The sequence below is a fragment of the Nicotiana sylvestris genome, chromosome 7, assembly GCF_000393655.2.
Source record: "Nicotiana sylvestris chromosome 7, ASM39365v2, whole genome shotgun sequence".
In the NCBI taxonomy this organism is placed as follows: domain Eukaryota; kingdom Viridiplantae; phylum Streptophyta; class Magnoliopsida; order Solanales; family Solanaceae; genus Nicotiana; species Nicotiana sylvestris.
In genome coordinates, this window is record NC_091063.1 from 14,402,167 (window position 1) to 14,474,255 (window position 72,089).

A 72,089-nucleotide genomic window follows, 5' to 3' on the forward strand; every position below is an offset into this window, starting at 1 on the left:
TGTTAGGAAACACGAAGAGTTTTCGTACAAAAGATAAAGTGAGCGGATACGAGCGATTTTTGCCCGTTTGAATACTCCGTGGAAAGCATTTTTTGAAAGATTTGACCGCACCCTGCTTCCGAGGTTTCCTACATATCCTTAAGAATCAGGTCAGTGTAGTTCGGAAAGTTTTGGTAGCTGGGACTATCATGAAGCTATGATTTCACTGTTGTTGTTGCTGCTACTGCTTACTAAACACCTTATTACGCCATGAAAAAAAAAGAAGCTAGACTAAACTACGATCTATTTATTACAAGAATCCTATCTATATCTTCAAACTTGATCTTGTTGTTCCTGTTGCCTTGTTGACTTGTTTTCTCCAGGCGAAGTTCCTTTGTTGCCGACTTGAATTGTAATCTGAGATGCTATCCCTTTTATTTAGGTGGGCGCCTGATTGCTGAACTTGAACTGTCTTCCTTCAAACATTGCTGCTTTCCCTTCGTTCTTCAGGTGGGCTCCTGATTACCAACACTTGAATTGCTTTGTTCTCCAGGTGGGCTCCTGATTACTGCCACTTGAATTGCTTTGTTCTCCAGGTAGGCTCCTGATTACCGACACTTGAATTGCTTTGTTCTTCAAGCGGGCTCCTGATTACCGACACTTGACTTGCTTTGTGCTTTGGGTGGGCTCCTAATTACCGACACTTGAATTGCTTTGTTCTCCAGGTGGGCTCCTGATTACCAACACTTGAGTTGCTTTGTTCTTCAGGTGGGCTCCTAATTACCGACGCTTGAACTGTTGCTTTGTTCTTCAGGTGGGCTCCTGATTACCGACACTTGAATTGCTTTGTTCTTCAGGTGGACTCCTGATTACTGACAAAATAGACAAAACAAAGAAAATTTTCTGCCCCAGTTTGGTAGCTGGGCACATCTGTGAGTTTTAACTGAATCATGTTACCAAATATCACTAAGAATTTTGAAAGCTAGATCCCATTATCCAGGAAGGCCTTGAAAACTCCTAGTTAAATGAAAATTTTAAAGCTGAATTATGTTTTCTAAAGGTATGACTTTCGCTAAATCTCATTATCCAAGAAGGTCTTAAAACTACATCCTATTATCCAGGAGGGTCCTAAAAATCAAAATCAAGTCTTATCTTAAGAGTGACAACTTTAAGGTTAAATTATATTTAACTATGGCAGAACTTACACTAAATCCTGTTATCTAATGGAGGTCTTAAATCTAAGTCCCATTATTCAGGGGGGTCCTGAAAATTTCGAATTGAATCCTATCCTAAGCATGAAAACTTCAAAGCCAACTTATATTTCTTTGGGGTAAGACATATGCTAGATCTTGTTACTCATGAATGTTCTGAATTTCAAACTAGGTCCCATTATCCAGGAGGGTCCTGAGAATTTACGGTCAAACCTGTTTGGTACTTGTTTTTCCTTACGGAGGGTTTCTCCGGAACAAACGAAATTTCCTGCCCCTGTTTCAAATCAAAGAAAAATCTTGTCAGTTTAAAATGTGGTGGTTAGTTTGTGGCATTCTTGCTGAAGGTGGCCTCTCCGATGTTGTGCTTTGCTTTGACTGGTTGCCCCGAACTGGCCAAGAATCGCTTGACTTTCTGACTGACCCTCACCCACAGGACCTTGGATGACCCGATTGTTCTACACCCAAACCGTTTTGTTACATCTCTGACCCATCTATCTGAACCTCTGTATCTCCCATGAAATTACTAAACAATTTCACAGATGGAACTTTCGCTGACCCTTTGTATCCCATTTTACATCATACTATCTCTGGCAATGCTTTGGCCGGACTGTGCTTGGTGAAATTTTGGAAGTTGGTAGTGAGCTTTGAAACCCTTTATTATTTGCTTAAACAAAATTGACATTGGAAACATCTTAGAGAAATAAACCCAAAAGAAATAAAATTCAATGACTTTGAGAGTTAGGGAAGGAAAAATCCAAAACTGGAAGACTGTATGAAGGGAAAAAAAAGAAAGAGACTTATATGAGTGGAGCAGCTGGTACCAATGATCATAACATGCATTTCGGATCAATCAGTCCAGTTTATCCAACCAATTAACTTTCAATTGTCGTACTTTACGCCCTGAGATCTTCAAAACCCAGTTTCTTCAACAAATCACTGACCATGTTCGGCCTGTGGTTCCCTGAAGGGTTTTTACCAACAAGCCTCTCTCATTTGTTCATCTCTCAACTCAATGTCACCTTACGGTGCCCGCAAGGGGTTTCACCAATAAGACTCTCTCATTTTTCATTTTTCCTGATTAGACCGGTGTGTTGCCCTTGATATGAATCACTTCTATTTGATTGACTTGGCATCTCTCGAAGATTGATCAGAAGGTCTTTCTTTGGACAGTAATGTGGGCTTTTGGATGGGGTCAGAAGGAAAGGATATCAAAAGGCTCAAAATAATTTGAATAGGTCCAAAATTATAACTTTTGGAATCAGATTTCTTACTTCAACCACAACTTTCTGCCCCAGTTTCTTTGCCTGGGGACTTTTGAATTTTTATTTGATGGGACCGAACCGTGAGGCTGCCTACGTATCCTTAAAAGGAATCAGGTCGAACATAGTTCATGACATAAAAATTGCTTTGTTGTTGTGATTTTCTCTTTTATCTTTCTTTCTCTCTCTTGTTTTCTTCTTCCTTTTTCTCTTTTTGTTTTTTTTTTGTTTTTCTCTCTTTCTTTTTTTTTTTCTTTTTTTCTTTTCTTCTTGTTCTCTTTTTTTCTTTTTCCTTTACTTATCTTTCGTGCTTCCGTTTTTGAACTTTGCTACTGATTCCAAAAGAGGGATACGAAAGGAAATAAATGAGTCTCAAAAAGGTAACAAAGGATAAAGTGTTTAGATAGCAGAACAAAATGCCTTCGTCATTCCAATCTTCAAAACATACCAAGTACAAACAAATACAATTTAACCAAATAAATCATACATAATATCTTTTGACTGTGTCAGAATTGATAGCCATATCTACACATTTGCCTTCTATATCTGTTAAATACAAATCACCATTGGAAAACACTCTCGTTACGATGAACGACCCCTACCAATTTGGGGCGAACTTGCCTTTTGCTTCAACCTGATGTGGAAGGATACATTTCAATATTTTCTGACTTACTTCAAATTTCCGGGGGCGCACCTTCTTGTTGTATGCTCTTGACATTCTCTTTTGATACAACTGACCATGACACACTGCTGCCAATCTCTTCTCATCAATCAAACTTAGTTGCTCTAAAAGGTCCTTGACCCACTCATCATCATCAATCTCGGCTTCTGCGACAATCCGGAGGGATGGGATTTCAACTTCCGCGGGTATCACTGCTTCAGTGCCATATACCAATAAATAAGGAGTTGCCCCTACTGAAGTGCGAACAGTAGTGCGATAACTTAACAATGCAAAGGGCAGCTTTTCATGCCATTGCCTGGACCCTTCCACCATTTTCTGAAGTATCTTCTTTATGTTCTTGTTGGCCGCCTCGACTGCTCCGTTCGCCTTGGGGCGGTATGGGTTGGAATTGCGATGCATAATCTTAAAATGTTGACATACCTCTTTCATTAAATGACTATTGAGATTAGCACCATTATCTGTGATGATTACCTTTGGGATCCCGAACCGATAAATGATATTTGAATGCACAAAACCGACCACTGCTTTCTTGGTCACAGACTTGAAAGTTTTAGCTTCAACCCACTTGGTGAAATAATCAATGGCCACCAGAATGAACATGTGCCCATTGGATGTTGCTGGCTCAATCGGTCCAATAACATCCATGCCCCAAGCAACAAAAGGCGATGGTGCAGACATTTTGTGCAATTCAGATGGCGGAGAATGAATCAAATCTCCGTGTACTTGGCATTGATGACATTTGTGCACAAAACTGATATAATCTCGCTCCATGGTGAGCCAATAATAACCTGCTCGGAGGATTTTCTTTGCCAGAACGTACCACTCATATGCGGTCCACAGACTCCAGAATGTACTTCGGTCATGATAGCTGTGGCCTGTCTAGCATCTATGCATCTTAATAATCTAAGATCTGGAGTTCTTCTGTAAAAAACTCCTCCACTGAAGAAAAATTCACTTGTCAACCATCGAATTGTTCTCTTTTGATCACCTGTGGCTTGTACTGGATACACCCCCATCCTGATATACTCCTTGATTTCGTGGAACCACGACTCACCATAAAGTTCTTCTTCCACCATGTTACAGTAAGCATGTTGTTCGCGGACTTGAATATGCGAAGGGTCAACATAAGCCTTATTTGGATGATGTAACATTGACGCTAGAGTAGCCAAAGCATCGGCAACCTCATTATGGATCCTTAGGATATGCCTAAACTCTACTGATCGAAACCATTGACAAAGATCATGCAAACACTATCGGTACGGTATGAGTTTTAAATACCGTGTTTCCTATTCTCCTTGAATATGGTGCACCAGAAGGTCCGAGTCTCCCAAACCAAGACTTCCTGGACGCCCATGTCTACATCTAACCTCAAACCCAAAATGCATGCCTCGTACTTAGCCATGTTGTTGGTACAATAGAAACAAAGCTGAGCCGTAACAGGGTAATGGTGCCCTATTTCAAAAATAAGCACGACCCTTATTCCGACTCCTTTCATGTTTGCAGCCCCATTAAAGAAAAGTTTCCAACCTGGTTTTTCAATCTGCTCCAGCTCGTCAATATACATCACATCTTCATCAGGAAAATAAGTTCTCAATGGTTTATATTCTTCATCAACCGGGTTCTCGGCCAAATGATCGGCAAATGCTTGGGCTTTCATTGCGGTCCGAGTCACATAGATAATGTCAAACTCCGTGAGCAAAATCTGCTACTTCACAAGTCTCCCTGTGGGCATAGGCTTCTGAAAGATATACTTTAACGGATCCAAGCGAGAAATGAGGTAAGTAGTGTAAGATGACAAATAATGTTTCAACTTCTGTGCTACCCAAGTTAGGGCACAACATGTCCTTTCAAGGTGAATGTACTTAACCTCAGAAGATGTGAACTTCTTACTGAGATAATAGATGGCTTGCTCCTTCCTGCCGGTGATGTCATGCTGACCCAATACACAACCAAATGAATTGTCCAAGACCGTCAAATACAGAATCAAAGGTCTTTCCGGTTTTGGTGGGACCAACATAGGTGGGTTTGACAAGTACCCTTTTATCTTATCAGTCCACCTGACCGCTGCATCCTTCTTCAGCAACTTGAAAATAGGTTCACAAGTTGTCATGAGCTGAGCAATAAAACTGCTGATGTAGTTTAGCCTCCCTAACAGACTCATCACCTCAGTTTTGTTCCTTGGAGGTGGAAATTCTTGGATAGCTTTGATCTTTGACGAGTCCAATTCAATACCTTGACGGCTGACTATGAATCCTAACAGTTTTCCAGATGGCACACCGAATGCGCACTTTGCAGGATTGAGCTTAAAATTGTACCTGCATAGCCTTTGGAAGAACTTTCTCAAATCTTTGACGTGGTCAGACTATTTTCTGGACTTTACGATCACGTCATCCACATAAACCTCGATCTCATTATGTATCATGTTGTGGAATATGGTCGTCATTGCCCTCATGTAAGTTGCCCCAGCATTTTTCAAATCGAAAGGTATGACCCGGTAACAATATGTTCCCCATGGCGTGATGAATGCCGTCTTTTCTGCATCTTCCTCATCCATTAAGATCTGATGATAGCCTGTATAGCAATCCACAAAAGAACCAATCTCATGCTTGACACAATTATCAATCAAAATATGGATATTTAGTAGTGGGAAGTTATCTTTTGGACTAGCCTTGTTGAGATCGCGGTAATCAACACACACTCTAGACTTGACATCCTTCTTTGGCACATGCACAACATTGGCTAACCAAGTGGGATACTGCGTGACTCGAATGACCTTTGCGTCAAACTGCTTTGTGACCTCTTCTTTAATCTTCACACTCATGTCGGTTTTGAACTTTCTCAACTTCTGCTTGACAGGAGGAAATGCCGGGTCAGTGGCAATTTGTGAACCACCAAGTTAGTGCTTAGACCTGGCATGTCGTCATATGACCATGCGAAAAAATCTTTGTATTCAAACAATGCTTTAATTATCTCTTCCTTGATTTGAAGTTCAAGATGAACACTTATCTTAATTTCTCTGACATTATCGGGGCCCCCTAAATTGATTGCTTCTGTATCACTCAGGTTAGGCTTGGGTTTTTCTTTAAAATGGCTTAATTCTTTACTAATCTCTTCAAAGGCCTCATCCTCATCATATTCTGATTCATCATTACACTCTATTTCTTGAATTATTATTTCAGAATTAGATTGACTTTTAAGACTGTGCCGAAGATTCCTCATGCATGTCATGTCATTGAAACTAGCATAAAAAGAACTGTACAAGGAAGAAAGGAAAAAAATAAAATAAAACTATCAGGAATGATGAAAAAGGGAAATTACATTTTACTGAAATTAAAAGATAACAAGGTATATACATCCAAATGGACGGAACATAGAATCTGAATTACAACCCTGGAATAATCCAGATAAACTGAAAGAAAATCAAAGCAAACTATGAAAACTCTTTCCAGGTAGGGAGATGAGTAGCCTTCCAATTGTTAAGCTTTGTACTCGGCCCAACAAACTGCACATCTTCTTTGCTAGAACCTTCTCCAACTTCCACCATGTTTACATCGTCGAACAACCTCTCGAACCTTTCAATTAACTCTTCATCAATGCCAACAACAGATCTGGGAATTGTTGTCACTGGGCGTTTCCTGGCACCAAGCTTGAAAAATGACCTGGAGAGACGTGGGATAGGCTTCGAAAGTGCTCGCGCCCTATGTTTCAACTTTCTAGCTCTTTTTACATCTGCGACTGTGGGTTGGAATCCCAGACCAAATGTACCCAAGTTTTTAGGGAACGACACCGGCTGTATGATACCCTGCAGGGACGCACCTAAACCCTTACTTGACACAAAGCCATTTTTCATCATTTTGAAGGCCACCATGACTGATGCGGCGATTACCTTTGGATTTGGAACGCATTTCCCTTCTGGAATTTTCTCGACCGACGCTGTTTCAAAAACCTGATAGACCCAGGGCCCTTTGTCATCTTCAACCTCAATTAACAGGACAACGACATCACTGTGAGCACACAAATTATCCTTGCCATGCACAATGATTTCCTGTCTATCCTATTCGAACTTGACCATCTGGTGTAGAGTGGACGGGACTACTTTGGCGGCATATATCCAAGGTCGACCTAACAACAGATTGTAAGAAATGGCTACATCCAGCACCTGGAACTCCATGGTGAATTCACCGGTCCTATTGTCAACTCAAGCACTATATCACCAACTGAATCTTTCCTTCCACCGTCAAATCCCCGAACGCAGATACTGTTCTTGTGAATCCTCTTATCATCCACTTTCAACTTGTTCAGAGTAGAGAGAGGGCAAATGTTTGCACTGGAACCATTGTCAACCAATACCCTGGTAACCACGGAATCTTCATATTTCACCGTAAGATAGAGGGCTCTGTTGTGCTCAGTACCTTCCACATGCAACTCATCATCAGAGAAAGTGACTCTATTCACCTCAAATATTTTGTTGGCGATCTTTTCCAGATGGTTCACTGAGATTTTGTCGGGAACGTGAGCCTCATTCAGGATTTTCATCAAGGCCCGGCGATGCTCGTCTGAGTGGATTAATAATGACAACAGTGAAATATGAGCAGGCATCTTTCTCAATTGCTCCATGATGGAATAGTCTTGTACCTTCATTTTTCTCAAAAACTCCTCCGCCTCTTCTTCAGTTACTGCTTTCTTCACTAGAACTAGGTTATCTCTAGAGGTTTTAGCTTTTCTTAACTCTTCCAGGGCAAAGTATCTACTCGAGCGGGTTAATCCATGGGCCTCATTGACTTATTCTTTCACTTCTTTTCCTTTGTAGGCCACCGTCACCCATTCATAGTTCCACAGGATAGCCTTGCTGTCGACCATTGGCAAATGGGTTATAGGCTTGATGATGACAAGATCCGTACGTGCACCCTCTACAATTACAATAGGCCTGTTTGCCACTCCTGGCATGACCACTTTTGACTTTTCTTGCTTTGCTACAACATCACTTGGGGACCCTTTCTTGACTACCACAGATGGTTCACTGTTCGTACCGCTCAACTTGTTCACTGATCTTTCAACTGTTGGTTTTTTATCTAGCTTGACCTCACTAGACCGAATCATCATGACGGTCTATGAAGGTTTCTTGGGCTCCCCTCCCTTATGCACTATCTCGATCATGTTTGTCTCCTGATGGGTTGACAACGGGTTTTGGTTGATGTTGGGTGCCTCTGGAGTTTGGACTTCAATCCGGTTGGTATCAATGAGCTCCTGGATGGCATTTTTCAAGTGCCAGCACTTCTCCGTATCATGCTCCGGAGCATCAGAACAATATTCACAGCTTATAGAGTAATCAAGATTTTTTGGAGGAGAGTTTGGTAATTTCGACTCAATTGACCTCAGCATATCCAACTGCCTCAGTCTGTGGAACAGACTAGCATAGTAATCTCCCAATGGAGTGAAGGTTTTCTTCCTCTGCAACCTCTCGCTTTTATATGTTTGATTGGGCTGAAAACCTGATCCAAGAGGGTTTCGGTAGGCTCGTGGGGGTGGGTAGGCATTTTGTGGAGCTGGGTAGGTGTTTTGTGGTGCTTGCGCATGTCATTGTGCGTGAGTAGGAGGTTGAGTGTATAATGGTGTGACGGGCCTCTGGGTCCAAACCATGATCTAGGTTTCAAGAGAATGCTTGGGCCAAATCATCCCATGTATACCATGTGCTGTGATCCTGACGAGTGTACCTCTCCAACGCCACACCGCTTAGACTCATACTAAAGTAAGCCATCAACAACTCTTCTTTCCTACATGCTCCTCTCACTTTACTGCAGAATCCCCTCAAATGGGCCACCAGGTCTCCTTGCCCGTCATACAGATCGAATTTGGGCATCTTGAATCCTATTGACAGTTGAACATCGGGAAATAGACACAGATCCTTGTAAGCCACTCTCACCTGGCCTCCCAGTCCCTGCATATTTCTAAATGACTGCTCCAGGCTTTTAACCATCTTGAACATCTCCTCCTGTTCTGGATTTTTAGGTGGCTTCTCAATTTCAACAGGGAGGGCGAAACGAGGATGAGTTGCTAGAATGCCAAACAAACTAACCACATGCATGTACTGATTTTCAACAACAAACTTGTTAGCGATTAGAGCTTAACATATAGGCAATCACACATTGGGGATGTAATGCACCTAAGCAGTTAACCATTTTTATTATGCATTTGATCGGTTGCTTGTGTCATCCCGGCTTCCTTAATTTTCATTTTGCAACTTCTCTCTTTTCCACTCCTGCCTTTCTTTGCTTGATTTCTCGTTGTTCTTTATTCCCTCATTTTACTTTCTTGGTTTGCCATTGTTTCCTTCCCACCGTTTCTTGTTTTCTCTCCCTTCCTTTTCTCTCTTTTTTCTCTTTTTATTTCTAGTTATGATTGAATCCTATGAGATTTGCCTACGTATCATGACGCCCTATGAATCAGACCAAGCATAGTTCTGGGGGATGAATGTAAAAATAAATAATAAAACATTTTGGGATTTTCAATTTTTCATAAAACGAAAATGTTTTGATTACAGCGACTCATCCTATCAAATTTAATCATTAAAACTAAACAGACTCGAAAAGGGAAACTAATCGACTCCAACAGAAAGATAAAAACACAAACTCGAAAACAGACTAACAGACTCTAATAGAAAGACAAAAGCACAGACTCGAGTAAAAAATCATGAATATATTAATGCCTCAACTGCTCCTGGGGCCCGCGGGACATCATTCGGTCTCGCCACGGGCCTACGCGCCAAATCCCTTTGGAGATGATAGAGATCCTCCATTATCTGGTGGACAAAGGTCATTACAGTGGTGAAAAACATGGATCTGGTCATGTCTTCACACTTACTGCACTTCATTGTGATGTAGTTGGCGATCCTTCTGACCCTTTCTCTTATGACGCCCTTTTCTTGCAACAAACGCCTAATCTGCTGGGCCCTTGCTTCCAAAGTTTGTTCAGCTGTATGGTTTTGTTCTTGAAGTTGTTGCAGATCTCTTTCTAACTGTGCCATCGCTGCATAACAGTGTTCTCTTTCTGCCTTAAAGTCTTTTGCTTGCTCGATCAATTTGTTTTCAAAGATGATGACCCTTTTCTTCAACCCAACAACCTCATTGTCATATTTCTCTTTTAACTGTTTAACCTAGTGCGCTTGTTCCTCCACATTCTTAGCCAATTTTGTTGGAGCACTTGCTAGTTCACCCTCTGCCTTGTTCAGATCAAAACCATACTCACTCACCTTCCGCCTATGGTTATCTATAAGCTTTCCATCTTTCACACTTCTGGCGGGATTTTCGGCCGCTATTTTCATTTCCCGAATTTGGGCTCGAAGGGCGTCATTTTCCTTAGCGGCTTGCAAACCATTCTCAAACTGAAGATCCTTGACTTGCTTTTCCAGCTTGCTTATGGTAGCCCTATACTCATTTTATTTGGCCAACCAATCCCATTGTGCTAGTGATGCCTCGACAAATTCTTGAAGATAGGGTCTTTTGGCCAGCCTTCCAAACTCAACTTCCCTTTTGTACCAAGCAAGGTACCCTGGTGAAACTTCACCTCTGGATAGATCACGCACTTGGGTGCTTGCTGTCAAGTACTGACACTTGCTTCAGATCTGGCGAACTGTTGCTTCATGAAATTGACCGTTAAAACCAATCTCGACTACCTGAGTACTAAGGTCTTCATCCTTTGGAACTATTTGACATCTCCCCAGCTGTCTCAAAACTCGGTATGAGGCATAAGGCTAGATACTTCTAAGACCCATCAGGAGGAAGTGAGGCCCGATAGCTGGCATGTATATGATTTCATCTACAGGAAGCCACCCAAATGTCAATTCTATTTGATTTGCAGTGACAAAACGGATAAGTGATATCCATTCTGTGACCCCTTTCGGTATGCTAAAACCGTCAAATCTCATATAAAACTCCTATATGGAGCTTTTCTCTATTGACCTATAGTTCATGTATTGAGGACAATGACATAGATGTTCAATCATCCAAATTTGTAGCAACAAGTTGCACCCTTCAAAAAAGTCTCCTCCGGCTTTACAGGCTGTTAGAGCGCGGAAGATTTCAGACACTATCATGGCTGCAAGGGTGGTTTTGGCCTGAGTAAGCAAAGTGCTGACGACCCCAGCTATCCGTATATCGATATTCCCATCTTTCCTGGGAAACACTAGAAGACCCAAGAATAACACCATAAAAGCAAAGCACCTGTGTTCTTCCCATTTGAGGTGATTCCCTTTGCTGCAAATTTTGCTCTCTGGATTGTTAAACCCCCTTATGTGTCCGTATCGTTGGTATATAAACTGCAGAGTGGAAAATCCAGCTACCAAATCTGGGTTGTGGACCCCCCTGCTTATCTTTAAGTAATCTAGGATCCTGTGCACAACGACGACTCTTTGAGCAATCAAATACTTGTGTCTTAGAGGAACTTCAGTGCTCCCAATATATCCGGCTATTTCTTCCAAAGTTGGTGTGAGTTCAAAATCCAAGAAATGAAACACGTTGTGAGCGGGGTCCCAGAACGTAACCAGCACCTTTATGATGTCTCCTCTAGGCCTGATCTTTAATAACCCGGTGGGACCTCCCAAGTAGAGATTTACCCTATCTTCCCTGATTTAACCAGATCTTCCCATCACATATACAGCTCCAAAGGTATCTTATTCCTGATTGTTAGTGGTAAATTTTGACTCGTGCTCATTCTGCACATTTATTAGGGTGATTAAGCAAAATCATGACTCATTTGACTCAAGAAAAAGCTAACACTACTTTTTTTAAAAGATTTTCATATCACAAATAAAATCCGGCTTTGCAAATACGGCCTTTTAGCACTTCAGGGAGAATATTTTAAGGTTGTGCTTGCTAGCCAGCCAAAAATTTGAAAAAGAGATCAAGGTGGCTGTTCTTGTAAAAATAGTCTTCTGGCGTCTTTTTGGGGATATTTGGCTATTTTTGACAAGAATAGCATCACCTTACTTATTTACAACAAAGCAATAAAATTTTCGGTTCTTTTTGGGCTATTTTTTGCAAAAGGGAAGTTGGACCCGATGGGGGTTGCGTACGTATCTCACATCCGGTGAGAATCAAACTAGCATAGTTCAGGCAGTTTTGACAGAACTAAAATCAATTATTTTATTTTATTTTATTTTTTAAAAAAAAAAATTCTTTTTTTTCTTTTTTCCTTTTTTTTTCAAAATTTCGGCGGAGTTTCAGTATATTTTGACATCGGTTCTTTTCAAAAACAGGCAATTATCTCTCTAGCTCAGCCCTCACATTGACTTTCCTTTTCTTAACTTTTCCCCCTATTATTCGATAAGCCGGTCAACATGCAAATCCGAAGCAAATGAATGTACAAGTAACAAATAGGATGCATCAGGATGGTCTTTTCATTTCGGGTACACCTGTCCTAGATAGACCCAACCCCTGTGTTGAGTCGCCAAAGTCAAATGCACATGATGCAAACAAACGTTCCTACTAGGGATCCGTCATGAGGCTGAGTTATTCTAAGTTAAAAACCTGGGTATACTGTTCTAGACTTGTGCACCCGAGCGAACAACCCGAGCCGAAGAGGGGGCTATTTACCGGGAACCAAAAGGTCGTCCGGTTTTGTAACTTGTCTGAGCCTCTTTCTTATTTCAAGGTATGACAGTAATAGAATAGGGAGTCACGCCAGCGTGCACATCCCCGAAGATGACAAGAGAAGGGTTTCGTAGCAGTTTATATACAGTTCAGATAATATCAAAGCGGTAAAAAGCAACTTTTAGCACATTAGGCCCAAACATGTAACTAAAACCAGATAATAAATAAAGCCAAATATAACAATTATTCTAAGCTCGAATTCTTGAACCCTGAACCAGAAGTTCTAGGTTCTGATCCCCAGTAGAGTCGCTAGAGCTGTCACACCTCCTTTTTCCTACACCGCAAGGCGTATAAGGGACTTTTTTAAAGTTTTAGTGACAATTGAAACGAGACTTATTTATTTAAAGATTCAGAGTCGCCTCTTGGGATAATTTATGGTGTCCCAAGTCACCGGTTTAGAATCCCGAATCGAGGAAAGATTGACTCTGTTTTTCGGTCCGCTAACACAAAAATCTGGGTAAGGAATTTTGTTAACCCGGGAGAAGGTGTTAGGCATTCCCGGATTTCGTGGTTCTAGCACGATCTCTTAAACTATTATAATTGGCTTATTATCTGATTTTAATACATGTTTTAACCTATGGTATATTTTAACTCATTAGCTGCTTTTGATTAATTTCAAGGAAACTTGCAACGTCATTTAAAATACGTCTTGAACCACGTCACATAAATGCACTCGTGGTTCCCGAGTTTAGGAAGGTAATTTTTAAAATAGCGCGCCTAAAGCAACTACGCACTTTGAAGTTTGCGAGGGCCATGGAAATCTTACTAAATGGCACGCCTCGATTTCTAAGGATTAAAATACTAATTAAGCGAGGGCCATGCATTTTAAGATTTTATTTGGCACGACACACCTCAATTCCAATTTTAAAGGGAATTCAAGCTAAACTTCTGAGGGCCATAACTATTTCCGTTATCTAACATGGCTCACCCCAACTATTAAAGAAATCTAATTATTTAAACATCAAAGGAATTTGAGTTTTATTCTAATACTAACGTTTCAAACTTAACTAAAAGAAAATTTGCTTTTAAAGATAAGGAAAACCAATTATTTGAAAGAAATAGATTGGCCCAGTACCCGCATTTAACAGAAAACTGGGTTTGGCAAAATGGGACAGGCCCCAAGTCTAACTGCAGGTGCTTTCAGGCTTGGGCTCAAAATGAGCCCCATTTCTTAATGAAAGAAAACGTCTAAAGACATGTAACAGGCTACCGATTCTGCAATGATCTTTCATCAATTGGGCCAGCATTAGGCTCAATTCTCAGAACCCAAACATTTGTGCACAATCAATTAAAAGCCAATCAGTTGAAAATATCTGAAAACAAGAAATCAAACTAATCAAATTATTTCTGAACTCTAACTAATTAAACATGAATCAACAGACTAAACTTCCAAATATTAACGTTCAAGCATCTTTGGGCCAAACCCATTGTGAAAGATACCGCAACAACAAACAAACTAATTATTGGGCTTAAGAAGCAAGCCCAAACATCAATGGTCATGCCATTTTCCTTGCAAATGAGATCAAGGTCCCATGCCCAAGGAATTCAACCATTGCAAAAGTCAAGGTGAAAGAGCAGGACCCCATTTCGAATCTCTACCAACACAAAGCTTTAAAGGCTATTGGCTCGTCTTACACCAAACAAACATTCTTACTCTCAATTGCATTAATAAACAAACCCAACAGATGTCCAGGCCTACATTCAATTTCTAAACTAATCTTGTGAATGAATGCATGGAAACTCAAACTCCTTTAGACTCTCTTTCCCTATCAACAGTAATAAGATGCAGGGAATCAGTATATATCTCACTTGAGTCTCGAAAGACAGACTGAAGTTCTTAACCTCATAAATTCATTTCGACAACCCATTAGCAGCAAGAGAAATCCTAAAGTAACATGTGTAGTTTACGATTTACACATAGGACACTTAATGAGTGAGAAGATCAGAACCCCACTTCAAAGTTTTGCACCAAACTTAAATATTTCAACATGAAGTGAGTTATACATCTTCCATTATCCATCTAGGCCACTTGAGAAGGAAAGAAGAGAGATAAACAAAACTGGATAATTTAAATTAACATGGAGAAATTGAACTTCAAATAGAAAACAATCTTATTACATTTTTTCCAAAGGATTCCCTATCTTCTATACACAACAAACCACATTCATAGCTTCAAAGGCCACTCAATAGTTTAAGAGAATGCCTGAAAATAAAAGGGAAACAAAAGAAGAATCAAGAAACAACAGCAATTGCAATCAATTCAGATCCCGACAATGCAACAGTAACCCCAGCAACAATGTTCGAAACCAAACTTTAAAGAACCCAATCTCAAACCATTATAACCCAGGTGCAGGATTTTGACATTTTCAGAAGTAATAACTAACCAAATGAGATGAGAAAACACAAAATAAGCAGAATTTGAGAATTTTTCAAGCAAGTAGTGCAAGGAATTCAGAGATATTTTATGGTCCCAGCCGATTAAGTTTTTTCTAGATTTTTTATCTCTTCAAATCTGACTTGAATATCAAGTAGTGATGCCTTTATAGGCAAGCTATTAGGGCTGCAGAAATAAGTTAAAATTTGCACCCTAATCCTTTTGACATTTTGGCTTTTGCTCTCATACTCTTACGGTAAAATTCGGATTCTCATATGAGACCATACCCCAGCTTCCAAGAAGCTTCCTAATTCAGTTAAATGAGATTCTTTCACCTAAACTACCCTTCAAGACCCTGTTAATTATCCCCAAAATCTCATGGATCATGGGTCAAATTGACCCAATAACTAAACCAAACCTAGGCTCCAAAAAACAACTCGAATCATTTCCCATTTGGGCTTTCTGATTTCAGAAACCAAATTATCATTGAAAGCCTAAAACTCTTAAATATTCAATTTGCAGAGTCTTAAAGACTCGAACAATTCAGACACAAACAAAAGCAAAAAATCTAACCCAGAGTTAACCCCATGACACAAATAATAATTAACACAACTTAAAATTAACATGCAAATACAGATGGTGTAAAGAGATGAAAAAAATGAAAAATAAAAATCAGAAAAACAAAAGAAAGAGTAGAATAAGTAGAAATTAAATATCAAAAGAAGAATCCCTAAGAAATTCGGACCAGTGAACACTTGAAAAAAGACTTCGAATCTTCAAATCTCCGGTCAATTTTGATATTAATCGTGTGTTCTTACCAAGAACACACGAATAAAGTCAAACTTAGACCTTGAATTTCAAGAAATCTCGAATCAGGGAGTTTTAGGATTTTAGGGTTTAGATCTTTGATCTAATATTCGAGAGGTTCTAGGATGATTCGAAGGAAAATGGTTATGTATTTGGTATGAGAGGGTCCTGGGGGTTGTATGGTGTTAATTTGGGGTGATTTAGGTGGATTAAAGTTTGAAGGTCTAAACTTTGATTGAAGATTCGACAGGTTTCACGATGATTCGAAGGGAAACAATGACAGATTCGTTATGAGGGGGAAAATGGGTGCTATGGTGTAAAGATGGGGGTAGTTGGAGGTGGCGCCGCCAGCCCAATGAGGTGGAAAATTAGGGCGGCGGATTAGGGTTTTTTTTTGGTTTGGTCTCTACAGAGAGGAGGTGAGAGAGACGAGTGAGGGGAGGGGGGGTAGGCGAGGTTCCGACACTTATACATAGAGGAAGGGGTCAGTTCCCAACTGTTAGATCTCTTAAGATCAACGGTTGGGATCAAACATAACCGATACGACGTCGTTTGGTTGGAAAGTGGTGTTGGACCGGTTTTGGCGGGGTTTGGGCCAAATTGGATGGTTTAATTGGGCTTGTGGGATTTTCCACATGCTTACCCTTTTCTAATTATTTCAAAATTCTTTTTCTTTTCTCAAAATTGAAATAAAACCTAAACTAAATCCTAAATCAAATTAATCCTACCACATTGAATTAATTAACGCTAACTAATAATTACCACAATTAATCAAAAACAAATTAAAGGAAAAACTACCAAATTTAAAAAGTGCAAAAATAAGTTATTTTTTGGGATTTTTCCATTTTTATAAAACAACTAATTTGATAATTAATCTAACAAAATGTAAAATTAAATCCTAAATGCAAATGAAGCTGTGATTTCATTGTTGCTACTGCTGCTATTGCTTCCTGAACTCCTTATTACGCCATGATAAAATAAAAGAAGCTAGACTAAACTACGATCTATGCATTACAAGAATCCTATCTATATATTCAAACTTGATCTTGCAGTTCCTGTTGCCTTGTTGACTTGTATTCTCCAGGTGAAGTTCCTTTGTTGCCGACTTGAATTGTAATCTGAGATGCTTTCCCTTTTCTTTAGGTGGGCGCCTGATTGATGAACTTGAACTATCTTCCTTCGAACATTGCTGCTTTCCCTTCGTTCTTCAGGTGGGCTCCTGATTACCAACACTTGAATTGCTTTGTTCTCCAGGTGGTCTCCTGATTACCGCTACTTGAATTGCTTTATTCTTCGGGCGGGCTCCTAATTACCGACACTTGAATTGCTTTGTTCTCCAGGTGGGCTCCTGATTACCAACACTTGAGTTGCATTGTTCTTCAGGTGGGCTCCTAATTACCGACGCTTGAACTGTTGCTTTGTTCTTCAGGTGGGCTCCTGATTACCGATACTTGAATTGCTTTGTTCTTCACGTGGGCTCCTAATTACCAACAAAATAGACAAAACAAGGAAAATTTTCTGCCCCAGTTTGGTAGCTGAGCATATCTGTGAGTGTTAACTGAATCATGTTACCAAATATCACTAAGAATTTTGAAAGCTAGATCCCATTATCCAGGAAGGCCTTGAAAACTCCTAGTTAAATGAAAATTTTAAAGCTGAATTATGTTTTCTAAAGGTATGACTTTCGCTAAATCTCGTTATCCAAGAAGGTCTTAAAACTACATCCCATTATCCAGGAGGGTCCTGAAAATCAAAATCAAGTCTTATCTTAAGAGTGACAACTTTAAGGCTAAATTATATTTCCCTATGGCAGAACTTACACTAAATCCTGTTATCTAATGAAGGTATTAAATCTAAGTCCCATTATTCAGGGGGGTCCTGAAAATCTCGAATTGAATCCTATCCTAAGGATGAAAACTTCAAAGCCAACTTATATTTCTTTGGGGTAAGACTTATGCTAGATCTTGTTACTCATGAATGTTCTGAATATCAAACTAGGTCCCATTATACAGGAGGGTCCCGAGAATTTACGGTCAAACCTGTTTGGTACTTGTTTTTCCTTACGAAGGGTTTCTCCGGAACAAACGAAATTTTCTGCCCCTGTTTCAAATCAAAGAAAAATCTTATCAGCTTAAATGTGGTGGTTAGTTTGTGGCATTCTTGCTGAAGGTGGCCTCTCCGATGCCGTGCTTTACTTTGGCTGGTCCCCCCGAACTGGCCAAGAATTGCTTGACTTTCTGACTGACCCTCACCCACAGGACCTTGGATGACCCGATTATTCTACACCCAAACCGTTCTGTTACATCTCTGACCCATCTATTTGAACCTCTATATCTCCCATGAAATTACTAAACCATTTCACCGATGGAACTTTCGCTGACCCTTTGTATCCCATATTACATTATACTATCTCTGGCAATGCTTTGGCCGCACTGTGCTTGGTGCAATTTTAAAAGATGGTAGTGAGCTTTGAAACCCTTTCTTATTTGCTTAAACAAAATTGACATTGGAAACATCTAAGAGAAATAAACCCAAAAGAAATAAAATGCAATGACTTTGAGAGTTAGGGAAAGAAAAATCCAAAACTGGAAGACTGTATGAAGGGGAAAAAAGGAAAGAGACTTATATGAGTGGAGCAACTGGTACCAATGATCATGTGCATTTCGGATCAATCAATCCATTCTATCCAACCAATTAACTTTCAGTTGTCGTACTTTACGCCCTGAGATCTTCAAAACCCAGTTTCTTCAATAAATCACTGACCTTGTTCGGTCTGCGGTGCCCTGAAGGGTTTTCACCAACAAGCCTCTCTCATTTGTTCATCTCTCAACTCACTACTGCCTTACGATGCCCGTGAGGGTTTTTACCAATAAGGCTCTCTCATTTTAATTTCTCTCATCTTTCGTCGCCTTACGGTGCCCGCAGGGGTTTTCACCAATAAGACTCTCTCATTTTCCATTTTTCCTGCTTAGATCAGAATGTTGCCCTTGATATGAATCACTCTATTTGCTTGACTTGGCATCTCTCGAAGACTGATCGGAAGGTCTTTCTTTGGACCATAATGTGGACTTTTGGATGGGGTCAGAAGGAAAGGATATCAAAAGGCTCAAAATAATTCAAATAGGTCCAAAATTACAACTTTTGGAATCAGATTTCTTACATTAACCACAACTTTTTGCCCCAGTTTCTTTGCCTGGGAACTTTTGAATTTTTATTTGATGGGACCGAATCGTGAGGCTGCCTACGTATCCTTAAAAGGAATCAGGTCGAACGTAGTTCATGACATAGAAATTTCTTTGTTGTTGTGATTTTCTCTTTTCTCTTTCTTTCTCTTTCTTCTTTTCTTCTTCCTTTTTCTCTTTTTGTTGCTTTGTTGTTTTTCTCTCTTTCTTTTTTTTTCTTTTCTTCTTTTTCTCTTTTTTTTCTTTTTCCATTACTTATCTTTCGCGCTTGTGTTTTTGAACTTTGCTACTGATTCCAAAAGAAGGATACGAAAGGAAATAAATAAGGCTCAAAGAGGTAATAAAGGATAAATTGTTTAGATAATAGAACAAAATGCCTTCGTCATTCCAATTTTCAAAACATGCCAAGTACAAATAAATACAATTTAACCAAAGAAATCATACATAATATCTTTTGACTGCGTCAGAATTGATAGCCATATCTACATATTTGCATTCTATATCTGTTAAATATAAATCACCATTGGACAATACTCTCGTTACGATGAACGGCCCCTGCCAATTTGGGGCGAACTTGCCTTTTGCTTTAGCATGATGTGGAAGGATACGTTTCAATACTTGCTGACCCACTTCAAATTTTTGGGGGCGCACCTTCTTGTTGTATGCTCTTGCCATTCTCTTTTGATACAACTGACCATGACATACTGCTGTCAATCTCTTCTCATCAATCAAACTTAAATGCTCTAAACGGGCCTTGACCCACTCATCATCATCAATCTCGGCTTCTGCGACAATTCGAAGGGATGGCATTTCAACTTCCGCGGGTATCACTGCTTCAGTGCCATATACCAACAAATAAGGAGTTGCCCCTACTGAAGTGCGAACAGTAGTGCGATAGCTCAACAATGCAAAGGGCAGCTTTTCATGCCATTGCCTGGACCCTTCCACCATTTTCCGAAGTATCTTCTTTATGTTTTTGTTGGCCGCCTCGACTGCTCCGTTCGCCTTGGGGCGGTATGGGGTGGAATTGCAATGCGTAATCTTAAACTGTTGACATACCTCTTTCATCAAATGGCTATTGAGATTAGCAGCATTATCTGTGATGATCACCTTTGGGATCCCGAACCAACAAATGATATTTGAATGCACAAAATCGACCACTACTTTCTTGGTCACAGACGTGAAAGTTTTAGGTTCAACCCACTTGGTGAAATAATCAATGGACACTAGAATGAACCTGTGCCCATTGGATGCTGCTGGCTCAATCGGTCCAATGACATCCATGCCCCAAGCAACAAAAGGCCATGATGTAGACATTGTGTGCAATTCAAATGGCGGAGAATGAATCAAATCTTCGTGTACTTGGCATTGATGACATTTGCGCACAAAACTGATATAATCTCGCTCCATGGTGAGCCAATAATAACCTGCTCGGAGAATTTTCTTTGCCAGAACGTACCTACTCATATGTGGTCCATAGACTCAAGAATGTACTTCGGTCATGATAGCTGTGGCCTGCCTAGCATCTATGCATCTTAACAATCCAAGATCTGGAGTTCTTTTGTACAAAACTCCTCTACTGAAGGAAAAAATCCACTTGCCAACCATCGAATTGTTCTCTTTTGTTCACCTATGGCTTGTACTGGATACACCCCCATCCTGATATACTCCTTGATATCGTGGAACCACGGCTCACCATCAAGTTCTTCTTCCACCATGTTATAGTAAGCATGCTGATCGCGGACCTGAATATGCAAAGGGTCAACATAAGCCTTATCTGGATGATGTAACATTGACGCCAGTGTAGCCAAAGCATCGGAAACCTCATTATGGATCCTTGGGATATGCCTAAATTCTACTGATCGAAACTATTGACAAAGATCATGCAAACACTGTCAGTATGGACTGAGTTTTAAATCCCGTGTTTCCCATTCTCCTTGAATCTGGTGCACCAGAAGGTCCGAGTCGCCCAAAACCAAGACTTATTGGACGCTCATGTCTATAGCTAACCTCAAACCCAAAATGCATGCCTCGTACTCAGCCATGTTATTGGTACAATAGAAACGAAGCTGAGCCGTAACAGGGTAATGGTGCCCTATTTTAGAAATAAGCACGGCCCCTATTCTGACTCCTTTCATGTTTGTAGCCCCATTAAAGAAAAGTTTCCAACCTGGTTTTTCAATCTGCTCCAGCTCGTCAATATGCATCACCTCTTCATCGAGAAAGTAAGTTCTCAATGGTTCATATTCTTCATTAACCCGATTCTCGGCAAAATGATCAGCCAATGCTTGGGCTTTCATCGCGGTCTGAGTCACATCGATAATTCCAAACTCCGTGAGAAAAATCTGCCACTTCACAAGTCTCCCTGTGGTCATAGGCTTATGAAAGATATACTTTAACAGATCCAAGTGAGAAATGAGGTAAGTAGTGTAAGATGACAAATAATGCTTCAACTTCTGCGCTACCCAAGTTAGGGCGCAATATGTCCTTTCAAGGTGAGTGTACTTAACCTCATAAGATGTGAACTTCTTGCTGAGATAATAGATGGCTTGCTCCTTCCTGCCGGTGATGTCATGCTGACCCAATACACAACCAAATGAATTGTCCAAGACCGTCAAATACAGAATCAAAGGTCTTTCCATTTCTGGTGGGACCAACACAGGTGGGTTTGACAAGTACCCCTTTATCATATCAAATGCTTCTTGACACTCATCAGTCCACCTGACCACTGCATCCTTCTTCAGCAACTTGAAAATAGGCTCACAAGTTGTCATGAGCTGAGCAATAAACCTGCTGATGTAGTTCAGCCTCCCTAACAGACTCATCACCTCAGTCTTGTTCCTTGGAGGTGGCAATTCTTGGATAGCTTTGATCTTTGACGAGTCCAATTCAATACCTCAACGGCTGACTATGAATCCTAATAGTTTTCTAGATGGCACACCGAATGCGCACTTTGCAGGATTGAACTTAAGATTGTACCTGCGAAGCCTTTGGAAGAACTTTCTCAAATCTCTGACGTGGTCAGACTGTTTTCTGGACTTTATGATCACGTCATCCACATAAACCTCGATCTCATTATGTATCATGTCGTGGAACATGGTCGTCATTGCCCTCATGTAAGTTGCCCTAGTATTTTTCTAACCGGAAGGCATGACCCGGTAACAATATGTTCCCCATGGAATAATGAATGTCATATTTTCTGCATCTTCCTCATCCATTAAGATCTGATGATAGCCCGTATAGCAATCCACAAAAGACCAAATCTCATGCTTGGCACAATTATCAATCAAAATATGGATATTTGGCTATGGGAAGTTGTCTTTTGGACTAGCCTTGATGAGATCGCGGTAATTAACACACACTCTGGTCTTGCCATCCTTCTTTGGCACAGGCATAACATTGGCTAACCAAGTGGGATAATGCGTGACTCGAATGACCTTTGCATCAAACTACTTTGTGACCTCTTCTTTAATCTTTATACTCATGTCGGTTTTGAACTTTCTCAACTTCTACTTGACATGAGGAAATGCCGGGTCAGTGGGGAATTTGTGAACCACTAAGTCAGTGCTTAGACCTGGCATGTCGTCATATGACCATGCGAAAATATCTTTGTATTCAAACAATGCATTATTTATCTCTTCCCTGATTTGCGGTTCAAAATGGACACTTATCATAGTTTCTCTAACATTATCTGGGTCCCCTAAATTGATTGCTTCTGTATCACTCGGGTTAGGCTTGGGTTTTTCTTCAAAATGGCTTAATTCTTTACTAATCTCTTCAAAGGCCTCATCCTCATCATATTCTGATTCATCATCACACTCTATTTCTTGAATTATTATTTCATAATTAGATTGACTTTTAAGACTGGGCCGAAGATTCCTCATGCATGTCATGTCATTGAAACCAGCATAAAAAGAACTGTACAAGGAAGAAAAGAAAAACAAAAATAAAACTATCAGGAATGATGAAAAAGGGAAATTGCATTAAACTGAAATTTAAAGATAACAAGATTTATACATCCAAACGGACGGAACATAGAATCTGAATTACAACCCTGGAATAATCCAGATAAACTGAAAGAAAATCAAAGCAAACTACCAAAACTCCTTTCGGGTAGGGAGATGAGTAGCCTTCCAATTGTTAAGCTTTGCACTCGGCCTAACAAACTGCACATCTGCTTTGCTAGAACCTTCTCCAACTTCCACCATATTCACATCGTCGAACAACCTCTCAAACCTTTCAATTAACTCTTCATCAATGCCAACCACAGAACTGGGAATTGTTGTCACTGGGCGTTTCCGGGCACCGGGCTTGACAAACGACCTGGAGAGACGTGGGATAGGCTTTGAAAGTGCCCACGCCCTCTGTTTCAATTTTCTAGCTCTTTTTACGTCTGCGACCGTGGGTTGGAATCCCAGACCAAATGTACCCAAGTTTTTAGGGAGGGACACCGGCTGTATGATACCCTGCAGGGATGCACCTAAACCCTTACTAGCCACAAAGCCATTTTCAGCATTTCGAAGGCCACCATGACTGATTCGGTGGTTACCTTTGGATTAGGAGCACATTTTCCTTCTGGAATTTTCTCATCCGACGCTGTTTCAAAAACCTAATAGACCTAGGGCCCTTTGTTATCTTCAACCTCAATGAATGGGACAACGGCATCACTGTGAGCACACAAATTATCCTTGCCATGCACAATGATTTCCTGTCTATCTCATTCGAACTTGACCATCTAGTGTAGAGTGGACGGGACTGCTTTGGCGGTATGAATCCAAGGTCGACCTAATAGCAGATTGTAGGAAACGCCTACATCCAGCACCTAGAACTCCATGGTAAATTCAACCGGTGCTATTGTCAACTCAAGCACTATATCACCAACTGAATCTTTTCCTCCACCGTCAAATCCCCGAACGCAGATACTGTTCTTGTGAATATTCTCATCATCCACTTTCAACTTGTTCAGAGTAGAGAGAGGGCAAATGTTTGCACTGGAACCATTATCAATCAATACCCTGGTAACCATGGAATCTTCACATTTCACCGTAAGATAGAGGGCTCTATTGTGCTCAGTACCTTCCACAGGCAACTCATCATCAGAGAAAGTGACTCTGTTCACCTCAAATATTTTGTGGGCGATATTTTCCAAATGTTTCACTGAGATTTTGTCGGGAACATGAGCCTCATTCAGGATGTTCATCAAGGCCCGGCGATGCTCATATGAGTGGATTAATAATGACAACAGTGAAATCTGAGCAGGCGTCTTTCTCAACTGCTCCACGATAGAATAGTCTTGTACCTTCATTTTTCTCAAAACCTCCTCTGCCTCTTCTTCAGTTACTACTTTCTTCACTAGAACTAGGTTATCTATGGAGGTTTTAGATTTTCTTAACTCTTCCAGGGCAAAGAATCTCCCCGAGAGGGTTAATCCATGGGCCTCATTGACTTCTTCTTTCACTTCTTTTCCTTTGTAGGTCACCGTCACCCGTTCATAGTTCCACGGGATAGCCTTGCTGTCGACCATCGGCAACTGGGTTACAGGCTTGATGATGACAAGATCCATACGGGCACCCTCTACAATTACGACATGCCTCTTTGCCACTCCTAGAATGACCACTTTTGACTTTTCTTGCTTTGCTACAACATCACTTGGGGACCCTTTCTTGACTACCGCAGATGGTTCACCGTTCGTACTACTCAACTTGTTCATTGATCTCTCAACTGTTGGTTTTTTATTTGTCTTGACCTCACTAGACCGAATCATCATGACAGTCTGTGAAGGTTTCTTGGGCTCCCCTCCCTTATGCACTATCTCGATCATGTTTGTCTCCTAATAGGTTGGCAACGGGTTCTGGTTGATGTTGGGTGCTTCTGGAGTTTGGACTTTAATCTGGTTGGTATCAATGAGCTCCTAGATGGCATTTTTCAAGTGCCAGCACTTCTCTGTATTATTCCCTGGAGTACCAGAACAATATTCATAGCTTACAGAGTAATCAAGATTTTTTTGAGAAGGGTTTGGCAATTTCGACTCAATTGGCCTCAGCATATCCAACTGCCTCAGTTTGTGGAACAAATTAGTATAGGACTCTCCCAATGGAGTGAAGGTTTTCTTCCTCTGCAACCTCTCACTCTTAAATACTTGATTGGGCCGGAAACCTGATCCAGGAGGGCTTCGGTAGGCTCGTGGGGGTGGGTAGGCATTTTGTGAAGCTGGGTAGGTGTTTTGTGGTGCTAGCGCATGCCATTGCACGTGAGCAGGAGGTTGAGTGTATGTTTGGGCATGGTGGACAGAAAAATGAGGGTCTGGTGATGGGAAGTAATGCTGAGGTGGATTATACGGAGTTTGGGTGTAGGTTTGGTGGTGGGGTCGAGGCTGAGTATAATGGTGTGACGGGCCTCTAGGTCCAAACCATGATCTTGAATCAATTGTTGCCACATCCTCTTTCTTCTTCTTTTCGATTACTCCCCCAGTACCGTTTTGAATAGCTTGGGTAGTTGCCTTAATAGCTGAGTAACTCAGGAATTTGTTTGATTTAAGCCCTTCTTCTACCATGCCACCCATCTTTACTACCTCGTTGAAGGACTTGCCTATGGCCAATACCAAATGGCCATAGTAAGTGGGCTCCAGGGCCTGCAGAAAGTAATCCACCATTTCACTCTCTTTCATTGAAGGGTCAACCCTTGCTGCTTGTTCTCTCCAACGAAAACCATATTCCCTGAAACTTTCACTAGGCTTCTTCTCAATCTTAGTTAGAGACAAACGATATGAACAATCTCGAGGTTGTATTGGAAATGACAAGCGAATGCTTGGGCCAAATCATCCCATGTATACCATCTACTGTGATCCTGATGAGTGTACCACTCCAACGAAGCACTGCTTAGACTCAGACTAAAGTAAGCCATCAACAACTCTTCTTTCCCACCGACTCCTCTCATTTTACTGTAGAATCCCTTCAAATGGGTCACCGGGTCTCCTTGCTCGTCTTACAGATCGAATTTGGGTATCTGGAATCCTATTGGCAGTTGAACATCGAGAAATAGACACAGATCCTTGTAAGACACTCTCACCTGGCCTCCCAGTCCCTGTATGTTTCTAAATGATTGCTCCAGGCTTTTAACCTTCTTGAACATCTCCTCCTGTTCTGGATTTTTAGGTGGCTTCTCAGTTTCAATAGGGAGGTCGAAACAAGGAGTGTAGGAGTAAGGTTTTGAGGTCTTAAAAGTAGGCTTCAGGGGATAGTATTGGTTATCTTGGGTCTGGAATAAAGGCCTACTGGAGTATCGATCGAGTGTAGCAGGTGGGAGTGCCGCAAAAACCGGGGTGGCTGGTCGAGGCGGGTATGGAATTGGTTTGGGTGGTGGAGCTTCTGGTGTTTGGGAAGTGGTGTCGTGGTGGTAAATGGGAAATCTTGGAGATGAATCAACAGTGGGAGGTTCCTGGGATTGAGACAATGGCGGGACAAAAGCAGGGTTGGCGGGGTAGGATGGTGTCGGATGCCCTTTCGCCCATGCCTGGTACATCTCTGCCATCTGTTGTTTCGGCTTATACACTTCCTCTTTCAGATTAACATCAAACTTTTCCCCCTCTCTCGACGAATCAATAACACTTTCATCCAATTCTTGGTTAGTCATGATCAACTTGTTTTTGGACCTGGTGTTGTATGGCTGAGTTGCCAGAATGCCAAACAAACTAACCACCTGCCTGTACTGATTTTCAATAACAAACTTGTTAGCGATTAGAGCTTAATAGATAGGCAATCACACATTGGGGATGTAATTCACCTAAGCATTTAACCATTTCTATTATGCATTTGATCGGTTGCTTGCGTCATCCCGACTTTCCCTAATTTTCATTTTGCAACTTCTCTCTTTTCCACTCTTGCCTTTCTTTGCTTGATTTCTCATTGTTCTTTATTCCCTCATTTTCCTCTCTTGTTTTGCCATTGTTTCTTTCCCACCGTTTCTTGTTTTCTCTCCCTTCCTTTTCTTCTTTTTTCTCTTTTTTTTTCTGGTTATGATCGAATCCTATGGGGATTGCTTACGTATCATGACGTTGTATGAATCAGACCAAGCGTAGTTCTGGGGGATAAATGTAAAAATAAATAATAAAATATTTTGGGATTTTCAAATTTTTCGTAAAACGAAAACATTTTGATTACAACGACTCATCCTATCAAATTTAATCATAAAAACTAACAGACTCGAAAAGGGAAACTAACTGACTCCAACAGAAAAATAAAAACAAAAACTCGAAAATAGACTAACAGACTCTAATAGAAAGACAAAAGCACAGAACCGAGTAAAACTCATGAATACATTAATGCCTCAACTGCTCCTGGGGCCCGCGGGACATCAATCATTCTCGCCACGGGCCTACGCGCCAAATCCCTTTGGAGATGATAGAGATCCTCCATTATCTGGCGGACAAAGGTCATTACAATGCCGAAAAACATGGATCTGGTTATGTATTCACACTTACTGCACTTCATTGTGATGTAGTCGGCGATCCTTCTGACCCTTTCTCTTATGACGCCCTTTTCTTGCAACAAATGCCCAATCTACTGGGCCCTATCTTCCAAAGTTTGTTCAGCTGTATGGTTTTGTTCTTGAAGTTGTTGCAGATCTCTTTCTAACTGTGCCATCGCTGTATAATAGTGTTCTCTTTCTGCCTTAAAGTCTTTTGCCTGCTAGATCATTTTGTTTTCAAAGATGATGACCCTTTTCTTCAACCCCACAACCTCATTGTCAAATTTCTCTTTTAACTGTTTAACCAAGCATGCTCATTCCTCCGCATTCTTAGCCAATTTTGTTCGAGCCCTTGCTAGTTCACCCTCTGCCTTGTTCAGATCAAAACCATACTCACTCACCTTCCACCTAAGGTTATCTATAAGCTTTCCATCTTTCGCACTTCTGGCAGGATTTTCGGCAGCTATTTTCATTTCCCAAATTTGGGCTCGAAGAGCGTCATTTTTCTTGGCTAGCTTTTTCTTCTCACTCTCATCCATGGCGGCTTGCAAACCATTATTAAATTGAAGATCCTTGACTTGCTTTTCCAGCTTGCTTATGGTAGCCCTATACTCATTTTCTTTGGCCAACTAATCCCATTGCGCTTGTGACGCCTTGACAAATTCTTGAAGATGGGGTTTTTTGGCCGGCCTTCCAAACTCAACTTCCCCTTGTACCAAGAAAGGTACCCTGGTGAAAATTCACCTCTGGATAGATCACACACTTGGGTGCTTGCTGTCAAGTACTGACACTCGCTCCAGATCTAGGGAACTGTTGCTTCATGAAATTGACCGTTAAAACCAATCTCAACTACCTGAGTACTAAGGTCTTCATTCTTTGGAACTATTTGACATCTCCCCAGCTGTCTGAAAACTCGGTATAGGGCATAAGGCTGGATACTTCTGAGACCCATCAGGAGGAAGTGAGGCCCGGTAGCTGGCATGTATATGATTTCATCTACAGGAAGCCACCCAAACGTCCATTCTATTTGATTTGCAGTGACGGAACGGAGAAGTGATATCCATTCTGTGACCCCTTCCGGCATGCTAAAACTGTCAACCCTCGTATAAAACTCCTTTATGCAACTTTTCTCTATTGGCCCATAGTTCATGTATTGAGGACGATGACATAGATGTTCAATCATCCACATTTGTAGCAACAAATTGTACCATTCAAAAAAGTCCCTTTCGGCTTTGCAGGCTGTGAGAATGCAAAAGATTTCAGACACTATCATGGCTGCAAGGGTGCTTTTGGCCTATGTAAGCAAAGTGTTGACGACCCCAACTATTCCTATATCGATATTCCCATCTTTCCTGGGAAACACTAGAAGACCCAAGAATACCACCATAAAAGCAAAGCACCCGTGTTCTTCCCATTTGAGGCGATTCCCTTTGCTGCAAATTTTGCTTTCTGGATTGTTAAACCCCCCCCCCCCATGTGTCTGTATCGTCGGTATATAAACTGCGGAGTGGAAAATCCAGCTGCCAAATCTGGGTTGTGGACCTCTCTGCTTATCTTTAAGGAATCTAGGAACCTGTGCACAGCGATGACTCTTAGAGCAATCAAATACTTGTGTCTCAGAGGAACTTCAGTGCTCCTAATATATCCGGCTATTTCTTCCAAAGTTGGTGTGATCCCAGATCGTAACCAACGCCTTTATGATGTCTCCTATAGGCCTTATCTTTAATATCCCGGTGAGACCTCCCAAGTAGCGATTGACCCTATCTTGCCCTGATTTACCCAGATCTTCTCACCACATATGCAACTCCAAAGGTATCTTGTTCATGATTGTTATTGGTAAATTTTGACTCGTGCTCATTCTGCACATTTATTAGGGTGATTAAGCAAAATCATGACTCATTTGACTCAAGAAAAAGCTAACACTACTTTTTTTTTAAAGATTTTCATTTCCAAAATAAAACCCAGCTTTGCAAATACGGCCTTTCAGCACTTCGGGGGAGAAGATTTTAAGGCTGTGCTTGCTAACTGGTCAAAAATTTGAAAAAGAGATCAAGGTGGTTGTTCTTGTAAAAATAGTCTTTCGGCGTCCTTTTGGGGACATTCAGCTATTTTTGACAAGAATGACATCACCTTATTTATTTACAACAAAGCAATAAAATTTTTGGTTCTTTTTGGGCTATTTTTTGCAAATGGGAAGTTGGACCCGATGGGGGTTGCCTACGTATCCCACATCCGGTGAGAATCAAACTGGCGTAGTTCGGGCAGTTTTGACAAAACAAAAATCAACTATTTTATTTATTTAATTTTTTTTAAAAAACAAATTTATTTTTTTCTTTTATCCTTTTTTATTCAAAATCTCGGCGAAGTTTCAGTAAATTTGGACATCGGTTCTTTTCAAAAACAGGCAATTATCTCTCTCAGCCCTCACATTAACTTTCCTTTTCTTAACTTTTCCCCCTATTATTCGATAAACTAGTCAACATGCAAATCCGAAGCAAATGAATGCACAAGTAGCAAGTAGGATGCATCAGGATGGTCTTTTTATTTTGGGTACACCTGTCCTAGACAGACCCAACCCCTGTGTTGAATCTCCAAAGTCAAATGCACATGACAAACAAATGTTCCTACTAGGGATCCGGCATGAGGCTGAGTTATTCTAAGTATAAAACCTAGGTATACTGTTCTAGACTTGTGCACCCGAGCGGACAACCCGAGCCGAGGAGGGGGATACGTACCGGGAACCAAAAGGCCATCTTGTGCTCACAACTGCCCCTCTTTGTTCAGAAACACGAAGATTTTTCGTGCAAAGATAAAGTGAGTGAATACGAGCGATTTTTGCCCGTTTGAATATTCCGTGGGAAGCATTTTTTGAAAGATTTGACCGCACCCTGCTTTCGAGGTTGCCTACATATCCTTGACTATAAAGGAATCAGGTCAGTGTAGTTCGGAAAGTTTCGGTAGCTGGGACTACCATGAAGCTACGATTTCACTGTTGATGTTGCTGCTGCTACTGCTTACTGAACTCCTTATTACGCCACGACAAAATAAAAGAAGCTGGACTAAACTACGATCTATGCATTACAAGAATCCTATCTATATCTTCAAACTTGATCTTGCAGTTCCTGTTGCCTTGTTGACTTGTATTCTCCAGGTGAAGTTCCTTTGTTGCCGACTTGAATTTTAATCTAAGATGCTTTACCTTTTCTTTAGGTGGGCGCCTGATTGCTGAACTTGAGCTGTCTTCCTTCGAACATTGCTTCTTTCCCTTCGTTCTTCAGGTGGGCTCCTGATTACCAACACTTGGATTGCTTTGTTCTCCAGGTGGGTTCCTGATTACCGCCACTTGAATTACTTTGTTCTCCAGATGGGCTCCTGATTACCGACACTTGAATTTCTTTGTTCTTTAGGCGGGCTCCTGATTACCGACACTTGAATTGCTTTGTTCTCCAGGTGGGCTCCTGATTACCGACACTTGATTACTTTGTTCTTCAGGTGGGCTCCTAATTACCGACACTTGAATTGTTGCTTTGTTCTTCAGCTGGGATCCTAATTACCGACACTTGAATTGCTTTGTTCTTCAGTTGGGCTCCTGATTACCGACAAAATAGACAAAACAAAGAAAATTTTCTGCCCCAGTTTGGTAGCTAGGCACATCTGTGAGTGTTAACTGAATCATGTTACCAAATATCACTAAGAATTTTGAAAGCTAGATCCCATTATCCAGGAGGGCCCTGAAAACTCCTAGTTAAATGACAATTTTAAAGCTGAATTATGTTTTCAAAAGGTATGACTTTCGCTAAATCTCGTTATCCAAGAAGGTCTTAAAACTACATCCCATTATCCAGGAGGGTCCTGAAAATCAAAATCAAGTCTTATCTTAAGAGTGACAACTTTAAGGCTAAATTATATTTCCCTATGGCAGAACTTACACTAAATCCTGTTATCTAATGGAGGTCTTAAATCTAAGTCCCATTATTCAAGGGGGTCCTGAAAATTTCGAATTGAATCCTATCTTAAGGATGAAAACTTCAAAGCCAACTTATATTTCTTTGGGGTAAGACTTATGCTAGATCTTGTTACTCATGAATGTTCTGAATTTCAAACTAGGTCTCATTATCCAGGAGGGTCCTGGGAATTTACAGTCAAACCTGTTTGGTACTTGATTTTCCTTACGGAGGGTTTCTCTGGAACAAACGAAATTTCCTGCCCCTATTTCAAATCAAAGAAAATCTTGTCAGTTTAAAATGTAGTGGTTAGTTTGTGGCAGTCTTGCTAAAGGTGGCCTCTCTGATGTCGTGCTTTGCTTTGATTGGTTGCCCTGAACTGGCCAAGAATCGCTTGACTTTCTGACTGACCCTCACCCACAGGACCTTGGATGACCCGAGTGTTCTACACCCAAACCATTATGTTACATCTCTGACCCATCTATCTGAACCTCCGTATCTCCCATGAAATTACTAAACCATTTCACCTATGGAACTTTCTCTGACCCTTTGTATCCCATTTTACATCATACTATCTCTGGCAATGCTTTGGTCGCACTGTGCTTGGTGCAATTTTGGAAGTTGGTAGTGAGATTTGAAACCCTTTCTTATTTGCTTAAACAAAATTGACATTGGAAACATCTTAGAGAAATAAACCCAAAAGAAATAAAATGCAATGACTTTGAGTGTTAGGGATAAGAAAAATCCAAAACTGGAAGACAGTCTGAAGGGGAAAAAAGGAAAAGACTTATATGAGTGGAGCAGCTGGTACCAATGATCATGACATTCATTTCGGATCAATCAGTACAGTCTATCCAACCAATTAACTTTCAGTTGTCATACTTTACGCCCCGAGTTCTTCAAAACCCAGTTTCTTCAACAAATCACTAATCTTGTTCGGCATGCGGTACCCTGAAGGGTTTTCACCAACAAGCCTCTCTCATTTGTTCATCTGTCAACTCACTGCCGCCTTACGGTAGAAAACTTGTGTTTAAGGGTGGGAAATTACTTAAATAGTTAGAATGCGATCTTGGGAGCTTGTATTGACTAGTTCCTACCTCGTTTATCTAGTTTTGGATCGTTCGGCTCCAAAATGAGAGTTTGAGCTCGTTCTTGGTATTGGAAGTACACTTTGGATCAAGGTGAGTCTTCTATCTAACCTTGTAAGAGGTAATTGTCCCCATAGGTAATGTAATCTAATAATTTGCCATTAAATGCGGGGGCTACGTACGCACTAGGTGACGAGAGTCCGTGCGTAGCTACTATTATACTAAGTTCGGGTAGTTTAGGACCCAAAAACATGCTTTATGTGGTATTCTTGCAACTCTATGTTTAATTTGGATTGTTTAAATCATGGTGATTATGATAAATGAGACTAGTTAAAAGGAACATGATCTTTCTTGGCCTTTTTAAAAGAGAAGTTGATAATTCAGTGAGTAATGATCTTTGTTGTGTTTAATTACATTTGACCGCATCGCATGGTTGATTCACGAGCGGAGTAATAGATGCATCTATGGTTCGTGCCATTTGACCCTCGGCAGTGCACAATTTACTTTTATTTTGGATCAGGCCATACGACCTCGACATTACTTGCGCATGCTTTACTCAGTATTTTTCTATGACTTGAGTTTATTATTTGTGCTGGAATGGAAGTTGCCAGATGTGACATTATCCAGGAGAGGACCTGTTAGTTCTTTCTTTACACTATTAATTATTTGTTTTATCCATGCTCAGTATAATTCATCTCTCATAATATTTGACCCTAGTAAGTGTCAAGTCGACTTCTCGTCTCTACTTCTTCGAGATTAGACAGGATACTTACTGAGTACATATTGTTTATGTACTCATACTATGCTTCTTTACTTAATTGTACAGGATCTGCGGTAGGTACATCTGGCTATCAATCTGGTGCGCATCCCTGAACATATTCTGAGACTTTCACGGTGAGCTGCTCCCTTCCTCTGCCGTTCAACAGCTTGATGGAGTCTTTATTTATTTATTTTTGCTGTCTATTCTATTTCGGACAGTAGGATAGATTTATTCTTTTGTATATTCTACTAGTTTCCCACAACTTGTGACACCAGGTCTTGGCACACATATTGGTAGACTATTCTCTTGGAAATTTTTATAATTATTTTGGTACATTACTGGTTATTACTTGTTTTAACTTTAACTTAAGAAATTGCTGCAATTATTTTTGGTAAAGTAAAATGAGAACTTATTTATATTTCCGCGTTGGCTTGTCCGGTAATGGTGTTGGGTGTCATCATGATCTATTATGGAAATGGGTCGTGACAACATGGTATCAGAGCACTAGGTTCATGTAGGTCTCACAAATGGGAAAACCTAATAAAGTCTTGCGGATCGGTACGAAGACGTCTGTATTTATTTTCGAGAGACTATAGGATGTTAGGAAACTAATATTTATTCATTTCCTATCATGAAGTGGTTGGTATACTAAATTTTCCTCTTCTATTCTTGCACAGATGGTGAGGACACGCATGGCTGATGTTCTAGACCCGGGAGGAGCTTCTCCCCCTGTTGCTAGAGGCCGAGGCAGAGGCCGGGGGAGGGCACCAACTCGAGGTAGGGGACGATGGAGTCCTAGAGCTGTCCCAGTGGCACCACTAGCAGATCCTGCAGGAGATCCCATCGTTGAGGAGCAGGGCGAGGTGCCCACAACCGAGCCTACCCTAGCGGACTTTATGACAGCACCGGGTTTCCAGGAGGTCATGGATCGTATGCTGCGATTCATGAACACCATGAATCAGGCTGGTTTATTTCCAGCAGATCCAACTATATCGCAGGCAGGAGGGGTAGCACAGACCCCTAATGCTCAGGCTCCTGGTCATGCAGCTACAATGTATCAGACTCCGGGTGCACTACCCACAGATGGGGCTAAGCCAGTCGCTGCAGTGGTGCCCGAGTCTAGACCAGGTGCGGATGGTGACCTGCAAAAGTTATTGGATAGATGGACTAGGCTTCACCCTCCTATCTTCGGGGGTGGGCGTCATGAGGATGCCCAGTATTTCATTGATAGGTGCAAGGACAGACTGCACAACATGAGTATATTGGAGTCGCATGGAGTTGACTTTACTACTTTTTTGTTGGAGGGCAAGGCCCGTAGATGGTGGCAGTACTGTGTTCTTGGCAGGCTAGCAGGTTCTCCTCCCTTCACTTGAGGTCAATTCACACAGTTATTCTTGGATAAGTATATTCCACCCTCTGAGAGGGAAGAGCTACAGTATCAGTTTGAGCATCTTGAGCAAGGTTAGATGTCCGTGACCGATTATGAGGCGAGGTTCTCTGAGTTGTCTCACCATGCACTCATGATACTTCCCATAGATGTAGAGAGAGTGCGAAGATTTGTTATGGGGTTGCACCCCAGTATTCGAGCTAGCATGGACCGAGAGGTAGAGATGGGTACTAAGTATCAGCTAGTGGTGGAGATTGCTCGCGGGATTGAGGGTTATCACCAGAGGGGTAGAGAGAAATTTCAGCAGGACAAGAGGGCCCGATTTTCTGGAGAGTTCAGAGGTGCCCCATTAAGGGGTAGGGGGCACACGGGGAGGGGTCAACCCAGCAGGCCCCCGTATTCTGCACCACCTCCACCTCCCTGAGGTGCTTTGGTGAGACATTATTTCAGTGTGATGCCGGAGAGTTCTTACCCCCACCAGCTATTTAGGGTTCCTCCGGCGGGTATTCTGGTCAATAGGGTTCTTCCAGTGCTTACTTCAGTGCCATGCCAGAGAGTTCATATTGCCCACCAGCAATTCAGGTTTCTTCTGGTGGATATTCGGGTCAGCAGGCTTAGATTTTAGGGTAGCAGGCTATGGTGTCGAGGAGTTGCTACGAGTGTGGAAATCAGGGTCACATGAAGAGGACTTGCCCCAGACTTCGGGGCAAGGTAGTACAGTAGGGTCAATAGCCTATGATGTCAGCACTGGTTGCTCAGCCTCTCAAAGGTGGGGGACAGGCGGGTAGAGGCCGTCCTAGAGGTGAAGGCCAGGCAAGGAGGGGTCAGTCAGCTACTGCTCAGTCAGGTGGAGGCCAGCCAACCGATACTCCAACCAGATTCTATGCCCTTTCAGCTAGGCTAGATGCATTGGCCTTAGATGCCGTCATCACAGGTATTATTTCTGTCTGTGGTAGAGATGCTTTGGTATTGTTTGATCCAGGGTCCACCTATTCATATGTATTATCTTTGTTTTCTGGTTTCGTAGTTATTATTCCTGTGCCTTTGGGCACTCCTGTTCATGTGTCCACTCCTATGGGCGATTCTGTGGTTGTGGATCAAATCTACCGGTCATGTGTGGTCACATTCTGTGGTTTCGAGACTAGAGGGGATCTTTTGATGTTTGACATGATCGACTTTGAGATCATCCTGGGCATGGATTGGTTATCTCCATATCACGCCTTCCTAGATTGCTATGCTAAGACTGTTACATTAGCAATGCCAGGGTTGCCAAGGTTGGAATGGAAGGGTTCCACAATTGATACGTCTAGCCGGGTTATCTCTTTCCTGAAGGCTCGACATATGGTCTAGAAGGGGTGTTTGGCTTATGTTCGGGATACCACCGTAGAGTCTTCGATGATTGATTCAATTCAAGTAGTTCGAGAGTTTGCCGATGTGTTTCCTTCTGATCTTCCTGGCATGCCACCAGATCGTGATATTGATTTTTGTATTGATTTGGCTCCAGGCACCCAACCTATATCTATCCCACCATCCTGTATGGCTCTGAAGGAGCAGCTTGAGGAGTTGTTAGCAAATAGGTTTGTTAGACCCAATGTATCTCCTTGGGGTGCACCAGTGTTATTTGTGAAGAAGAAGGATGGGACTATGCGGATGTGCATTGATCACCGCCAGTTGAACAAATTCACTATCAAGAACAAGTATCCATTGCCTCGTAGTGATGATTTGTTTGACCATTTGTAGGGTTCTAGGGTATTCTCTAAGATCGACTTGAGGTCGGGGTACCATCAGTTGAAGATTCGGGACTTGGATGTTCCGAAGACTGCATTCCGGACTAGATACAGCCATTATGAGTTTCTAGTGATGTCCTTTGGCTTGACTAATGCCCCAGCAACATTTATGGACTTAATGAACAGGGTGTTCAGACCTTATATTGATTCCTTTGTCATCGTCATCATTGAATACATCTTGATATACTCACGTAGCCTGGGGGAGCACGAACAACATTTAAGAGTAGTTCTTCAGACCTTGTGAGAGAAAAAGATATATGCTAAGTTCTCCAAGTGTGATTTTTTGCTAAAGTCAGTGGCATTCTTGGGATATGTTGTGTCAGGAGAGGGTATTAAGGTGGATCCCAAGAAGATTGAGGCAGTTCAAAGTTGGCCATGTCCTACTTCAATGACTGAGATCAGGAGTTTCCTGGGGTTAGCAGGTTATTACAGATGATTCGTGCATGGCTTTTCATCTATTGCATTACCTCTAACTAGATTGACCCAGAAGGGTGCTCCTTTCCGTTGGTCTGATGATTTGAGGCGAGCTTTCAAAAGCTCAAGACAGACTTGACTACAACACCAGTTCTTGTGTTTCCTTTCGGTTCAGGGATGTATACGGTATATTGTGATGCTTCGCGCGTTGGATTGGGATGTGTATTGATCCAGGAGGGACGAGTTATTGCATATGCTTCACGTCAGCTGAAGATCCATGAGAAGAATTATCTTGTGCCTGATTTGGAGTTGGCCGCGATGGTTCATGCAATTAAGATATGGAGACATTATCTGTATGGGGTATCATGTGAGGTTTATACTAATCATCGCAGCTTACAACATTTGTTCAAGCAGAGGGATCTCAATTTGAGGCAGCGTAGATGGCTTGAGTTGCTAAAGGATTATGACATCATCATTCTTTATCATCCGGGCAAGGCAAATGTGGCCGCGAATGCCTTAAGCAGGAAAGCAGAGAGTATGGGTAGCTTGGCATTCATTCCAGCAGAGAAGAGACCACTAGCTTGGGACATTCAGTACTTGGTTAACAGACTTGTGAGGTTGGATATTTTAGAGCCCAGCCGAGTTCTTTCGTACATTGTTGCTCAGTCTTCCTTATTGGGGTAGATCAAGGCCTGACAGTTCGATGATCCACATTTGGCGGTTCTTAGAGAGACAGTGCTTCAGGGAAGTGCCAAAGAGGTTTCTATTGGCGAAAATGGTGTTTTGCGACTCCAGGGTCGCCTATGTGTTCCTAATGTTGATGGTCTGAGGGAGAGGATACTAGAGGAGGCACACAGTTCGTGGTATTCCATTCATCTAAGTGCCGCGAAGATATATCATGACTTGAGGTAGCATTATTGGTGGCGGAGAATGAAGAAGGACATAGTGGAGTATATGGCAAAGTGTTTGAATTGCCAGTAGGTTAAGCATGAGCACCAGAGACCGGGTGGCCTATTTCAGTAGATGTCTATACTAGAGTGGCAGTGAGAGCGCATTATTATGGACTTTGTAGTTGGATTGCCCCGTACCTTGCGAAAGTTTGATGCAGTATGGGTCATTGTTGACAGATTGACCAAGTCGCCGCACTTTATTCCAGTTGTGACTACTTACACTTCAGAGAGATTGGCCCAGATTTACATTCGGGAGATAGTCAAGTTGCACAGTGTGCCCATTTCCATCATATCAGATAGAGGCCCTCAATTCACTTCCCATTTCTAGAGAGCCGTTCAGAATGAGTTAGGGACCCGTGTAGAGCTTAGCACAACATTTCATCCTCAGATCGACGGGCAGTCGGAGTGGACATTTAAGATTTTGGAGGACATGCTTAGAGCATGTGTGATTGACTTTGGAGGACAGTGGGATCAGTTCTTGCCTTTGGCAGAGTTTGCTTACAATAATAACTATCAGTCCAGCATTGAGATGGCTCCATTTGAGGCTTTATACAGTCGGCGGTGTCGTTCTCCTATTAGGTGGTTTGAACTTGGTGAGGCTAAGTTATACGGTACAAATTTGGTGCAAGATGCCTTGCACAAGGTAAAGTTGATTCGGGAGAGTCTTCGCACTGCTCAGTCCAGACAGAAGAGTTACGTAGATCAGAAGGCGCGTGATGTATCATTCATAGTTGGTGAGAAGGTCCTCTTGAAAATCTCGCCAATGAAGGGTGTTATGAGGTTCGGAAGAAGGGCAAGCTGAGCCCAAGGTTTATTGGCCCATTTGAGTTGTTGAGGCGAGTTGGGGAGGTTGCTTACGAGCTTGCTTTACCCCCAGTTTATCGGGAGTTCACCCAGTTTTTCATGTGTCTATGCTTCGGAGGTATCATGCCGACTTGTCCCATATGTTAGACTTCAGTACTATTTAGTTGGATGAGAGCCTGAGTTATGAGGAGGAGCCAGTTGCCATTATTGATAGATAGGATCGCCAGATAAGATCCAAAAGGATTTCAGTGGTAAAGGTCCAGTGGAGGGGCCAACCAGTCGAGGAGGCGTCCTGGGAGTCCGAGGAGGATATGCGGAGCAGATACCCACATTTATTCAGCACCTCAGGTATTTTTCTATATCCGTTCGAGGACGAACATTTGTTTAAGAGGTGAAGAATGTAACGACCCGACTGGTCATTTTGCTTTTTAGAACCCAACTTCCCGCGCTTTCTTTAACTAATTTACGACCTGCGGGGATGGTTGGTTCGGGATTTGGAAGAATTTGGGTTGAAATATGCTCGTTTGATTCCTTAAGATTTTTTTAAAAGGCTAAGTTTGAATTTGGTCAACATTTTTAGCAAACAGACCTGGATTCATATTTTGACGGTTCCAGAGGGTCCGTAGGAAAATATGAGACCTGGGCGTATGTCTGGAATTGAATTCCGAGGTCTCTAGCCCGAGTAATGAATTTTATTAGAAATTGTTAAACTGAAATTCTATGGATTTAAAGAAACTAAATAATGATTGATCACATTGGTATCGGGCTTGTATGTTGGTTCCGGAGTGCAGTACAAGTCCAAGATAACATTTAAGACATGCCCACAAAATTTGGTATCAATCCGAGTAGTATAAGTAATTTTTGCATGTTAGAAGTGAATTTAAGAAATTGAAGTTCACAAGTTTGATTCAATTGGTTTTAGGGGGTGATTCGTAGATTTGGCGTTGTTTCGGGTGTTTTGAAGGTTCAAGCGGGTCCGTTTCATGATTTTAGACTTGTAAGTATGTTCGAGCGGGGCCTAGGAGCCCCGAGTGTTAATCGGACGAGGCTCAAGTGACGTTGGAAAAGTTGAGAAGAGCTGAAGCTTCTGGTTTCTGTCATAACCGCACCTGCGGTTGGTCAGCCGCAGGTGCGAGACCGAAGAAGCGGTCGTCCTCTCGCAGATGCGGCCAAGGCAGGGCAGGCCCAAAACCGCAGAAGCGGTCCCAGCCCGCTTGGCCTTCTGCAGATGCGGTCTCTTCCTCGTAGAAGCGGGACCGCAGATGCAGCCCATGACCGCAGATGCAAAAATCACTAAAGCAGTGAGCTTCATTTAATACGGGCTCTAGTCATTTTTGCCCATTTTGCACTCGTATATTTTGGCGATTTTAGAGCTTTTGAGAGAAGATTTCCACTTAGTATCTTGAGGTAAGTTCATCCTCCTTATTTCTAAGTTTAATACTTGAGTTTTGGGTAGATTAACACATAAAGATTAGGAAAAATCAAGGGATTTTAGAGCAAGACCTAGAGTTTTGATAAAACTTAGATTTTACCAGGGAATTGGTTGTGAAAGGAAGTAGAAATCATATATTATTGATCCTTAGGTTATAAAGAACAACTTTTTTCGAAAAATTTCGGAATCCGGGCACGTGGGCCCGGGGTCGGATTTTAGGAAACTTGTGTTTAAGGGTGAGAAATTGCTTAAATAGTTAGAATGCGATCTTGTATTGACTAGTTCCTACCTCGTTTATCTAGTTTTGGATTGTTCGGCTCCAAATTGAGAGTTTGAGCTTGTTCTTGGTATTGGAAGTACGCTTTGGATCGAGGTGAGTCTCCTATCTAACCTTGTAAGAAGAAATTGTCCCTATAAGTAATGTAATCTAATAATTTGCCATTAAATGTGGGGGCTACGTACGCACTAGGTGACGAGAGTCCGTGCGTAGCTACTATTATGCTAAGTTCGGGTAGTTTAGGACCCAAAAACATGCTTTATGTGGTATTCTTGCAACTCTATATTTAATTTGGATTGTTTAAATCATGGTGATTATGATAAATGAGACTAGTTAAGAGGAACATGATCTTTCTTGGTCTTTTTAAAAGAGAATTTGATAATTCAGTGAGTAATTGCTCCCCAGTTATATGTTCTTGTCTGCTTGTTGTTGTGTTTAATTACATTTGACCGCGTCGCATGGTTGATTCGCGAGCGGGATAATAGATGCATCTATGGTTCGTGTCTTTCGACCCTCGACAGTGCATAATTTACTTTTATGTTGGATCGGGCCGTACGACCTCGGCATTACTTGCGCATGCTTTACTCAGTATTTTTCTATGACTTGAGTTTATTATTTGTCCCTGGAATGGAAGTTGCCAACTGTGACATTATCTAGGAGAGGACTTGTTAGTTCTTGCTTTACACTGCTAATTATTTATTTTATCCATGCTCAGTATAATTTATCTCTCATATTATTTGACCCTAGTAAGTGTCAAGTCGACTTCTCGTCTCTACTTCTTCGAGATTAGACAGGATACTTGGTAGATATTATTTATGTACTCATACTACACTTCTGTACTTAATTGTACATGATCTGTGGCAGGTACATCTGGCTATTAGTCTGGTGCGCATCCTTGAGCATATTCCGAGACCTCCACGGTGAGTTGCTCCCTTCCTGTGCCGTTCAGCAGCTTGATGGAGTCTCTCTTTATTTATTTTTGTTGTCTATTCTATTTCGGACAGTAGGATAGAATTATTCTTTTGTATATTCTACTAGTTGCCCACAACTTGTGACACCGGATCTTGGCACACACATTGGTAAACTATTCTCTTGGGAATTTGTATAATTATAGTGGTACATTACTGGTTATTACTTGTTTTAACTTTAACTTAAGAAATTGCTGCAATTATTTTTAGTAAAAGTAAAATGAGAACTTATTTATATTTCTGCGTTGGCTTGCCCGACAATGGTGTTGGGAGCCATCATGACCTCTTATGGAAATGAGTCATGACATTAGTATTGATTTGATTTTGGTTTGGGCTTTTGTTAGTATTATTTAATTTACTAATATTAATGACTATAAAGCTTATTGGAACATTCACAAGTTCTAAGTCCAACCTTGAAATAATACCTTAAAAGATAAAATTATGAAAAATTTTAAAAAATATTTATAGATTACATCACAATAAATATATTTATATATTAAATATATCTAAAATTTCTATATATGTAATGTCGGGTTTGTTTGGTTTCGGTTTGACTTCTTTGGTTAAAACCTAACCAAACCAATTATGGTCAGATTTTTTTTTCCAACATCAAACTAAATCAAACCAAACCATAGTCGGATTTTTTTTCTCGATTTGACTCGAATTATCGAATTGGTACGATTTGTCAGTTTCCTTTGTACACCCCTAATTGTCGGCCTCCACGATAGTAATGAAGCACTCAAATCCTAAAAACATGTACACACTATAAACAAGTATAAATGAATGCCCTTTTTTTTTCTTTTTTAAAAATGAATGTCTGAACTTGATTAATAATGTGAAGAATAATATCTCTAAAATGGAGGCATGAATTTTGAGGGGGAAATAATTTTGAGTTCAATTTTTACCGTCTTGTTGAATTTTGACTTTAGAGGAGACAAAATGTTATTAGATAGATAAACTAACTAATTTTTTTTACTTTATATAATGATATGTGAATGAATTGATGTTTAATCCCAAAAAACAAAAAATAGGGTGTGTTTGGTATAACAAAAAATATTTTCCGTGGAAAGTATTTTTCAATAAAATATTTTCTTGGAAAACAAGTAGTAATCTTATTCATTTTTCGGTGTTTGATACGCAAATTAAGGAAAATAACTTCTCAAGAGTATTCATAAATAATTTAGATACAATAAACATGAAGCCATAAACTTTTGAACCAACAAAGTTCCGAACCCACAAATGTCATAAACTTTCGAACCGCTAAACTTTCGAACCGTAAATTTCCAAAAACATAAACATCCGGAAAAAAAACTTTGGAACTTGTAAAATTTTGAATCTATAAACCGGAAGATGAAAAAACTAAAACTGAAAAATAAAAAAAAATAAAAAAATTCGGGGGGGGGGGGGGGGGAGGGGGTGGTTGTGCAGAAAAACAAAAAAACAAAAATTTAAAATTACAAAACAAAAAAACTTTTTTTTTGTGCGGGGTGGGGGGCAGTGTGGTGTAGGTGGTGCAAAAAACGAAAAAAAATAAAAATTTGAAAATTACAAAACAAAAAAGTAAAACAAAATCTTTTTTTTTGTGTGGGGTGGGTGGGGTGGGGGAGTGGTGTAGAAAAACGAAAAAATAAAAATTTGAAATTATATAAAAAATATTTTTTTTTCGGGATGGGGGGAGGGTAGCAGGGTGGGTGGTGACGAAAGAAAAAATTGATTTTTTTTAAAAAAAAAAAAAAAAACTTTTTGGAGAGAGGAATGGGGTGGGTTGGTGGATGTGGGGTTGGGGGTTGAGTTGGTGAGGGGGCGAAATAGGATAGGAAATATTTTTCAAAACATTTAAGCCAACCAAACATGAGAAAATTGGAAAATATTTTTCTTCCTACCAAACACACCCATAATGTCATAATTTTGTCTATCATCTTTAACGTTGTTTTGACCAATGGTTGGACGAACTCATCGGATCTCTTCAACACACTTTGATATGGAAGTCTACACTATTCTAAGTATCTAACATTTGAGAAACTATGAGTCTTGCATGTGAAATTTTCATTTTTGAAATTATCTTAGTTAAATAGATATTGAATGCTTTTTACAAAATAATTAATACACTTATGAGAATTGTTTTGCAACTGCATGTTGTACCTCATCTAGTTGGTAAAATATATCACGCTAAAATATATTTTGTTATATAATCATGTGATTTTATGTATGATTTATAGAAACTAATCTAATGATACATATCGAAATACATGTAAAACATTTAGGGTATGAGACTCCTTAAATGATACTATATATTGATCCCATATATGAAACCATCAAATTGTAATGTATAAGTCTTACTTAGAGAACAAAAATTGAAAAACAGCCTCTAAAGATTTTGTAAAAATCTATTGAGACTTCTATAATCACATTTGAATGCTTGCGTTGCCGTTGAATTATCGATTTAACAGAGTAAAGAACAGTATATAGAATTTATTGAAGCATTAAACGACATATCTATTATTTAATCGGAATACATCTAGCTTCCTTATTTAAACATTGAATCACAAGGGGAAAAATTAACGAGTTGTTAATAATTGCAAGCTTAAACTTGACAAGTCTTTGTATGTTGTGAAGAAGATATCTTTCAATACTCAACAACTTGAGCAAAAATTAAGGTAATATTGTTTATTTAGCATTAGATAACTATTAATATGTTTTCAAACTAAAAATATCCATTCTTCATAGGGAGGTGAAAATATTTACAACATACTAGGGTGTACGCTACTATCAGGTAATGTATATAATTTTTTTCTCCATGTAGATATGTATTGCGACCTAAACCAGTATCTGAGACTGGCATCCTATGAGCTTACCTATATTTTAAAATAAATGTATCCACAACGATTAAATATGACAATACTCAAGAATGAGATAAAGAACTTGCATAAGTTAACTTTCAATACAAGTCTCAATTCAAAACCACCCCTAACGAATACATGATTAAGACTCCATATTTCAGTATAATTATACGATTAACTATGTCTGAAAAATATAGGGAAAAAATAATTGACTTTAATGACCATAAACATAAAGCGGGGGTTCATCAAAGTTGCATGTACTGCCTACTATAAATTCGTCTACCGAACAATCTGTGTGTTTGTAAAACATGAAAAATAGAAGTGAGCCTGCAAATCAATGAACAGATAATTATTCATAACTTTTGGAACAAGAATTAGATAACATGTTATGCATTTGTAGTTCTAAAAATAAGCATTTACAACTTGTATCGGAAATAAATAAAAAAATCATATTTATATCTGGGATATTACAAGTCTAAAACCTTGAGCACCAGGGGTTCTCCCCCGACGGTTCGCTTCCAACCCAATTGACTAGGTATTCATGCGCCTCGTGTGTACATCACAAGGACATAATACCCTGTCAGCTAAGGGTATTAGCACAATCTCAATCTGGCTGCTATGTATGAGTAGAATAATCTGATATAGTCAGAATTGTGTGTAACATTTATAATATAATAATGTCATACGAGGGAAAGCGAGCATTAATTCAGATTTTCCAGTGCTTTCTCCTAAAATACCCTTATTTTAGACATATAGCCAATGCATATATTATGCATAAAGAAACTTAAAATATTTAAAAATATGTTCAAATTCTGCTTGATACAATGTATGTTAAGTATGAAACAATAGTTTAATCTGAAACATGCTTTAGATCAACAATGGAGAATATATTATGCATCATATCATAAAAATAGTAACAAGTTAAGCATTTAAAACATTGTTCAAAGGCTCAAAGCTGAAAACTCATCAACACAAGCATATATACCCCCTGCACATGTAAGATTGTAATACATATACTTGAGACATTCTTAGAAATCTGAAAAGGTCATCATTTACATAATTATTTCAATCAAAATTATAGTTCTTATAAATAATCAGTTATGGATAGACTTCTACTCATCTTAGGCCCTTAAATTAGTATATTTTGGTACTTGTTTCTAGCTAATCCTTCACGAATATATAGATGAATGTATAGTATAATTATTTGTCTAGTCTGCTTAATTATAAGCCTCTGAAAGACGAGGGAATTTCGAATCTATGCTACACTAGTTAAATAGTATTTTTTTCAACATATATTATTTGAACTAAGCAAAGAATAGTTAGACGCTAATAAAATATAAGAATTATTTGTCACAAAGAAAATTTTTAAATTAAGGATATGAGTTATTTGGAAGAAAAATCACTTATTGTTCTTATAGCTTTGGAAGGCTGAAAATAAATTTGACAAGATAGTGTTTTGGGTTTAGTTCCTTTCTAGAAGATCTTTGGTGTAAGTAACTTTATGGATCACCACAATTAACCTTTTTTTTTTCTTTTTATTCTTAGTGTTGGATAGAGCATGGAGTCCCTAATATTGGATCTTCATCATCAGACGAGGAGATGGTAGCTGATGCAACAAAGACTTTTTTGTTGCAAAGAAGTTTTATCCAAGGTTTGTAAAGTTAAGATAAACTAGTTTCAAATTATATATTGTTTACGCTAAAAGTTATTTCTTGTTTTCTGCTATCTATTATCTTCAGCAACACATATGCAAAGCTCCAAATAGAGATACTCAAGAAAAAGGTGTTTGAGACAGAGGTGATTTTGCACATCTTTAAAAAGCTGCGAGATGACTTTACATTTATGATGGAAGTGGATTGATCCACGAAGACATATCCGCAGAGAATATCTTCATGGTTGTACATGATCAAGCCAAGATCGATGATTTTGGCTTTGGTGAGTTAGTTATTCTTTTCAATTTCTTTATTATTTCCTTGGTAGTAATTTTTTTTTGTTTGTTTTGTAAAATGCTTTGTTTGAACTTTTCTTTATTATTATTTTGACAAGATTGTTATTGGGAGCGCCATGCTTGGTAATGAAATGTACCAAGCTCCGAAGTTGTTTAGCATGCTCCATCTCTATGATTCGTAAATATGCTTAATATTTTTCTTCTTGATTATTTGTGTGTTGGTTTAGCTAACAAAATGATAGTAAGAAATAAGTTTAAGTTGGTGTAGACACTCGCTATGTTTGAGATATGATTTATTTTTTCCTTTTTTAATGGTGAAAAATTATAATCCATGTTAAGATCAAGATCAACATCTGTTTTAAAAATTATTTGAGTATTTGGATTTGTTGGTTATGATTTTCCTGTTCCCAGTGGCATAGCCACAAACCTCGTCAAGGGTGTTTAAATTTTAACGAAATCAATATTTTTTTCCGATGAATGGCTGCACCAAATTTTTTAAATCAAGCTACACAATATTTAACTTAGACTAACAGAATACTTGTAATAGAACTGTAATTTTATAAATAACACTAACATAAAGAAGATAACAAAAAAATCTACTAATAAAAGTAAGCGTAGAGCTAAAGGGAAGACAAGGTCGAGAAGGTTTGTAAGAGATCTTTTTGTTAAATAAATATTTGTAGCGTTTGAATTTTAGTTTATAAAAAAAAATTAAACAAAATTTTAAATAAAAAACTACTTTTGAGATAAGTTGTTTGTTTTTATACAAATTTTAAGACATATTTATTAAGAAGTTGTTGGATTAAAAAAGAGAGTCAAACAGACTAATGTGGTCACCCTTTAGTTTCGAAAAACAAAGAGCACATAGAAAAATTAACGCAGAGATTCGAGTCTATGAACTTTACCATGTGTTAGAACACCTTTGGCCACTAAGCTACAAGTCTTAATTGTAATAAGAGTGTTCAAAACATAATATATAATTATATAAATTGATATTTGACATATACATACAATATAAGCTTTCGGCGAGGGGTGTTCGCTTGATCACCCTTGGTGCCACGTAGCTATGCTACTACCCGTTTCTCCATGCAGAGGCTAATTCAGGATTTAAGTTTTATTAGATTCAATCTTTTAAGGTTCTTAGTATTGAACTTGTTGTATTTTTAAAGTTATCAGCTCATATCTATAATTTCTTACAATTTTGGTGAATTTTTATACATCAATTTATACTCCCATCAAAAGTACTAGATCTAACTGAACACGATATTTGTAGATTGCATCAACCTTTGCCTCCACTCTTCTTCTTCTCTTGATAAATATGAAGGCTTTCCAGTTGGGAATCTGTATACGAATAAAATCTAGCCCTTCGGACACCTCGGTTACCGATGAAGTAAACTGAGCAAAGATATGACTGTAAGGAACTGAAATCGAGGCAAGGAGCCCCTCGAATCAAGGTCCGGGAGAAACGCCTGCCCTCGGAGAACATTATCAGTAAATCGAGTACGACTAACAAAGGGTCGTGATATCTGTGCCCAAACGGATGGCACAGCGTTAATCCCGGCTCGTACCGGCAATAGATTTGTTATTAGTAAAATGTAATATTTTACCTTTTATAGAATTATATTTAGGGTAAAACTCCCCTACTATATAAAGAGGAGTCTGACTGTTCATTAGAATATACTGTAACACACATCAATGCAATATACTCTTATTTTCCCTATTCAAAGTTCTTACTTTGTTCATCAGTACTTCGTTATTGTGAGTCCGGGATCAAAGGTAGGCATTTCATCAAGGTTGTTACTGAGTCCGGAATTACACCTCTTAAGTGGTTTGACAGTTTATTACACCCTTTATATGTTTAATCTAGCATAATTTATTATTTGTATTGAATTAATCTGCATATCCTTAAAACTACATATACATTCAATTGTTATTTAATGGCCCGCTCGCCATATGTCTAGGACCGGGTGACATCGAATATGTTTTGAGGGAGGTTCACGAAGGCACTTGCAAGAACCATTTAAGGGCAGAATCACTAGTTCGTAAGATAATCAGGGTCGACTATTACTGGATCAACATGGAGAAATATGCAAAGGAGTTCGTGAAAAAATGCCACGGTTGTCAGAGGCATACGCCAATGATACATTATCCTGGGGAGCTGCTACATTCGGTCTTTTCACCTTGGTCGTTCAAGAAATGGGGAATGGACATAGTTGGTCCCCTGACATGGGCACCCGTTAAGGCTCAATTTATACTATGTATGACTGACTATTTTTCTAAATTGTTTGAAACTCAGGCATTCGAAAAAGTCACGGAAAAGGAGGTTATTGATTTTATCTGGGACCACATAATATGTCAGTTCAGAATGTCGACCGAAATCGTATGTGACAAGGAGAAGTAGTTCATTGGCAGCAAGGTAAGAAAATCTTTCGAAGATCATAAGATCAAAAGGATCTTATCAACATCCTATCAACCTAGTGGGGACGGGGCAGGCGGAGTCTACAAACAAAACTACACTCCAAAACTTTAAGAAAAGGTTGATTGATGCCAAGGGAAAATAGAAGGAAATTTTGCCCGAAGTCTTATGGGCATACTCTATGACCTTAAAGTCTAGTACCGAAACCACCCCGTTTTTATTGACCTACAGTGCCGAGGCATTAATACTGGTCAAAATGGGAGAACCGAGTCTCAGGTTCCGATATGCGACCAAAAAGTCAAACGGTAAGGCCATGAATACGATCCTAGAATTATTGGATGAAAGGCGTGAGGCCGCCCTCGTCTGGTTGGCCGTCCCGAAACAACGGATTGAAAGGTATTATAATTGAAGGGCCAACCTCCGGCACTTCAATGTCGGGGATTTGGTGTTAAGAAAGGTGACATTGAACACCTAGAATCCGAATGAAAGGAAGCTAGGACCGAATTGGGAAGGTCCATATCGAATTATCGAGATAACCGATAAAGGATCGTACAAGCTCGAAACAGGTAATGGTGAGCGGCTACCGAATAATTGGAACATGACCCACTTAAAAAGATACCACTGCTATGGTACGACCCCATATATATATATATATATATATATATATATATATATATATATATATATATATATATATATATTGTAAATTGGACTGATACCTGCAAGTAACAGTCAAAGGACGATGTAGTTGTTAGCCCTGAAAGTACGCATTGCACTCTTTTTACTTTGAACTGGTTTTATCCCAAATGAGTTTTCCGGCAAGGTTTTTAACGAGGCAATAGTAGATCATGCTAATTCAGAATGAAAGACCAGTTATGAACCGGAGTCGATGGTCACATCAATGGTATCTGAGCCCTCTCAAAAATCGACCTAGAATACTAGGGGTCATCACCCTCGGGTAATGATTTTTAGCAAGGAAAGAAACTTTGTGCTGAACAGTCTAGGCTCGATGGATATGATTTATTGTAAGGGCCAAACGATCAAATAAATTGTGCCCGTATAGGCCACCTAAGCCATAACACGAAGCTTGTACACACTGCAATCTTATATATTACGCACAGGAATGAAAGAAAGTTTCTACCTTGAAGATACATATTTCGTTCTTAAGACTATTACATATGGCCTTCAAACTTTCAAACTGGTTCAAAGGTTACACTTGGTAAAATTATAGTCTAAAAACATTTAGCTCGGGGAAAGCTTCCGGTCATTCTGAGCCCTTATAAGTTTTAAGCAAGACTTACATCGAGAACAAGTCTTGTTAAAACCTTATATACATGTTCCAAAACCTTTTTACAAAGGCCAACAAAAATAGCCTCAACAAAATAAATGTACAAGTTACAAAAACAAAGACAAATAATTCCTAAGGCGCCTACGCCTGATCTTCACTAGAACCTACCTCATCACCAGAGCCATCAGGGTCATCTTCACCTTTGGGCTTGCCGGAGCCCTCTTATCCCTCTTCATCCTCGGGTTCAACCAACTTCTTGGTCTCAACCTCTAGCCTTTTTGCCTCTTCAATCTTAGCTGACAGGTCGATATCTCGGGCATGGATTTCCTCGAGGGTCTCCCTCCGGGACAACCGCTTTACATATTCAATAGTGACTTTTAGGTGGGCCTCAACTACCTCAACGTTGGCCTTGTACTAGGCCACCATCTCTTCAGCATCAGCCCCGGATGTTTCAGACTCGGTCTTATTGTTTTGAGATCCTTGCCAAGGGTATCCCATTCAGTGATGGCCGGGCTCAATTGAGTTTGGAGGTCCTCAATTTGTCGAGCCCGCTCTTCAGCCTTCTCTTTCACCATACAGAGTTGGACCTCTACCGATACCAGTTGCTCCCAGGCGGTCTCCTTCTCCGAAGATAGCCGGTCCATCTTTCCCTTCCAGACATTGGCCATATCCTGGACCTCGGTCATTTCAGCCCAAAGTTGGTTGATCCGGTCAATATTGTATTGGACCTGTGAGATTTTTTTGTTAGTCGCCATGGATAAGTCATCATCGCTAACTTCAAAATATTTACCTATTCCAACAAGTTGGCATTTCCTTCTAAGCCTCATCCAACTCAGCCCGAAGAATTTTGACGGCCCCTTCATGCTGCTCGCTGAGAAGCTTATACGTGTCTCTCTTCTCAGCAAGTTCCCTGGCCTCAGCCTCGCGCTTGTTAACCTCAATCTGCTATCGAAGAAAACTCTTATGGTATAGTAGTGAGGCCTACAAAAGATAAAATGAAGAAGATGTGAGAAGTATTAAGGACTAAGCTAGAGGATGAAAGAGCGTAGTAATGCCTTACTCGATTTAGATCCTGTTGTGCTTCATTGAACGAGCACGGCACGCCCACCTACTTCATTTTTGCCAGGTCATCTTTGGTTACTAGGCAACGAAGGTAACTCTCTACTCCTAGAACTCGGGCGTCCTACGAGACAGTGATGATTATCGACCTTTTACGGCCGGGATCCGTACTCGGGGCAGAAACTGGTTGATTAATTTCGGGCTCGAGTTCTGCCCGCCGGCCTCTAAAATTAGGTCTTGTCTCGGCACCTCTAAGTTGCCCAACCTAGAGAAGTCTTCTAGAGCGGTCGAATCCACGCCTTTAAAAAAGAATAAAAGGGATAGTAACCACAAAATATCTATGACACCGATCGTAACAGAGCCGACATCGTGAGAAGCCTCATCCTTTATCTCTACATCGGCCTCCTGAACCTGTGAAAGAATGGCCTCTATTATTTCCTCTTCAACAACAGCCCGCTCCTAGAGAGGTGTCGGCTCACTAGACACAAATGTATCATCTTATTCGGGCTCATCCCTAAGCCTAAAAAGTAAGCCCGAGTCAGGTGCTCGAGAGCTCAAACTTTCTTTTGGCTTGCGCGCCAACCTTTTCTTTGTTTTCTTCTTCTCTGAGCTTGCCTAGAGCCTTCATTTTCTTCTTCTCTCCTACTACAGTGGAGGGACAGATGGTTAGATCCTCGTTCCCTACTGCAGGCCTAAGCTCTACGGTTTTAGACAAACCTACAGAGGGAAAAATGAAGGAAATAGGGTAAGCAAGATGTGAATGGAAGAGTCAGATGTTACCTATTCGAGGAAGGGTCTTACCATAAGAACGGGCTTCCCAACAGCACTTCGAGAGTTTGCACCATGAGCGCTCGGAGTAAGTCATCTGTGAACAAATTCCCTCGATCCACTCCTTAAGTCGAGGGACAATGTTTGGGACTCAGGCGCCAGCTGGGTCACCACAAATACTGGTAAGAAAAAAGGAGATGGGCGTAAAATCAGCATTTAAAGGAAAGTTGTGCTTATGTGATGCATTCCACTTCTTAGGGAATGGCCTAAACTCGACAGGAATCAAATCTACGGTCCTCGCCCGGATAAAGCATCCCTTCCAACTCCGATCCCAGTCCTCATCGATGCTTGAGAATGGGGCTTTGCTAGCCCGACGTACAAGCTTTATCAGCCCCTCTCGGAAGATTTGGGGACTGTTCAGGTGGAATAGATAATCGATGGTGAGCCGACAGGAGTTGACTTTGTTAACAAATAATCGAAGGAGGATTACGATCCTCCACAACGACGGGTGGATCTGACCGAGGCATACTTCATACCTTTTACATAAGTCCAGAATAACCGGGTCCACCGGGACCAGTATAAAGGGATACGTGGAAACACTTAGATATCCCTCGACATGGGTAGTAATATCCTCCTCAGGGTCGGGGACCACTATGTCTTTGCGTGCCTAGTTGCAGTCCTTTCGGACCTCGGGGAGGACATCTTCGGTGATTAAGCATATATATCTTGATGCCTCCTCACGTCGACCTTGCACCAACGAGGGTTTTTCAACCTTGATATCGTCAGTAGCCGAGTAGCCCTCGGGGACAAAAATTTTCAAGGGAGGCACGGGGGCCGATTCATCGGGAGCCACATCAACAGCGGACCTCTCGAGGACAACCACATTGGAAGTGCTTTCATCGATTTTGGCGGTCGGTTGAGAAGAAGAAGTGACTTTTTGGGGAACATATTTGGAAGTTTTAGCCATTGTTAACTAGAAAAAGCTTAAAGAATATGAAGAAAGGTTGAAAGATGAAAAGTGCGGGTAAAAAATTGCAACTTGCTGAGAGATCTTGAAGAATGGAGGTAAAAATATTGGAGTATGAAGGAGGGTAGTAATATTCTGAAAAATCGAGGGTAGAAGCTTGGTCAGTGGGTTAAAAATGAATGAAGAAAGGAAGTATTTATATAAGGATCGCGGCGTTTCGCATTCAGGGACAACCTGCCGATGATTGTGTTAGAAGTCATAATGACACGACTAACGGGACATTTAGGATACTATGTTGTTTCTGTCACGACGTATTAGAGAAGGAATCAAAGCGCATATGTCGTTTCTCATCGTTCCCGTAAAATTTACTCTTCGAGAAATGAGGGAACTAACTGTATAGGGTACAACCGAGCCCTTCGGATACCTCAGTTACTGATGAAGTAAACAGAGCAGAGATATCATTGTAAGGAACCGGAATCGAGGCAAGGAGCCCCTCGAATCAAGGTCCGGGCAAAACACCTGCCCTTGGACAAAGTGGGTCATGCCCCCAGGTCCGATTCAAATCCGTAAACTTCGGAGAACGTTATTAGGAAACCGAGCACGACAAACAAAGGGTCGTGATATCCGTGCCCAATCAGATGTCACGGCGTGAATCCCGGCTCGTACCAGCGGAAGATCATTAATTAATAAAACGTAAGATGTTACCTTTTATAGAATTATATTTAGGGTAAAACTCCCCTATTATATAAAGGGGAGTCTGATGGTTCATTAGAATATCAATATACTGTAACACGCACATCAAGACAATATACTCTTATTTTCCCTATTCAAAGTTCTTACTTTTGTTCATCAGTGCTTCGTTATTGTGAGTCCGGGATCAAAGGCAGACATTTCATCAAGGTTGTTACTAAGACCGGAATTACACCTCTTAAGTGGTTTGATAGTTTATTACACCCTTTATCTGTTTAATCTAACGCAATTTATTATTTGTATTGAATTAATCCGAATATCCTTAAAAGCACGTTTAAATTCAATTGTTATCCATTTTTTTTGGGTACACAGAATCATTCTGGTGATATGCATCACGGTGGGTTCTGTCCAATAAAGCTAATGAATTACTTCATTTCCGTTGTGGACGATAAATTTATGAATTAGTTCAGAGTATATGTTCTCTGTTGCAATGATATTAATATGCTGCATGTTACTCCACTGCCTTAAAGCTGGTCATTTAATTTAGCTCGTAACACAAGTATGGGCATTAAGTGAAAATGATCAAAATCGTCCTGTAAGTTTATAGCTGGATCAACTTTGTTCCTCAAAAGTTACAAGTAACATAAAAGGTCCTTCGAGTATGCAAAATATGGACAGCTTTGGTCCTCCCATTCTTTGGGATACCGATTATTTTATTCCTTACAAATACAAAAATATTTTAGCCAAATTAATACTGCTGGTGCCACAATATTAATTAATAGACGCTCACTTCCTACAAGCAGGTGCATACTACAAAAAAAGTATAATGTTTGAATTTGATTAATGATTTGGAGAACAATATCACTAAATGGAGGTATGATTTATTTTTTTTTGGAAAAAAATAGTTTTAGTCAAATATTTTTACCGTCTTGTTGAAATTTGACAATAAAAGAGACAAAATGTTGTTGAATAGTAAAACTAACTAAATTGTTTGGACTTAATGCTATGATATTTGAATGTTTGATATTTAAGTCCAAAAAATTAAAATTTGAAATCAAATGGGTAACTCGAAAGTGGAACTTTTCTTATTGAACTATATCGAAGCATATAGAGATATCAATTAGAGGCAGTTTGGTTGGTGAAATAAGCATTTAATCACCACATACAATATGGTACTAACTAATACTTCATTATTTGGTTATTTGTTTTATTTTCCACCGGTATAATTTACGTAGGTATTTATATAATATTTATACTGGGTAAAATATGGAATAAAAAATCGAATATTAGCAATATATGAATTAAAATAAAAATTGATAAAATTTCCCTCACACACTTTAGATTTATTTATTCTTTTTTCCTTAAAAATATCCAAGAAGAAAATAAAAAAAAATAATTTTCACATTATTAATCACGACATTACATTCTCTACATTATTAATTAATACACTACTAATTCTTACGTAGTCTATCGTGCATAACTTGTATTCGAACCAAAAACGACCATGTTTACCCTAAAACTTGGATAACAATTGAATTAATATGCGGTTTTAAGGATATGTGATATAACTTGATACAAATTAAGAAGATGGATTAATATTGAAATTAACGATAATAAAATAAATGCAAACCACAAAATTGAATAGCCTTAGCTTCTGAGTTTGATCATCCTCGGGCCAAGAAATGTCTCAACTAGTGTTAGAACTGAACAACAAGATGATAAGAACTAGAAATGATCGGTATAATGCTTTCTTTTTGCGTGTTACAATGCGTTCTACAAATGATCAGAAACCTCATTTATATAGTAGGGGTGTTCTGCTTTTGGTACAATTCTATACAAGGTAAAAAATCTCTCGACCTCTTCTTGATATGTATCGAGATTTCCGCTGTGATCCTTGATCGATTGCAGATATTTCGGCTTTCCATTATTTGGCTCGGTAAGTTTCCCTCGATTTTGCTCGGTGTCGATCTTGTTCGGTCTCGACCTTGCTCGGTCTCTGGTTCACTAGCTCAACGATCTAACTTTGCGCCTTGGTTCGATATAACTCGAGCCTGAGCTTTGAACTGCCATGTTTCAGCCCCCATTGGTCAAACAATGGACGAACCCGATTTCAACCGTATACAGATAGTCCCCTCGTTTTTTGGAGAGAAGATGACGAGAAACGATATGAATTTCTGAACCTTGCTCCGATAGATCATGATGTAAGCGACAACAGGTCATTGAAACGTCCCGTCTATCCAGTATCCAAGGCATTAAATGTGTGTCAGTGTTGGTCGACCACAACTGGTTTTGAACCGTCATTAGCAAACTATAAACACCTAAACCCTCATTCATTCAAACTTTATGTTCAAAAAAGTTTCTTCTACTCTTGTTCTTTAAGAATATCTTCACTCTCCAACTTTCGTGCCCAGATTTCTAGAACATTTTGCAATCTTCTCCTTTTCTTCATCTCTTTTATAAAATGGCGAAAACTTCTAAAATTGTTCCATAGAAAGAAAAAGCCTCTTCATTGTCGCACCTCCTTTTTACCGCGCCCGCGGGGCGCGTGGGGAGTTTTCTCCAATTGAAGGACAGTCGAAACGGGATTTATTTAATTATTTCAGAGTCGCCACCTGGGAATTTTAAGGCGTCCCAAGTCACCAATTTTTTAATCCCTGAATCGAGGAGAATATGACTCTGTTTGTTATTCTGCGAACCAGAAATCCTGAGTAAGGAATTCTGTTAATCCGGAAGAAGGTGTTAGGCATTTCCGAATTCCGTGGTTCTAGCACGGTCGCTTAACTGTTTTTATTATTGGCTTAATTATCTTGATTTTTACTAAATACGTTTTTATTGCATGATTTTACTACCGCTTTTTACTTATTGTTTACAATTATATGGACGAATTACGCGTACGTATATTCGTATTATATACTTTTTATAATTACCGGGGATCGTGCCATGCGTACGTGTACACAATAAAATTGTCCATGTTATAGTTTTTATAAAAAAATATATGTTCGAAATTTAAAATAAAATCAGGAACATCATCACCCTTTTTATTTAGACAATGAACTGCACACCTCGGATTATATGAAATTATTTTGACATCCGCGGAGAAATCCTTTTTATTAAAATATTCGCTCGAAATTGCGCGTACGCATAATCCGAATTTGTTTTTTTTTTAATATAATCAGGGTGCGCGAACGCATCCCTGATTGCGCAAAATCTTTGTTAATAGTATTATGGCCTTTTCCCTCGAATTGTTTATTATATCATGAGAAATCTCCATTTAAGATACCCTTGAATTCTTGAAAAAGAATTTGCAATTTATTAAATGTTGCCCGTCGATTATAATTTCCGGATATAAATTATATTCAGCCAGACTATTCAAATTCAAAGAAAAGAGTAAAAATATGATTAACACTATTTTCGGCAAATACAACATATATATCCATATGCCCAATAATGAATTGTATATGAAACTAAAAATGATTTATAAAGGGAAGAATATTTTTCAAGAACTTTTATTATTTCTATTTAGTGCAAGTTTTATTTCTACTTATCCTTGATATAAAGTGTTGCGATTCGTGTTTATATATCTCATCTCATTCTCATATACTTGTTTTAATCTAATAGGCAAAATTAATTTATTTACGATAGTAGATAGGCATCAAATTGATAAGAAAGGAAATTATAAACCGATTAATAATATTGCCTTACATGCAATATAGATGTACGTCTAAAACATTCACAGCATTTTAACATCATAATCAACTCATCATCCATTAATGGTTATATATATACCTGTTATCATGCCATATATGAACGTATAACTCCCATCATTCAATCCATAACTAAATCAGGTATTAGAATAAACTAGCAATATGGTTTTTGACATTTTTATACTACTCTTTATTCAACTAACAACATCAAACCTTTATTCACAACCAAACAATCAGGCGTACACTAACCATGCATTTTCTTGATATTTCAGAATACTCTATACCTGACTAATAATGTCATAGGACTTAACTAATAGCCAACTTCATGCCATATTCCCTATCTTAACAATTCAATCATAACTATACTTTAATGAAAATTTAGAAATTAACCTTGTTACAACACTTATACAGTCTTCAATAAAGGACATTTATCTTACAGTCATCCTATCAACATATACTACTTATTTGATCAAGAAACAAAACTGAATTTTTAGCTAAAGAGCTCAAATGAATAGAAAGTAATATTACAACTCAAACTTTATTTATTGTCATGTTGAAACCCATCACAACATAAGTTTAAAAGATGTGTACCTGGCAATGAAGGAAGAAGGAGTTAAAATTTCAGCAGTAGCAGCAGTAACAAATTCAGCAGAATAGCAGTAGTTCCACAGATTTGAGCAATAATACGACCCGAGAAAACCAGATGCACAGTACATTATTTTTTAAAGACACTTCAGATTTTAACTGAACAGTGGAATCAAATAAATTTGAACAGATTCAACGAAAGAATAATATTTCAGATTTCAATTTCTTTTCAGTTTCAAATTCCCATTTTTCTGATTTTCTGTTTCTGCTGTTGTATCTGTGTGTGTGTGTGTGGCTGTTCTCTTTTGTCTCTTTTCTGTTTCTTTTTTCCTCTTCAGATTTTCATTTTTTGATTTTCTGCTTGACTTTCCATATTCAAATCTGACTTTTCACTCTCTTAAAATCTGCTAAATCAGATTTTCTTTTGAACTCCTGATTTTCTTCTTAAAATCTGCTAAAATCTGCCTTTTTTCCTCTCTTAAAATCTGCCTTAAATTCTGTCTAAAAGCTCTCTTTTTTCCTTGTTTTTCTTTCTAAAAGAGCTCTCTTCTTTCTCTCTCAAAGACTGATCTTTTTCTCTCTTCCAATCTGCCCTTAAATCAATCCCAATCCCCCTCTATTTATACAGGGCTGTCCTGTACCCTTCTAGTGCTGCCTGGACCCTTTTCTCCTTTTAAAAATCAGAAAATTTTCCATTAAAACTGCTTTTGAATACTTTAAATCTAAGTGCTCTTATCCTGATTTTTCAGCAGCCCATTACCCTTTGTTTCCCATTAGTATCTTAAATTATAGCCAACCAACATTCCACTTTCAGTCCACTATTCTATCACATTACCCTCACTATTCTGTCCCAAAAAATGTCCCAGATTTCCTACTGTAATTACTGTTATTACTGCCTTAAATTCAGAATCTAACAATACAGATTTTAAAATCTGTTTAAGCAGCTATAACCAATCCTAAAGTTTTAGACTGAATCCTAACTAAGAATGTAACCTTCTAACACAATTACATCTAATCAACATTTGTAAAATCACACTGAATTCAGAACTAACATCATAACAACATATTACTGAAATTATTATAACAATTCAGACTGGACTTAACATTGAACCAAGATCAAACACACACAGGAGCATTGTCAATATACTGACAATGCCCTGTTCAGAAAACAATACATACACATCATACATTTGAATTTACTGATTTGTAAACAAACATGATTTAATTGACGAGTATTAATCAGTTGATTATTTACAACATTTGTCCATAATCAGTTTAAAACAATAGAAGCAGATTGTTTCAATCAGCATTATCATAAATGAGAATTCATAATATAACTAATCGACGAACTTAATCGAGTCGATTACTTACATTGTGAATAATCACAACCAACAGAAACAGTTTCATATTTTGATCATATAGACGGGCATGAGACAAAGATGACAGAATTAATCAAAACAAAAATATGAAAAATTAACAAGTTATTAAAACAAACGAAAATACATACAGAATACACAAACAGAAATAGAAAAGTACCTCTGAATTTTAATCAGACTCGAACTCAACTTGGCTTCGGATTTTGTTTGAAATCAAACAGACCTTAGTCGAAGTATTTTCCACTGAAAATACTTCGACTAAGGTCGATTAAACCTCAATCTTTATTCAATCTGGACAGAATCCAAAAGTCTGGTATTTTTAGGGTTCTTGAAAGTTCGATTTGGGACTTAACCATTTCTGGTCAGATTCGAGGAGAAAAAAATACGACACAAGGGTGAGGGAAGTCTAGGGGTTATTTGGTGTCACTTTGGAACAGGTCTGGGTAAGTTCTTGTTTGGTCCGAATCTTCAAAAGAAGATTCGAAGAGTTCTGAGAGGATTCGAACCAAACAAACAACAGATCTATACTTAGGGTGGTTAGGGGAAGCTATGGTGTTATTTTGGAAGCCATTGGAAAGGTTGGAGTTTTCAGACCCACCTTCGATTTAGTATTCGAAGAGTTGGGGTCTGATTCGAAGGAAACTAAGGTCAGATCTGTGTAGAGGATGTTCAGGGGGTTCTAGGGTGTTATCTTGGTGACCGACGGCGTTGTTGCCGCCGGGTTTCAGGCGGTGGGATCCTAGGGCGGCTAGGGTTAGGGGTGGGTCTGAGGAAGATGATGATGAACAGTGGAGAGGGGGGGTTTAGTTAGGGGGTCGGGGTAAGGATTTGCGATTATATAGGGGAATGGTGGATTGATATTGTCCGTTGGATTAGGCAGGATGGACGGCTAAGATCTATTCACTTAACCAAACGACGTTGTTTGGTTTAAGTTAGGGGGACGGGTTGAACCGGGTATTAGATCGGGTAAGGGTCTCGGGTTAGGGTGATGAAATCTTGGCCGTTGGATGGCTTCGATCCAACGGTCTTGATAAAATGTGACCAAACGTCGTCGTTTGGTCTTGGCTTTGAATTGGACCGGACAGGCTGTTTGGATTGGGCTGTGGGGGGGGGGGTAATTTGATTTGGGCCTGAATTTTAATCCAGGTCCGATTTTTATTTTACAACTTATTATTATTATTATCTTTTTTATTCTATTTTATTATTTATCATTAAAAAATCCTAACAAAATTTATAAAACAATTTTTAACCTTACACAAAATATTAATCACTTCATAACAACTATTCAACATATAGATAAAACATTAATCACACAGTGAAATATAAAAAATAGAACAAAAATGCATATTTTGGTGATTTTATTTAAATTATCTTTCAAATACATAATTAAATCCTATATGCATGCAACATGTATTTTATTTTAATTTTCATTTTATTATGACAAAGTAAACATTTACGGACATAACACAAATATTTAACACCACGCAAATTCAAGAATTACACAGTAAAAGAAATTTATTTTATTTTTTGATTTATTTTGGAGTAGTTTTCGTAAGGCAAAAATTACGTGCTCACAGCTGCCCCTCTTTGTGCGGAAACTCGAAGAGTTTTCGTGCAAAGATAAAGTGAGCGGACACGAGCGATTTTTGCCCGTTCAAATACTCCGTGGGAAGCATTTTTTGAAAGATTTGATCGAACCTCTGCTTCAAAGGTTTCCTACATATCCTTGGCTATAAAGGAATCAGGTCAATGTAGTTCGGGAAGTTTTGGGTAGCTGGGACTACCATGGGACTGTGATGTTACTGCTGCTTCGTGCTGTTTTTACTGCTTGCTGACCTCCTTATTACACCTTACTTCAAAGGTAATACAAAAATCTAAACTAGACTATGATACATGAATTATAAAAATCTTATCTAAATCATGCCCTTGCGTTTCTTGTTGTCTTGATATCTTGGTGACTCTTGGGCATTTGACTTATTTCGTTTTCCTTTTCATTGCGTCCCGTATTTTTTCATCTGTTTGGGACTCTTGTTGTTTCTTGCTGGGGATTTTGTTGGATTCCTCTGCTTTATTGATTCTACGTGTGCTCCTTTTTCATATGAGCGGGCTTTTGATTTCAACACTTCAATTGCATTCCTCGTTCTCCAGGTGGGTGCCTTGACTGCTTCTTTTCTTTCTTCATCCTCGTTCTCCAGGTGGACGCCTGACTTCTTTTTAACTTCTTCATCCTCATTCTCCAGGTGGACGCCTGACTTCTTTTTAACTTCTTCATCTTCATTCTCCAGGTGGACGCCTGACTTCTTTAATTCTTATCCTCATTCTCCAAGTGGACGCCTGACTTCTTCAATTCTCCATCCTCATTCTTCAGGTGGACGCCTGATTTCTTCAATTCTTCATCCTCATTCTCCAGGTGGACGCCTGACTTCTTTAATTCTTATTCTCGTTCTCCAGGTGGACGCCTGACTTCTTTAATTCTTATCCTCGTTCTCCAGGTGGACGCCTGACTTCTTTAATTCCTATCCTCGTTCTCCAGGTGGACGCCTGATTTCTTTTTAATTTCTTATCCTCATTCTCCAGGTGGATGCCTGATTTCTTCTTTTCTCATCCTCATTCTCCAGGTGGACGCCTGACTTCTTTAATTCTTCATCCTCATTCTCTAGGTGGACGCCTGACTTCTTTAATTCTCATCCTCATTCTCTAGGTGGACGCCTGACTTCTTTAATTCTCATCCTCATTCTCCAGGTGGACGCCTGACTTCTTCTTTTCTCATCCTCATTCTCCAGGTGGACGCCTGACTTCTTTTTCTCATCCTCATTCTCCAGGTGGACGCCTGACTTCTTTAATTCTCATCCTCATTCTCCAGGTGGACACCTGACTTCTTCTTTTCTCATCCTCATTCTCCAGGTGGACGCCTGACTTCTTTTTTCTCATCCTCATTCTCCAAGTGGACGCCTGACTTCTTTAATTCTTCATCCTCATTCTCCAGGTGGACGCCTGACTTCTTTAATTCTCATCCTCATTCTCCAGGTGGACGCCTGACTTCTTTAATTCTCATCCTCATTCTCCAGGTGGACGCCTGACTTCTTTTTTCTCATCCTCATTCTCCAGGTGGACGCCTGACTTCTTTAATTCTCATCCTCATTCTCCACGTGGACGCCTGACTTCATCTTTTCTCATCCTCATTCTCCAAGTGGACGCCTGACTTCTTCAATTCTCATCCTCATTCTCCAGGTGGACGCCTGACTTCTTTAATTCTCATCCTCATTCTCCAGGTGGACGCCTGACTTTTTCTTCTTTACCAGGTATTTCCTGACACAAATATTGTCTTTGCCCCTGTTTTAAATCAAAGAAAACTTCGTTAGTTTAAAGCAACTGGGGTATTCTTGCCGATGGTGAGGCTTCTCTTCGTCTCTTTTTTATTGCCTTGGAATGGTTGAAAAAGACCGTTTTGTCCTTGTAATTGATCCTTGACTATAGGATTTCCCTCTGTATGTTTTCCTTCAAATCCTTTTAGCCGTGATCATATGTCTCTCCTGACATTGTTGATCCACTTTTGATTTCACTTTTCTTTCTCCCATATCTTATTATTTTTATCTCCCGCCTTTCATGGCCTTATTTTGCATCATGTAACCTTGATTCTTGGTAGTATACCTTGACACTCCTTCTTATTTGTTTGGAATAAAACTTATCTCAAAGCTTTAGAAAAGTAAGATTATTAGTGACGAAACGCGCTGATTTCGACAATTATAGAATGAAAAGAAAAATCCAAATTTGGATGACTGTCGGAGAAGGAATAAAACTTATCTGATTGGAGTTACTGACGCCAATGATCAGGGTATGCATTTCGGATTAATCAACCCAGTCTTTTAATCAATCTCCTCTCAATTGTCTTATTTTCGTTTTCCCCAAAATTTCCATAATCCAACTTCATTTTTCATTTCACAGACCTGTTGGACTTGCAATATCTCAAAGAGTTTTCACCGATAAACCTTCCTCATTTGTTCATTTCTCACTTCCTTTTCGCCTTATGGTGCCTACGAAGGTTTTCACCAATAAGACTCTCTCATTTTTACTTTTCTCTCAACTTCCGTCGCCTTATGGTGCCCGTGTGGGTTTTCACCTATAAGACTCTCTCATTTTTACTTTCTTTTCTTGTTTGTACCAGAGTGTTATGAACCATCTTCATTTGCTTGTCTCAGCATTTTTCTAAGATTGATCGAAAGGTCTTTTTGGTATGGGGTTAGAAATGGAAAAGGTATTAAAAGCTAAATAGCTTTGATATGGGTTTAAAATTACAATTCTTGGAATCTTTTTTTTTTCTTATTTCCAATACAATTCTTTGCCCCAGTTTCTTGATTTGGGGTCTCTTGATGTTTCTTTTTGTGCACATTGTGTATGTTGTGCACCCTATGACCGAGCCGTGAGGCGCCTACGTATCCTTCTTTGAGGAATCAGGTCAAACGTAGTTCACTAAATAATAGTGATTTTCTCTTTTTTTTTATTTTTTATTATTATTATTATTATTGTTACTTCAATTTGATTTTCATTGATTCCAAGAGAGGGTAGGAACGAAACAAATATGGCTCAAAAGGGGAAGCAAAGGGTATAGTGTTTGGATAGCAGAATAAATTGCCTTTGTCATTCTAATCTTCGAAATAATGCTAAATACAAACATTCAAAAGTTATGCGTAATATCTCTTTACCGCGTCAGAATTGATCGCCATGTCCATGCATTTGCCTTCAATATCTGTTAAGCATAGTGCACCATTCGACAATACTCTGGTCACAATGAATGGTCCTTGCCAATTCGGGGCAAATTTGCCTTTCGCCTCAACCTGATGTGGAAGAACACGTTTCAGCACATGCTGACCCACTTCAAACTTTCGTGGACGCACCTTTTTGTTGTATGCTCTTTCTATTCTTCTTTGATATAATTGACCATGACATACTGCGGCCAATCGTTTTTCATCAATCAAGTTTAACTGTTCCAGACGGGTTTTGACCCATTCATCATCATCAATCTTTGCTTCGGCGATGATCCGAAGGGAAGGAATCTCAACTTCTGCAGGAATTACTGCTTCAGTGCCATATACCAACAAATAAGGAGTTGCTCCTACTGAAGTGCGAACAGTAGTGCGATATCCCAATAATGCAAATGGTAATTTTTCATGCCATTGTTTTGAACCTTCTACCATTTTCCGAAGTATCTTCTTTATGTTTTTGTTGGCTGCCTCTACTGCTCCATTCGCCTTGGGCCGATATGGGGTAGAATTACGATGTGTAATCTTAAACTGTTGACATACTTCCTTCATTAAATTGCTGTTAAGATTAGCACCGTTATCTGTGATGATCACCTTCGGGATTCCGAATCGACATATGATATTTGAGTGGACAAAATCGACCACAGCTTTCTTGGTCACTGATTTAAATGTTTTGGCCTCAACCCATTTGGTAAAATAATCAATGGCTACCAGAATGAACCTGTGCCCATTGGATGCTGCCGGCTCAATTGGTCCAATCACATCCATGCCCCAAGCAACGAAGGGCCATGGTGCCGACATTGTGTGCAATTCGGATGGTGGAGAATGAATCAAATCTCCGTGTATTTGGCATTGATGACACTTGCGCACAAAACTGATACAATCTCGCTCCATGGTAAGCCAATAGTAACCAGCACGGAGGATCTTCTTTGCTAATACATATCCACTCATGTGGGGTCCGCAAACTCCCGAATGTATTTCAGACATGACAGCTGTAGCTTGTCTGGCATCTATGCATCTTAATAATCCAAGATCTGGTGTTCTTTTATACAAAACTCCTCCGCTTAAGAAGAATCCATTTGCCAATCGTCTAATGGTCCTCTTTTGATCTCCTGTGGCTTGTGCGGGATATATCCCCATCCTGATATACTCCTTGATGTCGTGGAACCATGGTTCACCATCAAATTCTTCTTCGACCATATTGCAATAAGCGTGCTGATCGTGGACTTGAATATGTATCGGATCTACATAAGCTTTGTCCGGATGATGCAACATTGATGCCAGGGTAGCCAATGCATCGGCAACCTCATTATGGATTCTTGGAATATGTTGGAACTCCACTGATTGAAACCGCTGACAAAGATCATGTAGACATTGTCGGTATGGTATGAGCTTCAAGTCTCGAGTTTCCCATTCTCCTTGAATTTGATGGACCAAAAGATCTGAATCTCCCATGACCAAGATTTCTTGGATACCCATATCTGCGGCTAGCCTTAACCCCAAAATGCAAGCTTCATATTCAGCCATATTATTGGTGCAATAAAATCGCAATTGAGCCGTAACAGGATAGTGATGCCCTGTTTCAGAAATGATTACGGCTCCTATCCCGACTCCTTTCATGTTAGCGGCTCCATCAAAGAAAAGTTTCCAGCCAGGTTTTTCAATTCGCTCCACCTCGTCGATATGCATTGTTTCTTCATCAGGAAAATAGGTTTTCAACGGCTCGTATTCCTCATCGACCGGGTTTTCGGCTAAATGATCGGCCAGTGCTTGAGCCTTCATTGCAGTTCGAGTCACATAGATGATGTCAAATTCTGTGAGCAATATCTGCCACTTTGCAAGTCTTCCCGTTGGCATAGGCTTTTGAAAAATGTATTTCAATGGATCCAACCGAGAAATGAGGTAAGTAGTGTAGGATGACAAATAGTGTTTCAATTTTTGAGCTACCCATGTTAGGGCGCAACATGTCTTTTCCAGATGAGTATACTTAACCTCATAAGCTGTGAACTTCTTGCTAAGGTAGTAGATGGCCTGTTCTTTTCTGCCAGTGAGGTCATGCTGCCCCAATACACAACCAAATGAATTTTCCAAAACTGTTAAGTAAAGAATCAAAGGTCTTCCTGGCTCTGGCGGGACCAACACGGGTGGGTTCGACGAATACCCTTTTATTTTATCGAACGCTTCTTGACACTCATCGGTCCATTTGACCGCAGCATCCTTTTTCAACAATTTGAAAATTGGCTCACAAGTTGTTGTGAGCTGAGCAATAAACCTGCTGATATAATTTAACCTTCCCAACAAACTCATTACTTCAGTTTTGTTCCTGGGAGGTGGCAATTCTTGGATGGCTTTGATTTTTGATGGGTCTAGCTCGATGCCTCGTCGACTGACTATGAATCCTAGCAACTTTCCAGATGGAACTCCAAATGCACATTTGGCAGGGTTAAGCTTGAGGTTGTACCTGCGAAGTCTTAAGAAGAACTTCCTCAAATCCCCAACGTGGTCGGCCTGATGTTTTGATTTTATGATCACATCGTCCACGTATACTTCAATCTCCTTGTGTATCATATCATGAAACACTGTGGTCATTGCTCTCATATAGGTTGCTCCAGCGTTCTTTAAACCGAATGGCATTACCCGGTAGCAATAAGTTCCCCATGGTGTGATGAATGCCGTCTTTTCTGCGTCTTCTTCATCCATTAGAATTTGATGATACCCGGCATAACAATCCACGAAAGATCCTATATCATGCTTGGCACAATTGTCGATCAAAATATGGATATTGGGTAATGGGAAATTATCCTTTGGACTTGCTTTGTTGAGATTGCGGTAGTCGACGCATACTCTAATTTTGCCGTCTTTCTTTGGTACAGGAACGATATTAGCCAACCAAACAGGATATCGAGTGACTCGAATGACCTTTGCTTCCAATTGTTTGGTGATTTCTTCCTTAATTCTCACACTCATGTCAGGCTTGAATTTTCTCAGCCTTTGCTTGACAGGAGGCACCGTTGGATCGGTGGGCAATTTGTGAACCACTAAATCAGTGCTCAGGCCCGGCATGTCGTCATACGACCATGCAAAAACATCTTTGAATTCTATGAGTGCTTTAATTAACTCCTCTCGGATTTTTGGTTCGAGATGGACACTTATTTTAGTTTCCCGGACATTACTCGTGTCCCCTATATTGATGTCCTCGGTATCACTCAAGTTAGGTTTGATTTTTTCCTCAAAGTGAATTAACTCTTTACTAATCTCTTCAAAAACCTCATCTTCATCATATTCTGATTCATAATCACAATATATTTCTTGAATTATTACTTCGGAACCAGATTGATTTTTAAGACTGGGCTGAGGATTCCTCATGCATGCCATATCACTAGAGCCAGCGTAAAAAGAACTGTACAGAAAAAAGAAAAAGAAAAGAAAACTATCAGGAATGACAATAAAAAGGAAACTGCTTTTTATTGGATGATGAAAGATAACAAGGTTTGCACACTTCAAACAAACTGTAAGATAAGCTTTGGGATTACAACCCTGAAGTAACCCAAACAAACTTGAAAGAAAATCAAAATAAACTACCAAGACTCCTTTCGAATGGGGAGAGGAGTGGCTTTCCAATTATTAAGCTTTGTTTCTGGCCCAACGAATTGAACTTCCGCATTGCTACACCCTTCTCCGCTTTCCAACATATTCACATCATCAAACAACTTCTCGAATCTTTCAATCAACTCCTCCTCAGGATTGACCTGGGATTTAGGAATTGTTGTTATCGGGTGATTTCTAGCACAGGTCTTGACAAAAGATTTTGACAGATGTGGGACTGGTTTTGGAAGATCCCATGCCTTATGTTTCAACTTTCTGGCCTTTATCACGTCATTTACGGTGGGTATGAACCCCAAACCGAATGTTCCCCAGTTCTCGGGGAGAGATACTGGTTGTATAATTCCTTGCAAAGATAAGCCCAGGCCTTTGCCGGGTATAAAACCATTCTTTAACATTTCATAAGCTATCATGACTGATGCAGAGGATATCTTTGGATTCGGAAGGTATTTCCCCTCTGGAATTTTCTCTACCGACACTGTGTCGGATACTTGGTATACCCATGGTCCCTGGTCATTTTCTGTTCCCTCGACCGGTACAATGGTACTGCTGCGAGCATTTAAACTTTCTTCCCCATGCACAACTATTTCTTGATGATCCCATTCAAACTTGACAACCTGATGTAGTGTTGACGGGACTGCTTTAGCAGCATGGATCCATGGTCGGCCCAACAACAAGTTGTAAGAGACAGTTATGTCCAACACTTGAAATTCCATTGTGAATTCAACTGGCCCTATTGTTAGTTCCAACACTATGTCGCCAAATGAATCTCTGCTTCCACCGTCAAACCCCCGTACGCAGATACTATTCTTCTGGATCCTCTCCTCTTTAATTTTTAATTTGCTTAAAGTGGAGAGAGGGCAGATATTTGCACTTGACCCATTGTCAACCAATACCCGGGTTACTACGGAGTTTTCACATTTCACGGTGAGGTAAAGAGCTCTGTTGTGCTCAGTACCTTCCACAGGTAATTCATCATCAGCAAATGTAATTCTGTTTGTCTCAAAGATTCTGTTGGCTATTCTTCCTAAATGATTTACGGAGATCTTTTCAGGAACATGAGCCTCATTCAGGATTTTCATCAAAGCCAGACGGTGCTCCTCTGAATGAATCAGTAATGACAACAATGAAATTTGAGCGGGCGTCTTCTTTAATTGATCCACAACAGAATAATCATGGAGTTTCATTTTTCTTAAAAACTCTTCCGCCTCTTCTTCCGTCACAGCTCTCTTTATTGGTGTTGGATTGTTTTTAGTTTTTCTTAACTCTTCGGGCGTAAAACATCTTCCCGAACGAGTCAAGCCTTGCACCTCACACACTTCTTCCTTGACTTCTTTTCCTTTGTACATTACAGTCACCCGTTCGTAGTTCCATGGGATGGCTTTGTTGTTGATGACCGGCAGCTGGATTACAGGTGCGATAATAACCCGATCTGTACGGGCTCCTTCCACGAATACAATGGGTTTGTTAGCAACCCCTGGTACTATCACTTTCGGCCTTTCTTGTTTTGCGGCAACTTTGCTCGATGATCCCTCCTCGATTATCATAGATGGTCCATCACCATTTCTGTTCTGCTTAGGTACCGGCTTCTCCTCTGTTAACTGCTTATCTGATTTGGCTTCATGAGACTTGATCATCATGACAGTTTGTGACGGCTTCTTTGTCTCCCCATCAGCTTGTATGATTTCTATCATATTAGCCTCTTGATGGGCTGGCATTGGATTTCTATTGATATTTGGGGCTTCGGGGGTTTGAACCTCGATTTTATTAGTATCAATCAGCTCTTGTATTGCATTTTTTAAATGCCAGCATTTCTCCGTATCATGGCCTGGTGCACCGGAGCAATATTCACAGCTAATGGTGTAATCCAGATTCTTTGGAGGAGGATTGGGTAGCTTGGATTGTATTGGTCTCAGCATGTCTAGCTGTCTCAGCCTGTGGAACAGACTAGTGTAAGACTCTCCCAATGGAGTGTAAGTTTTCTTTTTCTGTTCTCTTTCCCCCTGAACGCTGGCCTTGGCCTGAAACCTGGTCTGGGATAGGCTCGTGGGTAAGTACTTGGTGTGGCAGGAGCACGCCAATTGGTGTGAACAGGTGGCTGATTTTATGCTTGAGCATGGTTAATGGAGAAATGAGGCTCCGAATGGTGATAGTAGTGTTGGGATGAATCATGGTGGTAAGCTGATTGGCGAGGTCATTGTTGATTATAGTAAAGCGGTGAACCTCTGGGTCCCGACCAAATTCCTGAATCAACTACCGCTGCTTCCTCCCTCTTCTTTCTTCCGATTCCTCCTACCCCGCCTTGAATAGCTTGAGTAGTTGCCTTAATTGCTGAATAGCTCATAATTTTATTTGTTTTGAGACCTTCTTCCACCATACCTCCCATCTTCACCACTTCGTTGAATGATTTTCCAACCGCTGAAACCAGATGGGCATAGTAAGTTGGCTCCAAGGCTTGGAGGAAGTAGTCTACCATTTCGCTCTCCTTCATAGGAGGATCCACTCTTGCTGCCTGTTCTCTCCACCGAAAACCATACTCTCTGAAACTTTCATTGTGTTTCTTCTCAAATTTTGTCAAAGATAATCGATCTGGGATGATTTCCAGATTGTATTGGAAATGGTATGCGAATGCCTGTGCCAGGTCATCCCAGGTGTACCATCTCCCATGGTCCTGGCGTGTATACCACTCCAAAGCTGATCCGCTTAAACTTTGACTGAAGTAAGCCATCAATAATTCATCCTTTCCCCCAGCTCCTCGCATCTTGCTACAGAAACCCCTTAAGTGGGCTACTGGGTCGTCGTGCCCGTTGTATAGGTCAAATTTGGGCATCTTGAAGCCAACTGGTAATTGTACATTGGGGAATAAGCACAAATCTTTGTATGCTACACTGACTTGCCCACCTAATCCTCGCATGTCTCTGAACGATTGTTCTAAACTCTTGACCTTCCTGAACATCTCTTCTTGTTCAGCATTTTTGGCTGGCTTTTCAATTTCGGTTGGGAGATCAACACGAGGAGCAGTTGAATTAATTTCGGAGTCTTTAAGGGTGGTTTCCGGGGGGGTAATATTGGTTGTCCTGGGCCTGGAATGTAGGTTCACTAGGAGATTTGTGAAATGTAGCAGGGGGAGGTGCTACGAAAACAGGAGTCATAGGTGGAGGAAAATATGGAACTGGTTTCGGAGGTGGAGACTGCGGTGTCTGAGAGGTGGTGCCTCGGTAGTGCTGGTAAATGGGGAAATTTGGGGATAATTCAGTGGTAATATTATCCTGAGTTTGGGTCATTGATGGAGCAGGGTTATTTGGGTAAGATGGGGGTAACTGTCCTGTAGACCAGGCTTGGTACATCTCAGCCATTTGCTGCTTGAGTTTAAACATCTCTTCTTTCATTTTCCCGACATCCATCTCCTCTAGCTCCATACCTGTGTCAACATCTGGGATAGACATACTTTCGGGTATTGGTCCTTTTGATCTTGTGTGATAGTGATAATATGCCAGTATACTCTTTAGAGAAACTAACTGCTTGAATTCTGGCAATGAACAAACTTGTTAGTTTTGAGAGTTTAACACATATATAATCACACGTTGAGATGCAATGCTCCTAGACAAATAATCTCTTTCTATTATGCATTTGCTCGGCTGCTTGTGTCGTCCCAGCTTTCTTGAAATTTTTATTGTTATTCACTTCTATTTATTATATATATCTTTTATCGTGGTGGTCGAATCTTATAGAGATTGCCTACGTATCATGCCCTTACATGAATCAGACCTTGCGTAGTTCGGACTAAAGGCAATCACTTTTATTCATTATACAAAGATGGAATTACATTTGAAAACTTTAAGAAAATGGCTTGAAACACACACACTTAAATCAAAATAAAAGATACAATTCTTAACATCTCACAACGTGCCCCACTTTCCACTTGTGTTGTATATTATTAGACTATTTGCTCAATGTGGAGCTTGACCTGGATGACCTCCCAGCGTACGATACATCCTTTCCAACTCCATTGCTAGATGACGAGCAAAAGTGGGTGCATGCTCTGTAAACCTTTCATAATCCATTCCTTGGCAATTTACGTAACTTTGAGAAGTGTAGATTGCCAGGTCGTGGATTTGTGCCCTGAAATCTTGGAGACGTTGGTCTTGGTTCTGCAATTGCTGCTGACGAGTGGTGGCTATATCTCTGACACGGTTTTCACGATCTAGAGCTGATTCTAACAGAGCTCGGAGTCTGGCCTGCTCTAATCTTGCTTGCGCTCTTTCCCTGTCGAGGTCTGCTTGTTGATGTTCTCTGTTGCATCTTCTTGCCTCTTCTAGTTGTGCACGAAGCTGGTTTTCTGATTGTATCCAATGGTCTTTTTCCTTCTTGAATTGTGCCCTGTCTTTTTCGGATTGCCTATCTTGGCGTTCCTTATTAGACATGGCTTCTTCGTTTAATTGTTGGATCCTTTCTTTTGCTTTGCTCAACGTCCTTTCGTTTTCTGCAAGAATAGAATCATAATCTTGCATTCTTTCAAAAAGATTGGCGATGGTTTTTTGATCCTTCCAGCTCCTCTTTGGTGTTTCAGAAACTCTTTTCATTTTTTGGAATCGAGCATGAAGATTTTCATTCTCACAAGCTAGACTCTTCTTCTCGCCTTCGGCTTCTTGTGCTTGCAAATCTTT

General features: G+C 39.9%; 2 protein-coding genes across 2 annotated transcripts; both read left to right on the top strand.

Annotated features, from left to right (window-relative positions):
• The first annotated feature begins 35,524 nt into the window (after nt 1-35,524).
• Nucleotides 35,525-36,136, top strand: LOC138872763 (uncharacterized). The gene has a single exon (XM_070151182.1). It carries the CDS (start codon nt 35,525-35,527, stop codon nt 36,134-36,136), a length of 612 nt encoding a protein of 203 aa, XP_070007283.1.
• Nucleotides 36,137-36,181: 45 nt separating this feature from the next.
• LOC138872764 (uncharacterized) lies at nt 36,182-46,023 on the top strand. The gene is made up of 6 exons (XM_070151183.1): nt 36,182-36,497; nt 36,897-36,995; nt 37,163-37,359; nt 38,266-38,679; nt 45,804-45,909; nt 45,998-46,023. Exons 1-6 carry the CDS (start codon nt 36,182-36,184, stop codon nt 46,021-46,023), a joined length of 1,158 nt encoding a protein of 385 aa, XP_070007284.1.
• Nucleotides 46,024-72,089: the final 26,066 nt, after the last annotated feature.

What these genes read in the sequence shown, in the direction of transcription:
- LOC138872763 (XM_070151182.1), top strand. Translation starts at nt 35,525, where the DNA reads ATGTCAGCACTGGTTGCTCAGCCTCTCAAAGGTGGGGGACAGGCGGGT.
- LOC138872764 (XM_070151183.1), top strand. Translation starts at nt 36,182, where the DNA reads ATGATTGATTCAATTCAAGTAGTTCGAGAGTTTGCCGATGTGTTTCCT. An exon ending in GAGTTTCCTGGGGTTAGCAG is followed by an intron (nt 36,996 to 37,162) that starts GTTATTACAGAT and finishes CTTTCGGTTCAG; the next exon opens with GGATGTATACGGTATATTGT. An exon ending in GCAAAGAAGTTTTATCCAAG is followed by an intron (nt 45,910 to 45,997) that starts GTTTGTAAAGTT and finishes TATTATCTTCAG; the next exon opens with CAACACATATGCAAAGCTCC.